The sequence below is a fragment of the Narcine bancroftii genome, chromosome 1 (genome assembly GCF_036971445.1).
Source record: "Narcine bancroftii isolate sNarBan1 chromosome 1, sNarBan1.hap1, whole genome shotgun sequence".
In the NCBI taxonomy this organism is placed as follows: domain Eukaryota; kingdom Metazoa; phylum Chordata; class Chondrichthyes; order Torpediniformes; family Narcinidae; genus Narcine; species Narcine bancroftii.
In genome coordinates, this window is record NC_091469.1 from 282,157,300 (window position 1) to 282,229,388 (window position 72,089).

Sequence of the window (72,089 nt, forward strand, 5' to 3'; positions counted from 1 at the left end):
CAGTATCAGCGCGGCTGATAGTAGCAAGCTGATCTGCTACTGTATTATGTTGTGCCATGTTCGTCGTCGCATTGGTATGGGCGTCAACGTGATACACGGTTATCTCACGATGATGGGAAGCATCCCACAACAGCTGCCACAACTGTTTGCCCCATACTGGGTGGTCATGTATCAGCCAGTCGTTCTTTTGCCAATCAGCCATCCATACCACTAATCCATTAACCACACCCCAGGAATCAGTAAACAAGTGAAGAGGGTGATCATGGGGGTCTAGTGGTAAAGTGACCACCTTCAACTCAGCATACTGACTGGAGCCTCCATCCCCTCCTCCAATAAGTGAATTCCTGACCTGGGATGGTAAGCCACTGCCTTCCACTTCTGCTTTCCTTGCACCCACTGGCTGTTACCATCAGTAAACCAGGCATCCTCTTGTTCTGCTGGAGTGAGCGTATCATATGGTTTACCCCATATGAACTGGTGAAGGGAGTAGTGGAGGGGGCAAGGTGGGTTCAACGTCCTCATGACGAGACGGAGGAACAGCCACCTGTTCGTGTATGCGGCCCACCCCTTCAGGCCCTCTGGTTGCACGATTCTGAATATACCACTTCCATTTAACAATAGAAGACTGAGCCCGCCCGATCTTTAGATTAGCGTCATTAGCCAGGACCCAGTTCATTATTGGAAGTGCAGGTCGTAATTGAACATCTGCATCGCCTGTCATTCTTTCAGTCTCCAGCAGGGCCCAGTAACAGGCTAGTAACTGTTGTTCAAAAGCAGAATAACGAGTGGCAGCCTCGGGCATGGTACATTAGCAGAATCCCAGTGGGACTCGGCGGCCCTCTTGTTTCTGCCAGAGCCTCCAGGATGCCACATCATCAGTAACGGAGACCTGTAGTTCATAGGGGATATCTGGGATGCAGGGAGCAATGGGCAGGGCCTGAAGAATAGCCTGCTTGGCGGACTGGAATGCCCTTTCCTGATCGTCACCCCATATAAAGTCTGTTTTCTTTTGATTAACCTTATATAGAGGATGTAAAAGCAATGCCAAGTGTGGAATATGGCGTCGCCAGTATCCCAATAACCCCAGGAAACGCTGGGTCTCTTTTTTGCTAGTAGGAGTGGCCAAGACTGCGATCTTATTGCGAACTTTATCGGGAACCACCTGTTCTCCAGCATGCCACTGAATTCCAAGGAATATAACTGTCTGGGACAGGCCCTGTACCTTGGCGGGGTTAATGGCCCACCCTCTTTGCATCAGGGTATCTTGGACACTCTCCATACCTTCCTGTACCATCTCTTCTGTGGCCCCTTGGATCATCACATCATCAATATAATGGTGAATTGAGAGGGAAGGCAATACTGTCACTGTCTCCAAATCACAGGCAATTAGGTTGTAGCAAATAGTGGGAGAGTGTACATAGCCCTGAGGGAGGCAGGTGAAGGTATACTGGCGCCCCTTCCAGGTAAAGGCGAACTGATCCTGTGAGACCTCAGCTATAAGAATACTGAAGAAGTCATTAGCGAGATCAATGACAGCATACCATGTTCCTGAGTTCCCAATAGCAATGTTTTCAATAAGGGTAACAATGTCCGGAATTGCCGAAGCCAATGGTGGGGCATGATTGTTCAAAAAACAATAGTCAACTGTCATTCTCCAGGAGCCATCCGGCTTCTGGACTGGCCAAACAGGGCTATTAAAGGGTGACGTTGTGGGCCTCACTACCCCTTCTTCTTGCAAAACATCGATGGTGGCAGTAATCTCTTCCTGCCCCCCAGGGAGGCAATATTGTGGAATGCATACTGGTTTTGGGGGGGACGGCACCATCACAGAATCCCACTTAGCCCGACCCACCACTAATCTTTTAGTAATAGTCCGAATTCCAAATTCAAATCCCCCTTGGCTAGTATTAAGGGCCGTACTGGCCAACATATTAATACCCAGGATACACTCGTCAGTGTAAGCCACCAGGGCATGTAACCATATAGGGGAAGGGCCATCACCCACTGTGGCGCAGACTTTTATTTCCTTCACCAGGGTGATCGCTCCTCCCATCCCCTCTATTTGAAATGTTGGTCCAGTCCAGATGTCAGGGTTACCCAGAATCACCGAGTGCTCTGCACCGGTATCGACCAAGGCCAAATATTGGCGGTCATTACCCCCACCCCAATGGACTGTTAACGGTATGTAGGGCCGTGGGTCCCCGTGTATCCGCCGTATCTCAATGGAGTAGACACGGGGGCCCTGCCCACAGCCTCATGCTTTAGTAGGGTTCGGGGGCTTCCAGGCCCACATGCCACTATTTTCCATAAGACCCTTTTTAACCATTTGTTGTATCTCATCACGGATAACTGGAGCAAGAGAAGCTGGCTCGATAGGAGCAGCAGTGGGAGCAGAAGGTACAGCTGGGCCAGGAGGACTCAACAGCTGGGGATGATGTTCCCCTGCCTTCCTCTTATAAAGGGCATACAGGACCGCAGTAGGTTTCCCATCAATCTTACTTTTAGGTACGCCTAACTTTAACAAGGTTAGAAAAAGGTCCTTTCTTGTCGGTCCGTTATTAGCACCAGCCCCTCTCCTTTCATCCTGCTTGTCTGATTTAACCTGGGTTGTACGTGAGTGGATTTTACCTCCCAACTCTAATTCTCTAAGCCCAGATAAGGCGTGCACCGCCTCAGACACAGGGTGCCCAATTAGTGGACTAGTTATGGACAGAACCAGTCCCCATACAGTGGATTGGGCGGAACAAACCAATCTGGTATGCATTCCGGCAGTGAATATCTCTTCATCAGGGCTCCCCCCATGTACCCACAGCCTCAAACGCCCTGCATACATGGCAGAGGCCAGGGCCTGCTGACGAATTACTGCTATACCCTCCTCTGGGGTGCCCAATTGTTCTGTAAATGTAAATCCCAATCTACTGGTGATGGGTATACTCGTAACAGGGCATCCTCTAGAGTGGCAAGTAAGTAATCCATCTCTCTTCCTCTACCCCACAGCTCAGCAGTGACCCGGATATCAGTAGTCAATGTTCCTAATCCCAACAATTCCTCAGGGGTTAAATATACATTACCCCCTCCTTGTTCCCAAACACGCAGGAGCCAGGCTGCCAGAGTTTCTCCCGCCTTTGCCTAAATCGATCTCCAATGGCAGCCAGCTCTTTTATAGAGAAGTCACAGATCATTGTGACTTTGCCCAGTGCCCAGTGGACGGGACGAGGCCTAGGCCATCCTGTCGAGGGGGTAGGCCATAGAGCATAAGCAGGGGTTCAGGTACCTTCCCCTGGGTCCTCTAGAGAGATCAGGGGATCATCTACCTCTTCAATCTCATCAGTTACATTCCACCCCCCTCCCTCTCCGTCTGTTTGGAAAATCTGATACACACACACACCGAGAGCAGTTCAGTTTATACAAGTCTTTATTACTAAATCTAAAGCTGAATTCACACTACAATATGCAAGCTCTTCCCAATTATACTTATCAATGTCTGGACTGGTCCCAACTGCCGAAGCGAGGCACCGTCTGCAAACTTGTAGTAGGTTGTCAGGGCGCCAGTAGCAGCTTCTCTACCTCCCTCAACCGGGATGTTAGCTGGACTCTTGAAGTTCTTCTTGCTGAGAGATGTTGCCACCTCTTGAAGAGTCTCTCCCTTCAGCAGTGGGACCATGGCTTATATTACCCAAAAGTTGTTTACCTCAGATCTTATTTCTTTGAACAAATGGTTTAATTATCTTCAAAGTCTCCTGACAGTCTGCGACCAACAAAAGAAAACTTCTCTGGGCCCTATTCAACTGCATCCTGGGCCCCATGGTGGAATTTAGATGTGTCTACTAAATCTAAAAAAAACAGGCAAGTTCTCAGCAAAGACTGCAAAAGTAAGAAACACGGTTTAAATCTTCCATTACAACACTTCCATCCTGCACAGAGCATCCTTCCACTGCTCCAATCAGGGAAGAGATACGGGAGTATCAAAGACAGCACCACCATGCTGAGGAGCAGCTTCTTCCCAGGGGTAGGGGAAATGCTGAACAATCAGTTGAACTGCTCATAATGACTTGAGATTTTTTTGATGGACATCCAATCACATTCCCCACACAGAATCATTTTGTTTCTTTCTTGACAAGAGAGCCAACCAGTCACTCTCCAGCACTACTCTCCTCTGCCTGGCAGAACTTGTTCTTACTCTTGATGCATTTTTGACAAGATTGATTTCTTGGGTCATAGGATTACTCAGGAAGGCATGATTCCGCTGTCACCCATCGTTGAAGCTATTACCAAGTACTCAAGACCTGCTACATTTAAAAGCCTGCAGGAATTTAAAAAAAGACTACACAGATAGCGAGATCCTGCATTGCCTGCCAAAAAGCCAAAGTTCAGCGGCTGCGTGAGGCACCACTGCAGTCCTTCAGGGCAGTTACTCAGTGTTTTGCTCATGTCTACGTGGATATTATTGATTTGCTTCCTGTTTCAAGAAGATACCTTTGAAACGTTATTTTCAATGGTAATATTTTTTACGCTCTGGCCAGAGGCCATGCCTATGGTAGATGGCAGTACAAACACTTTTTCTCTGGCATTCCTCAGTTCCTGGCTGTCTGGTTTTGGTTTACTGGTGCATGCTACTTCGGATAGAGGAACACAATGTACTTCTCACTGTGGACGGCCTTGCTTTGCTTGCTTGGTACAACAATTCATCATGTGAATGTCTATCATCCCAAAGCCAATGGAATGTTTAATTGATGAAGGTCAACCTTGATGGCACACTATTGGTGGTTCCAGGGGACTCCATCCCCTATCATTCCAACTCCAGTGATGATACTAAGGAATTGTTGAGCAGGCTAAGGGAGACCATAGGAAATTTAACCCCTATACATGGGGAACACTCTTCTTTTGTGCCTGAACAATTAAAAAAATGGTGAATATGCCTTCCTCTGAAGGGGAACAATTGGTCAAGGATTACAGACACCTTACAAAGGACATTGGATAGAAGCCATTGTGTTCCACTATTGACAGGCTTAAATCAGCACATGTGGCACAGTGCAGCAGCCAACAATCCATCGCAGTGGCCAACAACCTAAAAGACAGACATACCTTTTTGCCTGTTCTGGCACATTGGGCGTGTAGTGGCGCTATGATGGTACTACAACTCCCAGGATGCATCAAGCCGCCCACGTGACGTGAGTCTGTGACGACGTCAGGTCGTATCGAGCGTGTGATTCTGGCTTTTAAAAGGTTGCGTGGGAGATGAAAAGTAAATCTGTTTGATTCATTACAGGAATGCTTCGTGTGATTATTTCGTTGTGTCCACTTCAATTCCAGGGGCAACACTCATCCGCCACGAGGCCAGGAGAAGCTGGAAGGCCAGGCTGCAACAGAAATGGGAGGAGGAGGACCGGAGCCCTCCTTAAGAGAGATTTTACAGACACGGACACAAATGGCAATAGGTTGGAGAAGATGATGGGCAGAAGGGCCAGAGACAGGTCCGAAAATTAGACAGGATGGAGGGGGCCCTGGTGAATATAATAGACAGGGTGATAGAGGTAGAGGAGAGATTGGGGGCAGGGGAAGATAGAACTGCCACAATGGAGCAAGAAATTAAAGGTCTCCTTAAAGACAGAGTTAAGGTTTGGGGGAAGCTCCTGAGGAAGTCGGGATGCCATCGTTGAGAATCCAGAACCACAGTAAAACTTTTAAAATGCCTTTTGTTGAGTTGCAGCAGGAGCTGCAGTTACCTTGTTCTGCCACCATGTCAGAGAGAGCAGAGCTGAGATTTACTGATTCACAGTGTATGCAATTAAATGCAGTTTTTCAACCTATGTTGACATCTCTAATGAATGAGATGGTTCAAATGAATGCTGGAATAAGTTCAGAATTAAATACGGTTAAAGCATGTGTGGATGCATTTTATGAAGAATTTTAAAAATTTCAGACTGCTTTTTTGGACTGTAAACAACAAGTGACTTCTAACAGAGAAAAAGTGTTGAAGGTTGAAAAATCAGTCAGAGAACTAGGAGAAGGTGAGAAAGAGCTAGAAAGAAAAATAGACTACTTGGAGAATCAAAGCAGAAGGAATAATGTGAAAATTGTTGGTTTGCCAGAAGGTATAGAGGGACAAGATCCTCTTCATTTCTTTAAAGCAGGGGACTCAAACTCAATTTACCCGGGGGCCACTGGAGGTAGAGTCTGGGTGAAGCTGGGCTGCATCAGGTTTTCCACAAGCTCTTACAAAAACATTCCAATGTTATCAAATGTCTTTATTTTTATTTTTTAAATGCAAAATAAGATGAAAAAATAAATAAATTAACAATAAAATCAATCACTAATAAATAAATAAAATGAAAATAATAATAATACAGCAGATATAGAAGACTGAAGAAACCACATATAGTTGCTGACTGGAGAAATGTAATTATTATTATTCAGATTCAAATGTCTGTATTAACAGTTCTTTAACCTTTAACTTTCTGAACATGAATGGAATATTGAACATAAACTGTTATGAACATGTCTTCTTCTGCCTACTTCTTACTGCTAGAGATCTGGCAGTGCTTCCTCTCGCATAACCGAGCCACATTTGGCTTAAGGGAGGAGGCAGTTGAGACCCTCAGTAGGGCTTGAAGATGCTCGTCATTAAGTCTGGACCTGTACTTGGACTTATTGAAGTTCAAGGTAGAGAAGAGCTTTTCGCACAAGTATGTGCTTCCAAAAAGACACATGGTCCGCTTAAACATTTGGGAAAGCTCAGGGAAGCTGGGGGGAAATTCTCTCAAAAATTGCCCAAGTTTGTCTGCTTTTACACTCACCTCCCTGAACTTGGTTTTGAGTTCAGAGTTGCACTGCAGGTCAATGAGCTCCATTTGAAGCACAGGAGGGGCATCTTGCACATCAAAGGAGAAGGGGTCCGCAAAAATTTGAAATGTGGCTCTGTGCATCTGTGATCAAATTCCTCCTGTAGCTTCAAAATGACATCCACATACTTCTCACCACTGAATGGTGTGCCTGAATCCATGAGTGCCTTGCATGCTGGGAAATGGCAAAGGTTTGTCTGAGAAAGCTGAGCTTTCCATAGCATAAGTTTCGCAGAGAATGCTCTCACGCTGTCATAGGCAGCACTGACAAGTTGCCCCTGGCCTTGTAACTTCTTGTTCAGTACATTAAACTCATGTGTAATATCAACAAGAAAAGCTAAGTCCATGAGCCATTTGGGATCACTTAGCACGGGAACAGCAACCCAATCTTTCTCCATGAAGGCTTTCACTTCCGCTCTCAACTCAAAAAACCTCTTCAATATGTTTCCCCTGCTGAGCCAACGTACCTCGGTGGTACATCCCCATAATCTGACTTCATTTCCTCTAAAAAAGCACGGAAACTTCTGTGCTTTAAGCTCCTGGATCTGATTTGGTTGATGCATTTCACAACGACAGACATCACATTGTCAAACTTCAGGCATTTGCTGCAAAGAGCCTGCTGATGGATAATGCAGTGCAGAGCAATGGCCTCCTCCACACTCTCCTCTTCCAGTTTTTTTTAAACAAGTGCCACCAGTCCATTTTTCCTCCCTGTCATTGATGGCGCTCCATCAGTTGTTATTCCATCAAACCTCTTCCATGGCAAACCGGCATTCTCAATGGCATCACACAGCTGGTAAAATATCTCCTGAGCGGTGGTCTGGCCATGCATTGGAATTACTGTGAGCTACTCCTCTGTGACTTCAAAATTGTCATCAACACCACGAACATAGATTGCGAGCTGGGCAGTGTCGGTGATGTCTGTGGTCTCATCAAGAGCGACTGAGTATACACTGAAACATTTTGCTTTCACACACAGTTGATCATAAATGTCACTTGACAGGTCAGAAATGCGTTCTGCCATGGTGTTGGCAGAAAGGCTGATGTTGCTAAACTGACCTTTCTTTTCAGCCTGTAATATGCACTTTTTGACAGATTCACCTTCTGTGAATGGCTTTCCTGCTTTAACAATCATCTCACCAACCACGCAGCTAGCTTCGACTGCTGCATCATTCTCTTTGGTTGCTTTCTTAAAGAAATCTTGTTGCCTCACTAGACATGTTTTAAGATTAGCAACCCGGTTGGCTCTCTCATCTCCTTGGTATTTTGCATACTCCTCAGCATGTCTAGCATGTCAGATTGTATTCTTTGTGCACTGCAACTATTCTCTGTGCAAATAAGACACGTTGGGATACCCTTGTGCTCAACAAAGAAATATTGCACTTCCCACTTTTCCCACATCTGAAGGAAAACAAGAAACTGAATCAATTGATTTTTTTAATCACAGATGAATTTACTACTATTAGAGGATGCAGATATACAGGAGTTAGAAGAACCATTTACTGATTCAGAAATTAAAATGGCTATGCTGGAAATGCCAAATGGTAAATCACCTGGTGATGATGGATTTTCTGTTGAATTTTATAAAATTTTTTATGATAATTTATCTACAATGTTTGGGGATGTATTATGTCAAGTTGGAGAACATTATGAATTACCTGAGTCTTGTTCTAGTGCTTTAATTACAGTAATTCCTAAAAAAGATAGAGCTCCTTTGAAAGTATCTTCATATAGACCAATTTAGTTGTTAAATGTAGACTAAAATATTAGTGAATAGATTGGCTAAATTTTTACCCAAGTTGATTCATATTGATCAAACAGGTTTTATAAAGAATAGATATGCTTCAGATAACATTTTGTATGTGATTAGTTTGATTAATAGATTTCGACAATCTTCAGATCACCTGATGGTGATATCATTAGATGCAGAAAAAGCATTTGATAGAGTTGAATGGAATTTTTTGTTTAAAGTTTTGGAGAAATTTAAGTTTGGTCCTTCTTTTATTGGTTGGATTAGGGATCTATATAGTAAACCGGTAGCTAGAGTATTGACGAATGGTTTGATTTCAGAATCTTTTAAGTTAACTCGATCAACTCGTCAAGGTTGTCCTTTATCACCAGCTCTATATAAAAAAAACATTCATGTTTATGTTTAATTTCTGCATATGTTATATATTATTTATTGTTTGAATGAATAAATAAAGTTTAAAAAAAAAGGTTTGGGGGAAGCTGGACTTCCTGGAGAACTTCACAAAACATGGCAACATTAAAATAATGGGATTGAAAGAAGACTTGGGCAGAGGGGGGTGGAATCTTACAGAGCTCCTAACAAAATGGATCCCTGAAATACCAGGAAAGGAGCCACTGGGAACCCCCATGAAAACCTTCAGAGCCCCAATCCCTATACCAGGACTGGGACAATCCTTATAATGTTAAAATATTTTCAAGTTCGTGAGAAAATATTAGGGGTGGTGGCAAAAGGGGCAATTCAGAGGGGAGCCCCTTGGAGTAGAGTGGGTGGAAAGATATCCAGATATTAGTGCTCAAGATGCGGAACAACTTTGAACTGGTTAAGTGATCAGCAACGCAAAAGGGCTTTGATTGTGTTCTACATCATCCCGCTATCTTTAAAATTATGTTGCTGGGGGTGAGGCAAATGACTTTCTTTTACACGAATATTCTGCCAGCACTACATGGGGGACCAAGTGGAAAAGAGTAAAAGGGGCAACAAGACTTTTAAAAAATGATTAAAACTGATAGACTGGGAGTACTTGGATTTCTGTGTTATATAAAGAATGGGCTTTTGGCTGTTTTCTCATTTAAAAAATAATGATACAAGATGTTATTAGTAAGGGTCTGGGGGTTCTGGGACCAGACAGATGGAGGGTGCTGAGGGTGAGAATGGAGAGTCATGGTGACTGCATGGTAAGAAGCAATGGCTTTGAGAGGTGGAGAGAGAGAGAGATTACTCATTTTACTCAAAGCAACATGATTCCTACTCTAGAATAGAGTCTGCCTTCAGCACATATAGTGAATAATAATAATAAAGAGCTGGGAAAGCATTGAGTGCGCTACAAGCTGGATAATGGAAGCTGAGTATGGGGCAAGGCTTCTCTCGGATCATTCCCCCCTGCTTTGACTATAGAAATGCCAGATAAGCAGGACACAGCATACAAGAGGTGTCTTAACACTGTTGTTGAAAAAGCCAGAGTTTTGTAGTTTCATAAGAGCCTAAATAGTCCTGTTTTGTGAAACTAACTACCCCTCTACTACAAATAAATTCTTTCTGTGGGACACCTTTAAGGCATACTTGAGGGGCTCGATAATTGGGTACACAAAGACAGTCAAGAAAATTATATGAGGGAGATGGAGGAATTGGAAAAAGGCATTACCCAATCAGAGAAGGATTTTCAGAAATCAGGCTTATAGGACCACTATACAACTTTTACAAACAAGAAATTGGAATATAATACGCTTCAGACATATAGTATGGAGAAGACCCTAACGATGCTGAGGCAAAAGTATTATGAGTTGGGGGAAGAGCACATAAGGTCCTCGCTTGGCAGTTAAGGGCAGAACAAGCTTCTAGAACGATCAATGCAATACACATAAGGAATAGCCAGATCTCGTATAAACCAAAGGAAATGAATGAGACCTTGAGATAATTTTATGAAGGACTGTATAAATCAGAATTAACCAAGGATTCTAATTGAATGATGAGTTTCTGGCCAGATTAGGTGTACCAAACTTAAACCTGGAGGATCAGGAGGGACTAGACCATTCTCTTACAGAGAAAGAGCTGGGAAAGCATTGAGTGCGCTACAAGCTGGCAAGTCTCTGGGGGAGGATGGATTCCCACCTGAGTTCTATAGAGAATTTAAGGATTCACTCATGCCTCTGTATATGGAGGTGATGGATCAGGCAAATGAAACACGGACCCTCCCAGAATCTTTCACAATGGCGATTGTTATGACAATATTAAAGGGCAAAGACCCACTTTTGCCTTCTCCTTATAGATCAATTTCCCTGCTGAATACCAATTATAAGATCCTTGACAAGGTCCTGGCAAACAGATTGGCATTGCATTTACCAAAATAAATAAGCAGAGACCAGTCAAGCTTTGTGCAAAAGAGCAAACAGTGAATAACATTCGGAGACTGTTGAGTGTAATGCATCTGGCACAAATAAGAAATGAGAAGGGATTGGCTGTTTCCTTGGATGCAAAGAAGGCTTTTGACAGACTGGAGTGGGAATTTTTATTTTAAGTGCTGAAGAAGGTGCGGTTAGGCCAATTTTTCAAAATTGCACCCAAGACACCTCGACGCCCTGGGGGACAGATCCTGATTGGAACTGATGGACAAGATGCTCACGCTCATGGGCGAGCACACCAACTGCCCACCTTTTGAGCACATCTTCCTTGAACATATGCCCGGGGAGATCCGCTTGCTGCTGGTTCAGGAGAGCTTCACTGACCCAAGGAAGGTCGCCCAGAAGGCCTAGAGCTATGGCTCACATAATTCTCAGAAGGCTCAGTGGTCCAGCAGGTCATGAGGCATGGGCACGGGCATGACCACACCAAGCCCGCCCCCAGCACTGCAGTCAAACACCCAGCCCCTGCAGGGACCCCCAAAAGCATAACCAAGGCCACAGCATCCGCTTCAGGCCTCTGCTTCTACCACCAGCGCTGGGGAGCCAAGGCTCGGAAGTATCATCAGCACTGCTCATTCCAGGGAAATGACCAGGGTGGCCACTGTTAATGGCTGTGGCAACTGGCCAAGGACACAGCCTTCTCTACCTGTGGGCTCAGTCAGCAGCCGGTGTTTCCTCATTGACACTGGAGCCCAGATCAGCGTCATATCAGCCACAGCCATCAAATCCAGGAAACGACCTCATGGACCTCCCTTCGATGAGGCCAATGCAATGGGAACCCAGACGTATGGAGACAAGACAGTCCATTTCAAGATCGGCCAACAGAATTTCCTGTGGAGGTTCACCATCTCGTCCCTCCCGACTGCCATCCTGAGTGCAGACTTCCTCCTCGCACATGGGCTTCTGGTGGACATTCGAGGTAGATGCCTGGTGGATGCCTGTACCTTCCAGGCCATTCACCTCGATGCCTCCCGCTCAGAGCAACTGCAGATAGCCACAATCAGCACGCCCAGAGACGAGTTCCAGCAGATCCTGGATGAGTTCCCAACACTCCTCAAGCCACAGTTCTCCGCTGCCTCACTGCACCATGGGTGTTCCACCACATCCCCACCTAGGGCCAGCCGGTTCATGCCAAGGCATGCTGGAACCCGCCAGACAAGCTCCAGGTAGCGAAAGAGGAGTTTTTGCACCTATTGGAGCTGGAGATCATTCAGCAGTCTGACAGCCCATGGGTCTCGCCGCTCTATCTGGTCCCAAAAGCCTCTGGTGGCTGGCATCCCTGTAGATACTATTGATGGATCAACAAGGCAATCATTCCTGACCGTTACCCCATCCTTCACATCCAGGACTTTACGGGTAACCTACACGGCGTGAGGGTCTTCTCCAAGGTAGACCTGGTCCGTGGATATCACCAGATCCTGGTGCACCCTGAGGACATACCCAAGACGGCCATCATCACCCCCTTTGGCCTGTTTGAATTCCTGTGCATGCCATTCGGGTTCAAGAACGCCACTCAGACCTTCCAGCGCCTATGGACTCGGTGAGCATGGACTTGGATTTCGTCTTTATTTATTTGGATGACATCCTTGTCACCAGCAAGGACTGGGTGCAACACAAGGCCCACCTACGTGCCCTTTTCTTCTGGCTGGCTGACTTTGGCCTTACCATCAACCCTGCCAAGTGCCAGTTCGGGAAAGAGTCCATGCAGTTCCTGGGCCATAACATCATGGCCAAAGGAGCCACGCCCACCGCTGCAAAGGTTGCTGCCATCAGAGATTTCCCATGCCCTAACAGCCTCAAAGGGCGCAGGAGTTTGCGGGTATTGTCAACTTTTACAACTGCTTCATCCTGGGAGCTGCGTGCATCATGCAGCCGCTGTTCTCCCTTATCACAGCCAATCATAAGACACTCACTTGGAACCCAGAAGCCTGCACTGCATTCGAGGCCACCAAGGATGCCCTCGCGAAGGCCCCCATGCTCACTCACCCACACACCAACCTGCATATGGCACTCTCTGTCGATGCCTCTGCCACAGCCATTGGTGCCATCCTGGAGCAGCAGGTGAATGGACATTGGAAGCCATTGGCATTCTTCAGCCACCTGCTCCGCCCGCCAGAATGCAAGTATAGTTCCTTCGACCGCGAGTTACTGGGCATGTACCTGGCATGCGGCATTTCCACTATTTTTTTGGAAGGGAGGACTTTTACCATCTTCACCGACAACAAACCCCTCACCCAGGCACTCGTGATGGCAAAGGATCCCTGGTCGGCCTGTCAGCAGCGTCACCTCTCCTTTGTGTCAGAGTTTACCACTGACATTCGGCACAAGGCGGGGAAGGACAATGTGGTTGCTGATGCACTCTCGTGACTGGCCATCTGCGCGCTGATGCCCGGCCTTGACTTCGACCAGCTCGCCCGGGACCAGGAAGCTGATGAGGAGACGCCACACCGGCCTGTGGTTCCGAGACCTCCTGACTCTGAGTGGCGAAGACACCATTCTGTGCGATATCTCCTTGGGCACCCCGCAGCAGTGGTTCCACAGAAGTGGTGCAGACAGGTCTTCCATCACATCCACGACATTTCACATCCATCCATCAGGTCCATGGTCAGGATGGCAGCAGAATGGTTCGTATGGTATGGGCTGCGGAAGCAGATCATAGGCTGGGCTAGAACATGCACCCATTGCCAGATGTCCAAAGTGCACAGGCACACCAGAGCACCCATACAGGAGTTTGAGCACGTCCGAGAATGGTTCAGCCACATTCACGTGGACATCGTTGGGCCCTTACCCATTTTCCAGGGCAACCGTTACCTGTTTACGGTGGTGGACTGTACCACTCGCTGGCCTGAGGTGATCCTGATGCCAGACGCCTCCACCGACTCCTGCTCCCGAGCCCTGTTACATGGTTGGGTCACCCAGTTCGGAGTTGGCACAGCTCGCCAACAGGTTGGGGATGCAACTACACTGCACCATGGCCTACCACCGGCAGACCAATGGACTGGTCAAACGTCTGCACTGCCACCTTAAGTCAGCACTCATGGCCCACCTCACTGGTCCCGACTTGTTGGACGAACTGCCTTGGGTGCTTCTGGGCATCCGCTCCACTCCCAATGAAGATCTGCAACCATCATCAGCTGAGCTGGTCAACGGTGCACCGCTGGCACTACCTGGTAAGTTCATCAACACACCTCATAATCCCCAGCAGTCACCGCTTGAACTACTTCCTCACCTCAGGGCACACTTGAACTCCTTCGAACCCCCACTGCCACCCAGACATGGCACCCAACTGACTCACGCTCCTGCTGAGCTGCTTTCCACGGAGTTAATTTTCGTTTGGTGGGGCCCAAACGCAGCATCTCTGCAGCGACCATACGAGAGGCCATACAGGGTTATACAGTGTTCTGGCTTGATGTTCACACTGGACTTGGGGGGCAGGCATGAGCTGTTTACCATAGACAGGCTGAAACCAGCGCACCTCGATCCCACCGAGCCCTTGGTCATTGCTCAGCCCAAGAAGTGAGGCCGCCCAGCAAAAAAAAGACATTGGTGCTGGTTCTGGAGGGGTGGGGGGCACTGTGTGGTGGCTCACCATAAAGCAGGCGAACCGGCCCCGCTTGTAAGCTATGCAGCGGAGCATCCGGCCAAAATGGCGCCATCGGCGGTTTCCCTTCCTTCCACCTCGGGGCTCAGAAACCCGCGCTTGGGGACCACGTGACACCCAGATGACGTCAGCGCCCTCCAGTGCGGTTCTCAGCCAGGTCAGGGCTGGGAGTATAAGTACAGCCCAGCAGCCTGCAATAAACTAGTCTGCTCACTGAGCTCAACCCAACTGGTTGCGTGTGTTATTGCAGGAGCAGTGTAGCCGCCGCTACAGGACACTGTATATGGCTGAACAAGCTTGTGTGAAAATAAAAATAAAATATTCAAAAAAAGACCTCTGGCAACATTCATCTTTCATTGGTTAAAAGAGAAACGTCTTAGATAACTTAATCTTCATATGGCATGCTTTCCAAACCAGTCCCATACTTGTAAATATCCGTGCCAACATTTCCATAATAGCAGCATCTCTGCTTTCCTGAGGTGACCAATATTTAATATCATATTCTCACCGGGGTCTAACCAGGGTGTTATATAATTGATGAGTTACTGCATGGAACTTGACCTCAAAGTTAATTAATCCTAACAAACTATAAGCCTTGGAGGCAACACCATCCAACTGTGCCTCTGCTTTCAATGTCCTCTGGCGACCAACTCCAAGATAACACAATTATTTTTTATATTTTATTTAATGTTTAAAATCACATAGCATAACATTGGTTACTACATTTTAATACAGATATAATGTGATTAATCATTTTTATATAAACCCCCAACCTCCCCAACCACCCCACTAATACCCTTCCTCCTCCCTTCCCCACCTACAAAGAGAGAAAAAGGAGATCATCATCTCGTACAATCACTTTCAAAAGTTTAAAACTTCTTGGCTGCAGGAGCGGTGGCATTCATTGGAGTGGACTGAGAGATCAAATTCTAACACCAATAGTTTTGAGATATGGGCTCCAAACTTTAGCAAAGAAAATATATTTCTCTCTCAAATTATAAGTAATCTTTTCTAAAGGAATGCAGGCTTTCATTTCATTATGCTATCTTTTCATCCCTAAAATTGAGTCCAATTTCCATGTAATGGAACCTCCAAAGATGCAAAAATTCAACTTGATACATATTCAATCTCAACCTTAAAGCTATCGACTTCATGTCTCCTAGTAAAAATAACATTGGGTGAAAAGGTAAATTTACTTTTAATATCTGCTCTAAAAACAATTGAATTTGGAACCAAAAAACTTTTAACCTTAGAACAAGTCCACGTCAAATGAAAAAAAACATACCTACTTCTTGGCCACATCTAAAACATAGATCTGAAGAACTCAGTTGAAAATTTTATATTGAGTCAAATACAATTGATGTAAAAAATTACACTGCACTCATTTATCACGTCCATTTATTCTCCAAACATTTTCATCATTCTTTCTATCTAAATCCAATTCCCATTTCATTCTTAATTTATGAAGATCTGGTTTAGGCATTTAGGAAAGGGAAGATGAATAGGATATCACTGGAAAAATTAGGAGGTTTACAACTTCCCCACATTCAGAATTACTATAATGTGGCACATTTAAAATTTATTAATGCAATGTTTGATGTGACAAAATCTACTGTTTGGGCTAAAATCGAATTGGTCAAAATTAGTGAAAAATCTATGAAGGAATTTATTTATAAATGGAACTCAAGATTACTAATTGGTATAGACCACCAATTTTAAAGCATTTAATTGAATTATGGAATAAAATTGATTATCAAACAGGTGAAAAAGGGAAGATTAAACTTTTTTAATTTTACTGTGGATAATCCGTTTTTGAAAATTTGGAACCAAATGGGAATTTTAAAAAGTTGAAGGTTGTTTTGAGGCTGTGAAATTCTTGTATTTTAATCGCATGAAAGATAAATTTCAAATTCCTCCAAACACTTTTGTTATTATCAAGTTTTTTTTTAAATTAGAACAATTAGGTCATGATTTAAAATTACCAAGACAATCTTCTTCAGAATTATTACTTACTAAAGACGATTCGAAAAAATTCATTTCTGAAATATCTAAGTTGTTACAGGATAACACAATTCATAACCATTTTTGTGTCCTCCCAGTATGTCAAAAGAATGAAAACGCGAAAACCTAGCCTGCCGGTCATGAGATGTGAGCTGCAGACACAACGAGAGGTCAACAGTGAAAATAACTGTTATTTGCAGCGAAGCGTAATGCATGAAGTGTGTGCATTTCTTGGAACATCTGCTATAACGTATAGACCAAAGGTGATACATTACATTATTGTAGTTGAAGCCGCAGCTGAAGGTAGACTCACAGATCGAATATAATGTCATAGCACAGGAGCGATCAAGATCTCCGTGACCTTATTTTTCCTACATAACCGATGCGGCTCTCAGAAATCAGTCCTTGAATTTAAAAAAAAAGGACCGTTCACTTTCCAGGCAAAAACTCGGACATAATGCCACGACAGGAGTCCATCAGAACTGGGGGTGAGGTGAGAAACCGTGGCGGAGAAAACAATAAAAATCAGAATTTCTGTCGGAGAGAGCAAAGTCATGCCTGGCGTAGATCAGTTACAGACAGATTCGATAGTGGATGGTACAGGCGCTATAAATGCGATATTTCCGATTTGTGTCATGGTCCCCTTTCTTCAGTGATGCATTAAATTAATTACTTTGCATTTATCCAATATTCGGTGCTTTTTAGATCAGTCATCTAGGACGAAAAATGCCATTCGACCTGCCGAATACTGCTGCCCATGTCGTCCTCGGTGACCTTCATTTCATTGCATTATTCCAACATTTCGATCAACTTCATGCAACTTCGCGATGTGGCAAGTTTCAGTGGCCAATCTTAACGCTGAGCCATGACCAATTGACAAAACCTGATTTGACCTCAAATGTTTAAAAGTCTGCCGAAACTAGTGAATGCTGCAAATGTAATAATATTTGACATTTTCCAAATGACCACTTGCATCTCTTCCAATCAATCTTAATGTAATTGCGACCTATCTTTAATTTATGATGGAAAACTGAAAAATAAGACTGTTCGCCGCCACTTTCAGGAATGGAAACTATCTACATTTCCGCGAGTTTAGCATTGAATTATATTTTCGAAGTGTTATTTACAGAAAGATGTCTGCTTCGGTTCACCCACTCCTATCTATGACGCCACCAGTGAAACCACATAGCAGCAGGTGGCAAGCATTCAGACCAGGGTTGCTCGCCGGAAACCGGACTGGTGTGAAATGCGTGGGTTACATTATTCTGCTATTGATTCCAGTGCATTACCCAGAAGAAATGTGAATTTTCGGACATCAAGGGCAGAGGTAGAGTAAGTTACGATATAGTTAAAGTCAACTATTATTGGATGTAAGCTGATGTGAATAATTTGCACTATATGTTATTAGGAAACATTTTGCATTGGGGCGGATAGGGTTGATAAGGTCAAGCAAGAATGTTATCCTAGTCAGTTAACACGCTTCGATCTCCATTGTCAGATTCCAACATCCGATGGATCGTGATGTGAAGGTATTCTCCGGATAGAATGGCTGGAATAATGACGTCATACCGACAACATATTGGACCCTAAGTGTGGCTGGGCGATTGGCGTTGGACATGGCAATGATTGCATCCCTGATGGTGTTCCTGTTGGCATTGACCGAAGGTACGAATCTTTAATGAAGCGACGCTTCATCAAATGTGCGGGGAAAATCGAGTGAATAATGTCCTCAGTAAATTTGCAGTGAAGTGCGCAAAATAAAAGCATTCATTGTTGCCTAGTTCTTCGTGACGTTTTTGATTTCGATATGGTCACATAGCAGTTGACATATTTGGGTGACTTAATAAGGTTTAATAAGATGTGGCCGATGGATTTCATAGCAATGTTGATTCTCTTGTGTTTATTGAATTGTTTAGTTTTATTAAGGTGTTCTGTGATGTATATTAATTGTATAAACTCATGTTATAGACTATAAATATATTATTGTGAATATATAAACCCCCGTTTAATTGATAATATAACTATTTCTAAATATTGCTGTAACAGCGAATTTAAGTGAATGAGCAGATAGGGCAATAACTACCGAGTGTGCTTGAATGTATTTGCAGTAGCTGCCACTGAGAAATATGATATTCTGCTTCTCAGTTATCAACACCACAGGAATTACTGTGGAGGTACCAAAAAATGTCTCAGCTATCCCAGGGAGTTGTGCTGTGGCCCGCTGTGCATTCAGCAGTCCAGGGATGATCAACAAACTGTGCGTACGATGGTTGAAGGTTAACTCTGATCTTGATCAACTTGATGCCGTCATTGAATATGAATGTAACGAATATAACCAAGAGTTTACAGGTCGCTATAATAGCTGGAACGAAAGAGTGCAATTCAAGGGTAACCCAGCAAAAGGAGATTGTTCCCTTTTCATAAAAGATGTTAAGAAGAGCGACGAGGGCACATACCTGTTCATAGTAAAGATCGTTTCTGACTTCCCTGTTTCCACTCTTGGCACTGGCAGTTCACAGCTCTTGCTCTCTGTTTCAGGTGAGTTTTCTGATCTTCTTTTGTCAACTTTATTCCAGTGTGATTCGACGAAATATTTAAGTGACATCAAGAGAACTCCGCCCCGATTATTGTTAGCACATTAGTTGTATTTGAGAATTTTATTCCCCATTATATCTAAATTTTTGAAGACTGCGCAACTAACACACTTTTCCGGACGGTATATTATATTCAAATCAGGTGCACATTGACCTTTCTAAATCAGAGGACTGAGTTACCAGTTGTGAAGTTATGTCCAATAAGTTCAAGATTATTATAATCATCCGATTGGACAAGCACAAAAAGACCAAAGCGCATTCAATGGCCCTCGTTTCAAAAACATGCAATCACTTATCTAGAAATAACGCATATACATACAAAAGACACTTCTGCAGTACGTGCGTTAACATCCAAAATAAATAACTATGTTAATGAATAGTAGAATCTTGAAGGGTTTATATGCGCAGTTGATTCAGTCTATCAGCACGGTGGAAAGAAGCTGTTTATCAGTCTGTTGGGTCTGGTTCGAGTACACCTGTATCACTTTCCCAGTGGGAGTAGTTGAAGGATTTTGTGTGCCACAACGATTTTGCGAGACCGCCTTGAACGACAATGCTATTAGATCATGAAAGTAGGCAGAGAACGACCGTGGTGGTCCACGATGGCGCGCATAAAATTCTGTGGATTAGCCTCAGATTGAATTCTCTATACCACGCCGTGATGCACCCGGCCAGGGCGCTCTCGTCAGAGTTCATGCGACCGGCAGCCTTGACAACATCAGTCTTTTTCAGGAAGTGCTGTCGTTGCTTGCGGCGAAATAAAAAGTGAGGACTCCGGGTAAATTGGCGCTTTCCACTCTCTCCACTCCCCAGCTATTAATGTGTAGTGGAGGGTGGTCGCACTGAATCCCGCAATCATCATCTCGATGTCTGGTCCACTTTGAGACTTGGGTTCCTATTCTCGCAGGTATTCTCTGTAGTGTGACTCCCCCTCGGTGTTTCTGATCAATCCAAACTTGATGTCTCTGTGGAGTTAGATCGAGCCTTGCAGTCGTGGATCAATAGCATGAACAGAAGCGGGATGGGAAATAGACTGGCCAGGCGATAAGACGTCAGGGGTCAAATTTGGATTATTCTTTGCATTACTGATAAACCAACGGCAGAAAAGGTATCATTTAGATTGAAAATGTGAAAACCAAGGTGTTGCGGAACTTGGAGCTGAATTGTTAGAAAATTGGGGATAGGATAAGACATTCATCCCTGGAGGGCCGGACAATACTGGACTGTTTAAAAGAGGTGGAAACATTTTCGAAGGTTTAATATTATGCAAGCTCATCTTTTAATTGAGATTTTGTGAGACCAGAACTTTGACAGGAGTGGTAATTATGTGAAGTAGTTGCCCATGGACGTGGTGGATATGGGTTTGGTTTTCACATTTTAAAAAAAATGGGAGGATTATCGAGGGTAAAGGCTCATTTGCAACTTCATGGGACGAGTCAAATCAATAGTTCGTCACTGATTAGTTGAATGAATGGCCTGTTATATGTTTATCCGTAGTTCCCTGTTTGCCTGATCATCGTTTCCATGAATATTTCGCACGATTGAGCAAAACATGTCTTTCTGTCACTTCACTGATTGGACATTCCCAAAAGTTAAACATGTTTCGTGTTAACATTTTCCCTCCTCCCGTTACATATTACCCACCACAAAGTGAAGCTCTAAATTTCTCCTCCTTCCTTTTTTTGAAAACTTTATTTATTTTAAAAATCGTTACTAGAAAAACAGTATACAATTCAATATAAATAATTTTATATAATTAAATATATAAAAAAATTAAAAACATAAACACAGAGAAAAAAAACAAAAAAAGAAAGAAAAAAATATACCCATCCCACCCTCCCACCCCATCAGCCAGCTCTCTTAAGGAGATCTAAAAAACAGGAAAAATATATAATACATCAAAGTACATCTAAATGCATATATTCCAAATATTGACGAAAAAAGAATAATTATCATGCAAATTATATGTAATTTTTACATAACAATACAAGTTTTCAATTCATTCTGCCATCGTGTTATATTAATCACTGTGTTATCTTTCCATGTACTTGCTACACATTTGTACTAAACATACAAATGCAATTTGAAATTTATCCAGCCCTAATACCTTTAAAGAAACCATGTAACCCATTAAAAAAATAGATGGATCTAATGGTAACTTAATGTTATATAATTTTTTTCAAAATTAACCTAATTTCTTCACAAAATGGTTGTACATAAACACAAGACCAAACAGCATGTAAAAAAGTACCAGTACATACACCACATCTAAAACAAGAATCCGAGTTACTAAAACCATATTTTTTCAATTTCTCTGGAGTTAAATATAACTGATGTAAAAAATTATAATTAATCATCCAGTACCATACACTTGTCTATTTAGTTACACTGTCATAGCACATATCTGCTCAATAACCTTCAGGAAAAACAAAAGCAAAATCATTTTCCCATTTAAGCTTAGATTTCTCCCATTCTGGTTTATCCATATTGTCTTGTAACACTTGATACATAACATAAATATAACCCTTTTTTGGTATAGAAGAAATCAAAGATTCAAATTCCATCAATACAGGTAAAATCATCTCTTCCATACATATCTTTCACCAAAGCTCAAAGTGGATAATAAACAAACAAAGAATTTTCAGCAATATCAGAACTTTCCTTCAATTGATTAAAGGAAAGAAACCGTCCTATAAAAAAATACTGCAATGTCTTTATATCCTTAAAATGCCAACTCTTTAAATAATTATTAAATATTGAAAAAGGAATAAGCTGATTATTATATAATGGGGTTAAAATTGACAATTTATCTTTTGATCCTAAAATCTTATTTTTTTTAGTCCACACCTTTAATAAATGCTTTAATATTGGCATATTATATTTCCACAACAAATTTATATTCCATCAATATATAAATTGATGCACCTCAATTTCAGAAATACAAGCCATCTCAACTTTCACACCTTGGGGGTTGGTCCAAATCCATCAATCTAATAATAAATTTCAACTGGGCTGCTTCATGATAATTCCAAGTAAGTTTATACAATGCTACCCACGATAATTTACCTTTCCATAAAAATTCTCTCATGGCTTTATTTAAATCCTGAAAAATCCATTTGAAAGAGGACACGGTATTGATTGAAATAAATATTGAATTCAAGGAAAAATATTCATCTTTGTACAATTAACTCGACTGATTAAAGTTAATGGGAGATCTTTCCATTTAATTAAATCTGCTTTAACCTTTTTTAGTAAAGGAACATAATTTAACTTATAAAAGATTGATAATCAGCATTTACAATTATTCCTAAATATTTAATTTAATCAGACCATTTCAATTTTATAATATCTTTATATTCTGAATAATCTTCTGCAACTGGCAAAATTTCACTCATCCCAATTAACCTTATATCCAGATAATGTTCCATATTGCAATAAACATTCCTGCAGATGTGGCAATGATCATTCTGAGTCTGTCAAATATATCAAAACATCATTTGCAAATATGTTGATCTTATACTCTTCATCCATAAATCTCATCCCTCTTATCTGTTAATTTTGTCTTATTGTTTGACCTAACAGTTCAATAGCCAATGCAAACAAGGCTGGTGACAATGGACACCCTTGTTGAGTCAAATGCATTAATTTAAATGGAAATGAAACATGACCATTTGTCTCCACCCTGGCAATCGATTTGTATCTCAAGCTTTGACCCAACCAATAATAAAAGGGCTAAATTTAAACTTCTCCAACATCTTAAATAAAAATTACCATTCGACCCTGTCAAAGGCTTTTTTCGCATCATGGTTGGGCTGCTGTTGATATGCATTGACCAAAGTAATCAATCGAAGGATATTATCTGATGCATTTCTATTTTTAATAAAACCTGTTTGATCAATATGTATCAATTTAGGTAAATACTTGACAAGTCGATTTGCTAACACTTTTGCTATAATTCTATAGTCTACATTCAGTAGAGAAATAGGTCTATATAACCATATAACCATTTACGGCGCGGAAACAGGCCATGTCGGCCTTTTGAGTCCATACCGGTTGACCAGGTAGAATATGAAGGCACTTGAAGCGGAACTTGATCTTTGTTCAGAATTACAGTAATTAAAGGACTGGAGCAAGATTCCAGTAACTCATGCTCTTAGTTACTTGTTATAATACATCCTCAAACACAGAGGATAAATCTTCATAAAATGTTTTATAAAATTCCACAGAAAATCCATCATCCCCCAGTGACTTTCCATTTGGCATCCCCTGTGTAGCTTCCTTAATCTCAAATTCTGAAAACGGAGATTCCAATTCCACAACATCTTCCTCCTTTAATGCTGGTAATGTTAATTTAGATAAATAAGATTGAATAAAACCACTATCCTGTTTCCCCTCAGAAGTATATAATTTTTGATAAAATGAATAAAACTGGTCATTAATTTCCTGAGGTTTATAGGTAACTATTGAGTTCTTTTTAACAGCATTAATAATCCGTGAAACCTGTTCTGTCTTTAACTGCCATGCAAGTACCTTATGTGCTCTCTCATCCAACTCATAATAATGCTGCTTAGATTGATTAATTAAACGCTCAAATTGATAAGTTTGCAATGTGTTATAATGTAGTTTCAGGTTAGCCAAAACCACTTTTTTAAATATTCTGTCACATCTTTCTGAAATTCCTTCTCTAATTCAGCAACTCCAGTTCTAAACTCTCTTCCATATACTGTTTCTTAACTTTAGTATTATAACTAATAATCTGCCCTCTTCAATAAGCTTTTAGTGCATCCCAAAACGACTATCTACAGAATTATCATTCTCAGTCAAGAACAAAGTGATCTGTTCTTTAATAAAGGTAACAAACTCTTTTTCTTTCAACAACATTGTGTTAAATCTCCATCTATAAGATGAATGTACCATTTCTGAACTTACTCAAAAAAAAATAATAAAGAATGGTCCAATAACCCTGCTTTTATATTCCACCTGTAATACTCTTCCTTGGAAATGTGCCGATACTAAAAAATATATATATTCTGGAAAATGAATCATGTCGAGACGAATAAAAGGAAAAATCCTTCTCCGTAGGATTGACCCTTCTCCAAATATCTACCAAATTTAAGTCTTTCATCAAGGCCCCAATTTGTATTGCCATCTTTGATTTCTTTATACCTTTTGGAGATCTATCTAATAAAGGATCTAGAACACAATTGAAATCTCCCCCAATTAAAATATTTTCATTAGCCTGATTTAACAACAAAAAAGCATCAGAAATCAAACACTAGTCATCTATGTTAGGTGCATAGACATTAACTCCAAGATTCAATAAAAATTTTATTATTCACCCTTAAAACCCTCCCACCATTTCCTTCCATAGATTGTAATTTAAAGGGCAAATTCTTATGAATTAAAATCGCTACACCTCTTGCCTTGGAATTAAATGAAGAAAAAAAGAACTCATTACCAACCCAATCTCTCTTCAATTTGAGATGGTTTTTTTTCAGTCAAATGTGTTTCTTGAAAAAAGCAATATCAATTTTCATTTTCTTAATATAAGCCAAAACTCGTTTTCACTTAATCAGGTTATTTAACCCCTGAACATTAAAAGTTGCAAATTTCAGATTAGACATCCCTACAAATTAACAATATAATCACTCACTACAAATCACTTCCCTTATAATTTCTTAAAATCGCTATCCCTCCCTTAAATATTAAAAAATTTCAAAACAAAATTTTTTATTAACTCCCCAAAAAACTACCCAAAGGTAGTAACGCCCACAAAAAACTGGGTGTGGTAAACCCGACTAGTGGCAGATGACTATCAAAGATTTCAATGCCATCCACCACCCCCCCCAAGCCAGAAATACATTATTCACATCAACATAATCAAATATAACAAATACATTCAACCCATCGACTCCAATCCCAATTATTGTTCCAGGTCTTCAATGTCAATAAGACTTTGAGTTAACACTTCTTTCTTTCCATTCTTCCCATTTCTCCCATTCTTCCCATTCCCATTTCCATTTGTCTTCTTTTTTGGCAACGACAGCGAAAATCAACCATTTCCTCACAACTCTGGTAGTGAATTAGCAAAAATTAGTGCATCATGGTCATTTTCAAAAAAATGAGATTGAAAGTTACCATAAAAGACTTTTAACACTGCAGGGTAACGAAAGGCAAATGTGTAACCCTTCCACCACAACACCTCTTTAGCCGAATTGAATTCCCGACATCGCCTAATAATCTCCCGACTCAGATCTGTGTAAAAAATACTCTGTTATTTTGAGTCATCATTGGAGATTGACTTTGTCGTACCTTCTGCATCCCCAACCATAGTATCATTTCTCTGTCCTGATATTTCAGACAACGGATTAAGGCCACCCATGGTGGTTGTCCCAGAAGCGGTTTCCTCTGCAAAACTCTATGTGCCCGGTCCAACTCTAGGCCTTCCAAAAAAAAACTCCTTGCCCAACATCTCAGGAATAAATTTCTTAAAATTTTTTATTGCATCAGAACATTCAATATCTTTTGGAAGACCCACGATCTTCATATTATTTCTTCAACTTTGATTTTCCAGTGAATCAATTTTTTTCAATAATTCCTTCTTCTGAATTCCCCAATCCACAAAAGAATCTGCCACTTTCTCCATTTTTTCCCTGTTACATTCAACTTGATTTTTACATTCAAAAAAAGCTGTTTCGATTTTTTTTTAAAATTCTTGCACTGTACACACTGATTTGATACATTTATTAACATCACTCTTAACTGCAGTCATATCTTCAGACATAGTATTCATTTTAGTTGTCACTTCCAAAAATCCTTGAGTTATTTGTTTAAACATATTATCCATTTGATAAGCAATCCCTTCCAAAACAGCACACATCGACTCTTTTCTAGATTCCAGTGCCTCTTTTTGAGGCCTACCTTCTCTAGTCTCCACTTCCAGTTGCTCCTGCGTACTGCCCAGTAGAAGTAAGTCTTCTTCCTCTTCAAATGTCATTGGTCCCTTTACGGTGCAGCTGCAGGTCTTAACACCCGATGACAGCACCCTGACCATGTTGGGATGCTGCCGCTCGGGCCCCCCCACAGCCCACACCCAATCCAACAACTCGGTAAGGCCAGGGACTGCACAGGTGCGGCTTCCGACCCCACTCTGTGCATCCCCGGCCCACCTGATGGCAGCGCAAGCTCACAGGCTCCTCTCTCGGCTGAGAGAGCTTGGCACCAACTGAGCTCATTGTTGAACTGGCACCATCTTGTGAAGGCAGGATCGGCGCTGGCGTCATACTCAGCCGGGCAGGGGTGCTCTGTACCTTGGGAATTCCCGGTCGACTATGTGGCTTCAGTTAAGCAGATAGGCTTCAGCACTTTTAAAAGGTAATTTCTTCTACAATTGAGTTTTCAGGTTTTTTTTTAACATTAGTAGCCACTGATGTTCCAAAAAATAAAAATACAATTTTTAATCACTGTTATAAACTTTTAAAATGGGTACTTAAAAAACTAGCTGAGGAAGGGTGGGATCACACATCTGTCCTCTATGCCATCTTGCCATGCCCCCCTCCTCCTTCCTAAAGAGGATAATTTCTCCCCTTGAATTGCGTATTGCTAATTGCCCAAATCATGTGCCTGGAGAGACGGGAGAGGGAATGGATGACTGCATTAACTAGGGGTTGCATTTACAGGATTGTTTTGATATCCAGGATGGATTCCATGCACAAAATTCTTTTGTTCATGTTGTCATGACGTTGTAAGGACTTTATGTCCTTCTTGTCTGTGCTGACATTTGGACCCATCCATGCTGATCTCTTATTTTGTTGGTGCAATTCCAAACTTACTCGGAATATGGTGAATTTGTTTGATTCCATCACCTTCTCGGACAACAATTTTTAGTTTTAACCCACACTTAGTGCAGGATAGATTCTCAGGAAATCCCTCCAAAAAAATCTTCGCACAAAATTATCCTGTGCACATTTTCTTCTCAGTAATCCTACCACGGTAGCCGTATACATTTGCAGTCTTCCCTACTTCTAAGCAGTAAGTTCTTATACTCCTTCCAACTAGATAAATCCAAATTTCACCACATCTGAAGTCCTCGAATGACTACATCCTGATTAATCGTCTGGGCATTCGCTCCATTCCACACCTCCAAATGTTTGGGGGCGGGGGGAAAAGTCTGCAAACAATGACAAATGTAGGAAGCAGTTGGAAATTTAAGAAAAAGATGTGCTGAAACAGTTAGATGACATCATTAATATGTTACGTTTCATATTATACTGAATGTTTTGTTTTGTTAAAGGCAAACCCTGGATTACTGGTCATACGAATCTGGTCGCTGGGGAAAGGGCGAATCTGAAATGTACAGTAACGCACAGCTGCCCAGGAGACAAGCTGCGATTAACATGGAGACATTCAGACATCATTGCTATTTTACCGGACGGTAAAGATAAAGTCGACGTTGTTACTATAGATCCCAATACTGTTTCTGTTTCATCTGTGCTCGAATTCATTCCGTCACCTGTTCATCACGATGAAATTGTTGGATGCGCACTTCAACGGAGGGGAATAAACTATTCATCTGGAAATATCACTTTGGAAATTAACCGTAAGTATACCTTCAAATAAACAAAACAAAGCAGAATCAACAGAGCGACAAGTGTGGTCTTTTATGGATTCTCTACTGAAATATCTAGAATCAGGGGGGAAAAAAGTGATATAATGGGATTCTCACTGACCATATGAAAACTACTAACTCACAATGCAAATACCCTCGAGAGTAGACGAGTACAATTGTTTCATGCCAGACCAGTCCATCCGGAACTAATTATCATTATTCCCATAGGTGGTGCTGAAGCGCAGTGGTCAGTGCAAAGCAACTAAAGAGCCAGCCATGGGGTTCGAATACGGTGCTCTCGAAAAGGAGATTGTCCATTTATTCCGTTTCCTCTTACGCTTCTCAAAAAGAGTATTTAGGGCAGTAGTGCATTTGGCCTGAACAATGTGACAGATAATATAATATTTTATATTATATATAGATATGTTTTAAAGGAGATAAATTGAGTAGGTCACAAAGAAAGACAAGCATATCGTGTCTAATGAACAACAAATGTCTCTCTGAAAACCAAAAAGAGACTTCCTGAGCTGTAACCATTTACTCTTCAAGCACCAAAGATTGGTAAAAATTCATAAATGTTGAAATCAGTGCACAGTATAAGAATTGCCTGATACCGGTAAACTTAGAGGAATGAGAAGAGAGATTGGACTGTGAATCAAAGAACTTTTCTGAACTTATACACATGTGCGCTTAGAATTAGAAGGGGATCAAGTTAGGTTAAGTGACGTTAATAGTAATAAGTTAAAGTTTGATTTTTTTATGTTTAAAGAAAATTAAATCCAAGTTTTGTTTAAATAACCATTTGTCTTGGTGAATTTCTATTTCTGCTGGGTTTTGGGGTCCTCTGAGCCCGTAACACTAGATTCATGGAAAAGAATGGTCTTTAACAATTCTCATTGACTAAATGTCATGTCATAAATTGAAATGCAGGTATAATTGGACACACGCAATCTTATTTATCTTTCAAAACAAAAATATGTTGGGAAAAAGAGATAATATAAATTGGATAAAGCCAATAGTCATTGAGTACAATCATGGCCTATCTCATAATATAAACTTTTCCTCATCTTCCCAAGACCACAGGACAATAATCAATAGGAGCAGAAATAGGCTATTTACCTCATAGAGTTTTCCCGCCACTTAACCATGATCTGACATTTTTGTTTCCCACTCTGGCCTACTGCACAGTCTTCTCCCCATAACCTTTGATGTCATAGCCAATAAATAATCTGTTATTTTCTACCAGACTACACCAAACCATGTGGCCTCCAAAACCACCGGTGGCAACAGATTCCACAGATTTTTATACCCTCTGGCTAAAGAAGTTCATCCGCAAACCTCTTCTAAGTGGATGCTTAGTTGTGGGATGTGGGAAACTGGACAAATTTAGATTTGTTTGGAGAAACAGAAGGAAGATCCGACTTCTGTTCATCACTTTAGCAGACGCAAGCTTGATATAGACATACAAAATATTTTCCAATGAAATGCCCTCACTGAGGATATATAATAATCGTCCGGGGAGAGTTGTGTTTCCAGAGATGGATATCCAAAATGCTCTGAATACCTCTCGTGTAATGGGATAATAGCGTTCCAGAGCCTCAGAATTACATATTTGCTTTTAAATTCTGCCCCCCCTCCCCCCCCCCCCCCCACGAAGTGTGTGCATTTATCTGCCTCCAAATTACCGCACAGGGATTCTGGATCAAGACTTTAATCTTCTGTTCTACCTCTGCTTTTAGAATGTTCTCCTCATTAAAAAAAAAACATACGACTTTTTCCTTCTAATATACAGTATATTTTCCTCCGATATATTCGACTGCCATTTCATTGCACGCTCTCTAAAATTTTCTGCCCCTCTGCAGTCTACTTTATTTATCAATACTAACCGCCCATTACCTATTTTCATATCATTCGCAAATCTAGCCAGAAGGCCATCTATCCCATCATCTAAATCATTTATATGCAACCTGAAAATGTCAGATCCAAAACCGACCCCAATCGTTTCCAAAATACCCTTGTACCTTCTCCGGAATACGAGGCTTTCCTCAATAATTTTGCAACATCGTGAGCGTTACCTTGTCAAACCTCTTGTGAAAACTAAACAGCATCCATTTGTTCTCCATTTCTGTTCTGCTTATGTCTTTCTCAAAATATTTCAATAGATTATCAAGCAGCATCTCTTCAGGATGAAACCATGCTAATTTCTGCCTATTTAATCGTGTTCTCAAGATCGGAATCTCCATCCTTCATATTGGATCGTCAGTCTCGATACTGAAGTGAAGTTATCCGGCTGAGAACTCCCTGTCTTTGCCGCCCTCATCTCTGAAAGATTGGAAGGACCTTTGCAATGTTTTAATCCACTGGAATAATTCCAGAGTATCGTAAACCTATAATGCTTTAAGAATCTCTTTCTCCATATATTTAAGGACCATGGGGCTTCTTTCATCGGGTCTAGGTGACTTGTTCTTCTTTCACAAGCACATTCTCCTTAGTAATCACTTCTTCCCCCCCGAACCTCTCGAATATGCGGCATAGTTTTTGCGTCTTCCCGGTTGAATACTGAGGAAATATGCCCATTCAGTTCAAAAGCCTTCCATTCTTCCCAATCACTGCCTCTCCAGATCTTACGTCCAGATTGGGCAACAGTATTTTCCCTAAAACAATCAGACTCCAGAATTCCCAGAAAATTTGTGGTTAGGGTACGATGGACTGCGACTTATTGTAATATTTAACTTCTATTCTAACTCCCATTTATGCAAATATACTCCCGTGGTCCTGGAGAAAAGTTATTTCGTTATTAGTGTTCGTAATGGTATAAACGATAAATAAAGATGATTTGACTTCCAGTCCCTTTCTCCAGCTTTCAGATATCATCTCTTTCTTCCTGGTCACCTAGAACGTATTTGAAGAAATGTATACATTTAAAAAAATGTAGACATTGAGCACGATAACAGGCCATTTCGGCCCACGGGATCGTGCTGCCCAACAGCACGTTTTGAGGAAATCGGAATCCCCAGAGAATCCTCACGCAGACATGGGAAGAATGTCCTCACAGACAGCGTGCGATTCGGCACCGTCCAGGCCCGTTCGCTGGCGCTGGAAATGCATTGCGCCAACCGCTATTGCAAACGTACTGCTTAGTATCCACGTTTGTGTTACCGGACAACTTATTCAGCCGTTCACCCCATCGAGCTCCATTTCGCCGATGCGCTGTTCCGTGTGCTATGTATTTTCCCAATTTAAAATGTTTTTTTTTGGTGAAACATGAACTGAGGGACCGCAAAGGGATTACGGAGACACGAGATGCTGAAATTTAGAGTTAATATGACATTTGAGATAAGCTCCCCAAGTCATGACGGGTTCTATTCGAAATGTTGATCCTACCCTTCATCAGTGAAATACTCCTTGGTTTATTTATTTCTATTCATTTTGTTTGTTTTAGAACGACCACGAAAACCGACCGTAAATTCGTCGATAACAGTCATGGAAGGGAGTTCATTTCTCCTCTACTGCAGGAGCTGGGGTAGACCTCCGGTCCGCTTAAGATGGTTGAAAAATGGAAAGAACGTTAGTATATCGTCCAAAAGCGAAGTAAAGAAGATCATTTCCAGCGCTTCCTCGGCTGATGAAGGGGAATATTGGTGTCTCGCTGAAAACAAAGTGGGCATGGTTAAAACCGCCACCCGTGTTTCTGTAGAGTGTAAGTGTTCATGACATTCTCATTAGACCACGATGTACTGTCATCTGATTTCCGAATTTGACCGGATGCTCCAGTGATCTGATGTTTGCTACTAAGTGAACGGTGTGGCCGGCGCCAGATGCCCGACTTCATTTAGTCAAGTCAGGCCACGACTAATACATGTTAAAGCGCTGCAGAGGGTGGCAGAAGAGAACGATCTTGGATAGAATACATTGTTCAGTTAAAGAGTAAATTATCTTGGAATATGGTGAAATGGGCATTTTGTCAATTTTTATTTGCTCGTCAGGGTATTGATTACTAAATTGAGATAACATAATACAGCTCTATATAGCGTTAGGAGGCCACATTTGACGCAATAAATGCACTTCTTGTCACCCAATATAGGACGAATGTCAATCGTTGGAAATTAAATGGCAAGAAACATCAATAATCTGGTTCAAAGGTTGAGAGAAAGATCAGTTAGATGGTTCATACAAACTATTAACAGGTTGGACGCATAGGCGGAGCAATGTAGGCAGAGTGGATAGGCGAACAGTGCAGATTCCATCTACCTCAATCCAAGTATTGCGCTGTTTTTCGTTTTTAACGACGGCAATGTGTATCATGTTTGGATACCACTCGGACAGGGATTTGAATAGATTCTTCCTATTGAGACAGGAACCTTTGGCATTATAAAATGTTGGGATGTTTTATAAGAGTGGTGTAACATGTAAGAAAATAGGGTGCACGAGGTACAGAAGGGGTCGTGAGGATTATGTCATCCAGTAAATATCGTATAAACAGTCGAGGATAACTTGAATTGGAAGCGTGCAATCACTCGAAGGCAAGATTAAAATACTCTGACCGTTTGATATCCCCGATGAATGAGACCACTGAGGAACAGAGTGGAAAAGGAAGCATAACAGGTTGAGTCGTTGTTTATAAATACCTCGCTTCAGTTTTAACCCGGTATAGGGATCTTGGAAAGTATAAGATCAACGTAGAATAGGCAACGGGATGGATCGCGCCGAATTCAAGATAGAGGGAGTGCTGGAATTGGATCGGACGAGTTATAACACTTCCACGGGAAGCCAAATAAACGATTGCTGGGGCAGATTCCGAGCCACATGGGGATGACAAGAGTTACCTTTCTCCAGAATAGCTCTAGGAATTGGAGACCAGTGAGGAGGCTGACATCAGTGGTGGGAAAACTAGTCAAGAGACCTTTCATAGAAGGCGATCATGTGTTTTTAGATGGCAAGTCTTATTCAGGATTTTCAGCTTAGATCGGTGAGGATCAGACAGTGTTTTCCGAGCCCAACAAAATGACAAAGTAAACCGGTCAAGGAAGGACGCTGGATGTAGCGTCTAGTGATTGTTGGCGGAGGGAAATCTTAAGAAAGTGTTCATAAGAGATCTATGGGGATTCTGCCTGGATTGAAGAATGTTTCATAGGAAAAATAATTGATTGAGCCGAAACATTTATCTATAGAGCGATCGACGATGAGAATCAAATTAATGGAAGTGAACAATATTTGAGAGGATGAAATAGGGTGAACCGCCAGCTGTATTATGACAAGACCCAAAATCAGAGGAAATCTATTAAAGAGGAGTGGAGGAAATTGTAGGGTATATGTCCGCTTTAATGCTTACAGTGTGTGCTGGGCGACAGCAATGCATTACCACGGATGTTGAAAGAAGTTGGTGCAAGGTGGACATCTGAAAGAATTAGATAAGCACTCGGAGAATGAGCTGTGAGGTTGGAAGTGTTACACAGATGCTGGAATGCGTTTACATAGGTCGGCACAAAATTGTGGGCGGAAGGACTCGTGTGATCCACCGGAATAGAGACTGTGGTAGAATCTAATGGCAAAGGATGGGGATGTGGGGTAAATAAAATGAGTTCGGGCAGCGTTAATGTGTAGCAATGGGTGGTTTGATGACCAGCACCAGAATATTCCTTCCGGTGTCTTCCTGTCATCCCATGATGCATTCTTGAAGGGGGTTCCACTCTTAAGAGGTGTTTTCCATCATCAATCCCATCTGAAGAAAGATATTAGAAAAGCTAAAATCAAATATTTTGGCAAATAAGATGAAAGTAAATCCAAAGGGTTTCTATAGTTATGTTAACAGAAAGACTATAGTGAGGGATAAAATTGGTCCCTTAGATAATCAGAGTGGTCAACTATGTGTGGAACCAAAAGACATGGGGGAGATTTTGAACCATTTCTTTTATTAAGTATTTACGAAGGAGAAAGATGGAAAGAAAGTAGCAAACTGATTATTGAAGAGGAAGAGGTTCAAAAGCTTTAAAGCTATAAAGGTGGACACGTCTATGGATTCCGACAGGATATGCCCTACGACCTTGAGGGAAGTTAGTGTAGAAACAGCAGGGGCTCCGACAGAAATATTTAAGATGTCATTAGCGACGGGGATGGTGCTGAAGAATTGGCGGATTGTGCATGTTATTCTGTTGTATAAAAAGGTTTTCAAAGATTAATCCTATCAGCTTGTAAGTTTGACGTCAGAGGTAGATAAACTAATGGAAAATGTTCTTAAAGATGGTATGTATAATTATATGGCTAGACATGGTATGATTAGGAACAGTCAACATGGATTTGTGCGTGGAAGTTCGTTGGACAAATCTTATTGAATTTTCTGAAGAGGATACCATGAAAATTGACTGGTAAGGCGGTGGATGTTGTCTATGTGGACTTCAGTAAGGCCTTTGACAAGCTCTCACATGAAAGGTTAGTTAGGAAGGTTCAATCATGTGGTGTAAATATGAAACTAGTAAAATGGATTCAACAGTGGCTGAATGGGAGATGCCAGAAAGAGGTGGTGGAGAACTGTTTGTTGAGTTGGATGCTGATGGCTAATGGTGTGCTTCAAGAATCTGTACTAGGTCCATTGTTGTTTGTAATACACATTAATGATCTAGATGATGGGGTGGTAAATCGGATTTTAAGTGTGCAGATGACATTAAGATAAATGGTGTTGTGGATACTGCGGGAGGTTTTCAAATCTTGCAGAGATTTGGGCAGTTAGAAGAGTGGGATTAAAGTTGTCAAATGGAATTTAATGCTGACAAGTGTGAGGTGCTACATTATGGTAGGACTCATCAAAATAGGATTTGCTTTGTGAATGGTAGGGGGCTAAACAGTGCAAGTGAACAGAAACATCTATGAATAATGGTAGTGAAATTTCATGTGGGTAAGGTAATGAAGATGACTTTGGAATGCTGACCTTTATAAATCAGAGCACAGAGTATAAGGGTTGGAAGGTAATGTTAAAATTGTACAAGGGCAATTTGAGGCCACATTTGGAATATTGTGTTCATTAATAATCACCAAATTATAGGAAGGATGTGTAAAAACTAGAGAAGATTCACCAGAATGATACCTGGGTTTCAGCACCTAAGATATAGAGAAAGGCTAAACAAGTTAAGTCCTTATTTCTTGGAATGTAGAAGGCTGAGGGGGGATTTGATAGAGGTCTTTAAAATTTTGAGGTGGGTATATAGAGTAGTTATGAATAGACTTTTTCCATTGAGGAGAGGGGAGATTCAAACAAGAGGAAAAGAGCTGAGAGTTAGGAGGCAAAAGTTTTGGTGCAACACAAGAGGAAGCTTCTGTACTCAGAGAGAGGTGTCTGTGTGGAACGAGCTTCCGGTGAAGGTGGTGGAGGCAGGGACAATATTATCTTGTAAGAAACATTTGGATAGGTATAAGGATGTAAAAGGAATGGAAGGTTTTGGGAATAATGCAGGTCAGTGGAACTAGGAGAGTACAAATCTTTCGGCACGGACTAGAAGGGACATGATGGCTTGTTTCCGTTCTGTAATAGGTAGATGGTTATAAATGTCCCATAATATTGTAAAATGATAGGCATATTTTGTATCATTGAACGTGAAACATGAAAATGGTTAGCAAGCCTCGTACTGTTAATGTATGGACAAGTGTCGATTTTTCACCTCGGGGAACTTCTAAGACCTATCCAACATTTCCCTGTTTTATTAGTTTGATATTTCCAGCTTGTATTCTATGTTAAATGCATTCGGGTGGACGGCCAGAAATTTCGAATACAATGCGGACCCATCAAATTTGAAAAAAAAAATAGTGATAATTTTGTATGAAATGATAATGCTGGTTCTTAGAACACTTTATCCACTGGAGTTTTCAGTAATGTTCAGTGCAAACTTGCTACTGCCACGTAACGAGTTGCAGATTCGGCTAATTACTGACCGCATCAGGTAATGAACTCATGATACATTTAATTTATTATTTGTTAATTACAGCATGGTAACGGGCCCTTTGGGCGCACGAGCCTGTGCCGCTCAAATACACCCAAATGTCCTAAAACCTCCGGTACATTTTAGAACCGTGGAAGGAAACGTAGGCAAACACGGGAAAAATGTAGAAAATCCTCACAGAGAGAGCAGAACACGAACCCCTTTCTCGTTTGCTGGTGTTGGAACTGCGTTCTACCGTGTTGTGTTTAATCATGAAGAATAATAAGAAGTATTCTATGAAATAATTTAAAAAATCAATATTTAGAGCTAGTTCTGCATATTTCATTTACACATGAAACAAGCTACTTTCTTATCTTTCAATTTGTAGTTGAACCCAGAACAGAAATGTCTTGCTCCAGCACATCGAACTTGACAAATTGTATTTGCAACATCACAGCTAAACCTCCGGCAAACATTTCATGGGGAACTCATGCCGACATCGTGTCGGAAATAGAAGTCAGCGGATGGAAAGGGAATGATCACATGATACAGAGCTCGGTGAATATCAAGGGTACTAATGGAATGGGGAACACAATCACATGTGCTGCACGAAACAAGCACGGCTACCATGTCAGTGAATACAAGCTTCACACAGAGGGTAAGAATCAGCCTTTTAAATAACCTGGCAGGTTGTCCGTTTGCTTGGAATAACTGATTTTCGGAAGCATTCCCAAAAGAAATTAGTGCCATGCGGAAGGGAATAAAGTCCATGTTTCGTCTTGGCTCGCCCTGCCGGGCAGAGCACAAATTGGGCTTTTCCCTTGTCCAAAGCGACGATGAAGTCCACAAATATGCTGATCTTGTCATACAGCGTTTTCCTAAATGTAATCGCCGCGTTGGTCAGAAAATCCTGTTGTGATATCCTAATGGAGCCCAAATATAATAGCAAAGTGTGCCGCGAATTGCATGAACCATAACTTCCGAGGTGCACAGTAAAATCGGTGTTTTGAAGTCAACAGAACGTCATTGAGTACTTTACTAAGATTCCTGAATATTTGATTCTGCCTCACTTGGAGTGTTGTATGCAATTCTCCTTGTACCAATGTGGAAATAGTCGGAAATGTGGTACAGGGTACAAACGAAATATAGTAGTATACTGCCAGGATCAGAGGGAATTAACAATAAGGAAACGGTGTGCTCGTTTGGGTTATTTATTCGAGACGTTAAAGGGGTTTGACAATGAGTAGAATATGCTAGAACGGGTGACAGGTGTAGTGGTTGGTTTGAACATGATGGTAGTATCAAGTCGCTTCTAAATGAAGAGAATTTCCTCCCTTCATGTTCAGGGAAAAGGGATTTCACTTAATCTAGCCTCAAGTTTGGCGCCAATATCAACAGCTGAATGGTCTTTTCCTGCACAGCTGTGTTCTGTTTTCCAGTTCTCCTCTAACCACGCTCATCGTTCTCATAAATCTCCGACCTCACATTTAGACTGTATTGATATGTAGTATCTATCCCATCTAGATACCTTTACGCATTGGATATCAATAGATTTATGCCAATATCCTGGTGGATTCAAACGTACTTTTCACTGTCATCTTGTCTTACCAGGTGGCATAGTAAATAAGGGCCGGGTCAACCACCGTTGGATAATCGTTAAACTCTGTCCCGGGCAACAATTACCAATGATTATAGATCTGGCGTGCAATTGTCTCCATTATTTAAATAATGGTGTTGTTTGAAATAATACGTTACAATACCATTATTCAAATAATGGAGAAAGATAATATCATCCATCTTTCTGAATCAGGTGGAAATAAGCCATTTCTATTTGTGGCGTTGTCTCCCTAATATTCGATAACAAATGACTATTCGGGAAGGAACCCCTTCAGCACACGGGGTTGGTCACCGCGGAGGTTCAAAAGTCCAGGTTTATAACTTCATGTTCATGCTCAGAGGAGGCAAAGTGGAGAAGTGGCAAACCACGCGTCTCAGAACGTCAGAGAGCTGGAAGATCCAGAAACGTGGCCTTGTGTCCTGAATATTTGCACGCACTGTCAGACACTGATTCTACTGTCATTCTCTAGCAATCTAACTTTACTCTGCCGAAATTCTTGTCGCTTAGGCCAGAAAATGCAATAATTCGCAGATTGAACAGTTCTATTGGCCAATTAAACCAGGTCTGGAGGAATGTGGTAGACATCTCAAACTGCGAAGGGAGAAGCTGCCACTCCTGCATTCAGTTTGGATGTGAGTGTCTTTCACTTTCTGGTAGCAGCTCTATCCGCTGCTCTCAGGTGGCGCAAACTCTCTGCGCAGACGTCCCCCAATGTCTTTGCACATTCAGCGAGAGCCAGCCGATTTAATTTGTTTCTCTTGGTCACGATCTTGGCAAAGTTGATTCGTAATCGTGGCCTGTTCTGTGTTTCAAAGATGTATCTTAATGATGAGTTTAGGGAATGGATGGCTTTGTGGCGAAATTTGCAGAAGATCCGAAAGTAAGCGAAGGTTCAGGTACTGTTGAGGAAACGGAGACAGCAGTAGGATGTCAAGAACGTAATGGGTCAATGAAACACAATGTCAAGAACGTAATGGGCCTTGCGCTTCGGTAGAGACATTAAATGGGGAAACTTGTTTTAGAAGATTCAAAATACCCAGATGGAAAGGGACTGGGAGAACTCATGCAGGATAGCCTTAAGGGAAGCTTGTAAGTTGAGAAGGTGGTTATCAAGGCGAATGCAGAGACGTGATATTGAAGCGTTTCAAGGCATCGGTAAGGACCTCAATGCAGAAAAGTAATGTAGGACTCCTCACTCAAAAAAAGGATTCTCTGACGTTGGAGATGATTCACGGGAGGTTCACAAGTATGATTCGGCAACGGAAGGGTTATCATCTGAGGAGAGTCTGACGGCTCAGCCTGTGCTCGTTAGAATTTAGGACAAAGAGGAAGATTTCTCTGAAATGCATCGAATTTGGAAAGGTATGGACTTGTTTCCCATTGTCGAGTGCAAGATGGCTCTTCTTAAGATTGAAGGGAGGCCGCTCAGAACAGAGATGTGGAGGAATGACTTGAGCCAAAATGTAGTAAATCTAGGAACTTTGTTGCATTGGGCCGTTCTGGAGGCCACTTCATTGTTTGTTTTAAGGCAGACCTTGATAAATTCTTGATTAGCCAGGACATCGAAGGTTACTGGGAGGAGGGGCTGAATGGGAACAGGGACCAGCTCATGATTAAATGGTGCGTCTGCTTCGATGAGCCGAACAGGGTATTTCTCCTCATTTCTGTTACCTTTTAGTGCAGAGGGCCGTTTGTCATAGAAGTGTTTCACTGATGTTATTTGCAATAGATTGAGGTCCAAATAAAGCAAGTATATTTACAAAAAAAAAGATTTTTTTTAGATATCCACTGAAGGGAGGAAATTGATTCTGTACTTTTTAATGTCATGGCATGTGCTGTATATTAATAGAAAAACTGTTGGCCTTCAATATGATCCGGGAAAAAAAAAATCGGTTGCTATGACATATAATTACATAGTTCCAAGTGTTCTCTTATTCTGGTTTGCAGGAACCTGGTGCGGGGTTATCAACACCATAACAGGCCTGTTGGGCTTTGGATTTGTCCTGAGTGCAGTCTTGATTACATTAAAAATATGTCGGTATGTGTTGGATTTATTAATTTAAGTCATGTTATTTTTGTGATCTGATTGCACAAGTACAACCCGACAGACATTAGTAAATAATATGCCCACACAAAACCGATATAACACATACAGACGAAAAATACATACGCACGACAAGTATTCCTGGGCATAAGTAAATAAATTGTTTTATTGATATTAGAAACTGGAATTGTATGTGTGAGCAATTCCTTCAGCATTCTCACCACCGGTGATAAGAACTCCTGCATCCTTTCCCGACGGGAGTACCTTAAATATGCTGCATGTGGGATGATCGGGGCGCACAATGACTGGTCGCCCTCTACCCTGCTTGGACATGAATAAGGGATTAGAGAAGAAATATATCATCTCGTTTGAGTTATGGTCTCATCCAGCAACGACGTTTGATCTCTAACAACGTGAATGCCAATAATTAGCAATGGAAAGGTAATGCCCAGATAAAATTCAAATCCTGAAATGATATTCGGGCATGCACATGTATCATAAACATAGCACGAAGATTCGAAACGTATAGATTTGAAATTGTTGCTTAATTCATGTTGAATTTGGCCAACAGCAGTAGTTCGGGAACCACTTGTAGGCTCCGAGCTCGCAGATGTTATGTGAACTTTCTGATATTTATTCAAGCAAGAAATAAAATCCTGGAATCATTTAAGTGGGGGAGAGAATTTTAAAAATAGATGTGTTTCGTATTTCTGCCGAATAAAATTAGTCCGAACAAATAAAGAAAAAGAAGTATTTAGTGTTGGAGATGGAAAGGAGAGTTGGATAGCTTTCATTTTTTTAAATTTTAATTTCGACATAGAGTACAGAATAAGCCGGTCTCCCCCAAATAAAGCAATTAACGTACAATCTCCAACATTATTAAAAATGGGATAAAATGGCGTCATGCGGAAGGAAACCCACGCTCACCCAGTGACACGTGAAAACTCATGACAGTAGGAGCCCTAATCAGATACACACACACACAAACATATACTCACATACATACACACACACATACTCATATACATACACTCAAATACATACACTCACACACACACACACTGTTGTTCGGGTTCGTGTGGGTCCCACAGGTTAAGAACCAGACCGAAGTTGAGGGTACAAACTGAACTTTTATTTCGGGAATAAAAGAGGAAGCAGTGGGGTTGCTTTATCAAGTAGACCTTTAAACACACCCATACAGTACGCAGGGGGAAAAAATATACACTTTGGAGCAATGAGGGATAACCACGAAAACTAACAGTTACAGTAACAACACACATGCTCTAGGCGATCGTACGTGTCCCCACCCCTTGGTCAGTATGGGTACGGCTCTTGCTACCTAGCCTCGGGACTCAACCCACACCAGTATGAAAGGTGATACTGACGATCCACGAGGAGTCCAAAGAGACCGAACAATGGGGCACATGGTCCTTTTATGGTTCTGCGGGCAAAGCTGGGGGGGCCAATCATACGGGTAGTATGGGGAGCGTTGGTGGCCGTGTCCAATGGCTCAAAGCCAAGTGCAGGGGCTTAGCAGGGGTGAACTGACGTGATTCACCTGGGCCAATCGTGAGGGTCACCTTGATGGCTTGGGGTGAGTTTCTGACTTTCATTGGCAGGTAGTGTGTTCTCCGAATAGAAGTGCAGCAGCGCTGCCTAGTGGTGGACGCTGCCTCTCCATTACATGCTCTCACACACATATACACACAATCACACACGCTCTCTCTCACACACACACACACACACACACATGCGTGCTCACACATACACACACGCTCGTACACACACACATTGGGGTTCCTATACATGTTAACACATCGATAATAAAGTCAACATTCTTTCTTATATTTTTCAGGAAGAAACACAAAGAAGCTGCTGGGCCCACACTCAACATTGCGGTAAGTGATGACCAATGCAGAACGAAGAATTCAGTTTTTGTATCTTATTTTCATCAAGCCATTAACAGACAAATGTGCATCGATTGGGCTGGCACTGGGATATTCTTTTGAGTCATACAAGCAAAGTTACTTTTGGGAATGTAAAGGTAACGGGTGCCAGCCCCTGAAACACCAAGAATAAAAGGGATCACATTCGATGCCTCTTAAAATAGATTTTTGCTCGAAACACAGTCAATCATAATTTTCTGAAGCAAAATTTTTAAAAAATATCCAAGTAAATGATTAATCAATGATGGAACAATTCAATCTAAGTGTACACGTCTTTCCTTCTACGGAGGGACTTCAACAGTACAAAACAGCATATGTTTCAACATTTAAACAATTAAGGATGAGGTTAAAATTGAATTACTTTGTAAAGTCACCAGGATTATATTTCATTTGTTTTGAAAATGTCTGAAATAAACAGCACATTTTCATTTCTAAATGTGAGGGTGATGAATAGGATGTGAATATCGGATCTTCCGTGTCTGCGTGGGTTTCCCCCTAGAACTCCGGTTTCCTCCCTCTGTTCGAAACACAACATGGGTTGTAGGTTAATTAATTGTGTGACAGATTATAGATATGCTTTTGGGAGAAAAATTGGGGTGTTTTTTTTAGTGTAGGTCAGATACAAACACTTTAAAACAGATTTTATTTAAAATACTGGAGCTCTGCTAATGTTGACATGTCGGGGGCAATAGTCTTTGCAAAAGCTTTGGAGAGTGCCCAAGAGACTTCACTAATGGATTGTTGTTTACAAAAAGGCAACAGATGAAATAACTTGTCAGAGCCACAAGCTTCCTGGAGTGGAACTTACTGTTCTAGGAGGTTCAGGTGGTTTTGCAAGCAGAGACAGTCAAACAGGCTTTTTTGTGTGTGTGTGTGTGTGTGTGTGTGTGTGTGTGTGTGTGTGTGTGTGTGCACGTGCATGCGCGTGTGTGTGTGTGTGTGTGTGTGTGTGTGTGTGTGCACGTGCATGCGTGTGTGTGTGTGCACGTGCATGCGTGTGTGTGTGTGTGTGAGAGAGAGAGAGAGAGAGAGAGAGATTAATTCTGCAATTTTACAGTCAGCAGCAGCAGCTGGGACTGGAACAGGACAAGCTGGCAAGCTTGTGGAAAATACCATTTGGAAGATGGGATGTGAGTTCTTAGTTCAACTTGGTCAAAGCCCTTGAGGTTCATGCAAGAGGAGAGGACTAGCTTAGAATAAGTGAAACAAGAAGGAACTCTATGGTGACCTGAAAGAAAGAGGTTATCATTTGGAGATCCCTGAGGGGGCAAGTTTCTTTGGCAAGACACTGAAGTGGCTGGGTGTCCTGGAACAACAATTCTTTCTCTGAAAACCAACAAGAACCTCCCTGAGCAGTAACCATTTACTTTTCAAGCACCAAAGCCCGATGAACTTTATAAATGTTAAATTCTGTGGACAGTATAAGAATTGTCTGCAACCAGTGAACTTGGAGGAATGAGAAATGAGATTGGACTGTGAATCAAAGAACTTTTCTGAACATACACACATATTACATAACAGATGCGCTTAGAATTAGAAGGAGGTTAAGTTAGGTTAGTTAAGTCAATAGTGATAAGTTAAAGTGTAATTTTGTTTTCATGTTTAAAGATAATTAAAAACAATTTTTGCTTAAGTAACCATTTGTCTTGATTTTGGGTTTTGGGGTCCTCTGGGCTTGTAACAGGTGTAATTTGGATGCACAGGATCATGGGCTAAAAGTGGCCTATTACCGCGGTCTATGTCTGAATAGGACTTTGCGTACAAAATTCCCGTGACATCACTTGAGCCCAAAATTCATTGCACTGCCAAGTTAACATTTTGGAATTGCTGACAGCATTCTCTCCGTGTGATTTTTAAAGAGAAAATTCTGGCAGATGTCTGTGACTAGTGTTGCTTGGTAATGGTCGAGGCTGGGGTTCTTGTTCCTTTTAATATATAAAATTAAGGTAATTTCCTCAAGTCACAATGCATTATTGAGTTGTTTGCAGTGCAGCACATTATCAAAGAATACAGAAGGCTATAAATCAGTTAAAGATGTGGTTATGAAATAGCTGACGGTATTTAATCCCATAAAGTGTTTATGTTGCACTTTGGCAGGGCAAATGTAAGGAGAAATGTAGAGAGCCAATGGCAGTACCCTGATTTCCATTGGTGCACCTTGGTGAGTGGGTCAAAAGCCATGAAGGCAGGAAGGTATTATGACACAAGGGTGCATGGCAGGCTGCCCACAACCAACATTCCTTCCATTGTCACACATTATCCATTGTGAGGATAATATCGTTCGATTGCCTGACACCACGTTCCAGACCTGAAAATTGTCCAATAACACAGAGCATATGAAAGGGACCTTCCATCTCCAAGTTGCCGTGCATTTACAATGAACGATTATGCACACAGAGTATTAGTTAATGTGCTGTACCTCAGTTTTTCCATACCAACATGCACCAAAGCCCAAATTCAAGATAAAACTTGCATTGAATTAACTGTATTTTGTATTCTGCATGTTTTATTTTGCCTTATTTATATTGATCTTGGTTTTTAGTTTCCAAGATCCTAATTAACAATATTGCCCCACTTCCGACAAGTAATGATTATGGCTCACCATATAGCCATCAAATAGTTATTCTGTATCAGTTGTTGAGGGCTGGAGAGAAAAAAACATATGAAAGTCAGAATCAATAACAGAATATGTTGTTTTGCGGCATCATCACAGTTCAAACTGACCTATCAAATATGAATAAAACAAACGTGCAGTAAAAGTTAAAGTATGGCAGGAAGCTGCTGGCAGAGGTAGAAGAGTGAAGAGGTGGTGGAGGTCCTTGAGGATAGAGGCTGCTTTCATAAGACTCTACCTCCTGTAGATGTTCCCAATGAAGTGAAGACTGGTGCCCCTGTTGTGGCAGGCCCGAGTTAACAATCCTCTGGAGTTTTTATTTCTTGTCCTGAGCGATTTCACATCCATACCAAACTGTGATGCACCAGCCAGAATGTTCTCCACAGGATACCAATAGAAGTTTTCGAGCATCTTTGGTTACATATCGAATCTCCTCAAACATCTCAACAAGAATAGCTGCCGGCGAGCCTTCCTCTTGACTCTCTCCACTACTGACTCCTCAATGAGGACTGGTTCTTGTTCTTCTGACTTCCCCTGAAGATCTCAATCATCTTTTTGCTTTTTCCTAATGTCGAGGCAAATGTGTTAATACCATTCAATGAACTGGTCCATCTCCCTCCTGTACTCTTCCTCATTGCCCTTTTGTGATTCTACATCAAACATGGTGTCATCGCCAAATGTGCAGAAAGCATTTAGAATTGAGCATGTATAGTGAGTAGAATTGTGGGCTAAGTTCGCAACCTTGAGGTAAACCTGTGTTCAGTCAGTGCGGAGGATATGATGCTTCCAATTCGTGCTGACTGTGGTCATCCGATGAGGAAGTCAAGGATCCAGTTCCAGAAGGGTTGCAGAGACCTAGGATTAGGTGCATGTTGGCCTAGCACTGGGAGAATAATGGTGCTGAAGGCTGAACTGAAGTGGATAAAGAGCAGCCGTGTGTATGAGTTGCATTTTTTTTACCGAGGTGATCCAGGGCTGAAGGCAGAGCCACTGTTATTGCTGCTTCCGTCATGCAATTGTGCTGCTGGTAGGTGAATTGATGTGGGTCAAGTCCTTTGCTTTGGCACGCTAATTCTGGCCATGACCAAGCGTTCAAAGTATTTCATCACAGCAGATATTATTGCTAATGGATGGGAGTCGTTGAAGCTTTCCTTGGGGCACCGGGATGATTTATGCCCCTTTGAGGCAGTGGGGAATCTCTGACTGCAGCAATGCGAGATTGGAAATGTTAGCATGTAATTTTCAGAAGCTTGCCAGATACACCATCAGCGCCTAATGCCTTTGGAAGGTGTACCCTTTTGAATTATATTTTCAGTCTGGACTCGGTGACAGAAATCACGGGGTCCACAGCCTTTTCAGAGAACATCCTCTACCACCACTATTATGCTCTTATTTCAAAACGGACATGGAAGGTGTCCAGCTCATTGCATAATGGTGCATCAAAGCCATTATGCTGTATGTCCTCACTTTGTGGGCTGCAAGGACCTGCAATCCCTTCTATGGTTGCCGTGTATCTGTCTCTGTCTCCAGCTTCTTCCAGAAGAGCAACTTTGTCGCAGAGATGGCTTTCTGCAGGTCTTACCTGGACGTCTTGTAGAGATCTCGATCCCCAGCCTTAATCGTCTTTGATCTGGCACTCAGCAGATTGCCAATCCTCTGATTCACACATAGCTTCTGGCCGGGGAACTCCCAGTTTGTGCGTGGGCTCACACTCGGCCACAGGTCGTGATAAAGTCGGTGACATATGTTGCATATTCATTCAAGTGGAAGGATGAGATTTTGAATATAATACAGTCCACTGATTCAAAGCAATCCTGCAGTCCTTCCGCTTCTCTATCTTCACTAGTCGTTTTGCGCTCCTCAGTCTGTGCTTGTTTGCCGGGTGTATATACGAACAGGTGATCAGACTTGGCAAAGTGCAGTCATGGTATGGCTTGCTTGGCTTTCTTCACTGCAGTGTGACAATGGTCGAGTGTCTTGGCTCTTCTGATTTCACAAGTGATGTGTTGGTGGCAGCTCGTTAGAGTTTTCTTCAGGTTAGACTACTGGGCGACCACTACAATGACCGGAAAGGTGTCAGGCTGTGCTGTCTCCTGGCTGCTAATCATTGTCCTGGTCTGATATTAGCCTGTTGCAGATTGTACACTGTGACCAGGATGATGGTGGTGAATCCCTTGGAAGGTAGAATGGGTGGGACTTGATTGCTATATGTTCCATGTCGGGGAATCAGGGCCGGTGCACCACAGTGAATGGATAATGATACAAATGCCACCTCCCCTGTTTGTATGTTTTCCCAGACACCACTGTCTGGTCAGGGCAGTGGAACCTTCGGAGTATAGTGCCATTCCTGACCATCCTCATTTAGCCATGTTCCTGTGTAGTATATCACACAACATTTCCTGATGCCCCTCTGATGTTGTCATCTGGCCCGGATTTCATCAGGTTTTGTTTCTCAATAATTGTTCGTTGGCTCAGAGGGTGATAAGGAGTGGATGCCACAAAGCCCGGCATCATAGCGTCTCGTGTGGCACCATAATTTTACAAGGGAAGTAAGAGAGTTCATGCACTGATTGGATTATTGAAACAGTTGTTTCTTCAGCTTACAAGATGTATGCATAGGAAAGTTTGGTTACCGGGGTGTTAGCACACTGGATTTAAAACATCAAGGAGCCAAGTTCAGTCTCAAACGCGCATGGGCTACCTATTTTATGTGTGTCTGTATGAGTACGTCCCTGAATCGTGGGATATGCTGGTCTGTGAAGGAGTTCGGCACACTCGCAAGGAATCACATATGTGAAACGGTCATTTGTCGAGAATACACTTTGTTGACAGCATTATTGGCATTGACCCAGAGCAACCTGAAGGGTTCCTGCATCCCAGGAATAAACTAAGCAGTGTGATGAGTGGAAATAAAACCACAAGAAATGAATCCTGTTGTTGTCCGGGATATAATGGCCCAATTATTTCCATATTTTAAAACATTGTCACCTCTTTGTTCATACGTGAAACCCATTAATTTCAGGCTACTTTCTTTGCATTTAAATTTAAAGTTAGACAATTTGCACAGTACTAGTCATTTCCAGGTGCCAAGCATGTGTCCAGAAATATTCCAATAAACTTACAAACCCCACAGGATTTTAAAAACGGAGAGGGTCCGGATCACCTGATGGAAACACAGGGAGAATGGGCTGATTGTTTTAACTCCGCACTGGACTCGAACACGGACTGTTGGCGCTCTTATAGCATGGTGCTGACCACGACATGAACCTTCCTGCCCATTTTAATGTGTCAAACATTTACCTTATATTCCAGAAGGACACGAAGCAATTATTCAAAGTGACCACTTCGCAGCCCATTGGAACGGAGGAGGTGCTCTACGCGTCTATCAAGTTCACAAGCCAAAAGGGGAAAATATCTGCAATGAATTAGAACCGAATATTATCCAGATACTGCAGGCAGCTTGTTGCATGTAAGTGACTGTGATAGTACAGATCTATCACCAATGTACATAGTGTATATAGTTACTGTATCTAGACTGTGCTTACAGCGATTGGCTGAGAGCTAAGCCACGCCTATTGTCTGGGCCTTAAAGGGTTGTGTCCCTAACCAGGTCGGATCATTCCAGACTGGTCGGCCACCTGTGAAGAGCTCCTGTCTTTTGCTAATAAAAGCCTTGGTTTGGATCAACAAGTCTTTGATTCTTTCGATGAGCTCTACAGTGACTGAATACACAAACCCATGACTTCTAAAATGTCGTCAAAAACATTCGGTGACAAACGTAATTTGGACAAAATAACTTTAGAGCATTTCACAAAATCTTATTAATCCTCAAAATGTAGGCGCTGCCTTGCAAAGCCGAGTGCGACCTCCACCGCGGTCTGTAGTTTGCCAGATTTCCCAGTGCCCATGTGGGGTTTCTCTGGGAATATTTTCCTTGCAAGTTCATTGGTTAATTAATTGATTGAATTTGCCCCGGTGTAGCGGCGGGTAATGAAATTGAAATGGTTTCTGGTATTATGGTAAAGAAATAAAAGTGGCCTAACTGCTGCAAACTGTGGGCTGCAGGGGTTATTTTAGAGTCTGTGAGGATGATTGTCGGTTTGGTAATATGCAGAGATCATCAACCACAGATTGCACTGTATATTATGAAGGAGAGAATACAGAATAAATTGTATTGTTATCTCCACCACCTCCCCTCCACACTGTGCTGAATGTTGATGACGTTTGATGAACAAATAATTCACAGGAGAAATATCAAGCAGAGCATTTTCTGCATCAGTCCGAACAGGGTTTAACAGGGCTGCGCAGAAAGAAGGAAACCGCATGAATTGTCAATGAGTGAGTATATTTGGACAGTCGACCTGACTTAGTAGGTTTCAAAGGACTGTATTAACAAATGGATAGAAAGGGATTAATTATTGGCGTGTGTGATACGTTCATTTTAACTAATCCAATGGGAGTTTTCGAGATGGCATTCATGTTAAGAGCTTTGACAAAGACCCCTATGGCAGGTTGCTCGATATGAAGGATGAGGCAGTAAATTAGATCAGTCACTAGCTATGGAGAAGAAGGAGTAGTATTCTATAAAATGAGTGCTTCTCTAAACCGAGGCTTGGCTCTCGTTGTGCGCCTCAGGGACCATTATTGTTTTTCATGAACCTGGATGATAATATGATAGATTTTATTAGCAGGTTACATAGATATTGAAAGTGAAAGTGGGCAACGAGGAGACTTATATCAGATGTGGACAAGCCACAAAATGGCTGCAAAATGAGAGAAGGAATTTATTGCAAACAGGTCTGAAGATTTTCACTTAGGGAAGACCAGCTTAGGGAAGTTGGACTTGCATAGTAGCCATTGAGGGCTGCGGTAGAACACATGGGTCTGGGAATACAGAAACACCATGTCCCCTGGAGTCGTGGCTGGAAAGAGAGATTTGGAAATCAGTGTTATGCGTACAGGAATCGTGACATTATGGTGAAATCGGATAAGGCATCTGTGAGGCACAATTTTAAGTATTGTGTGCAGATTTGGTCTATCGACAAGAAAGATGAAAATATTAACTGAAATAGTGTGGAGAAGATTTACAAGGATTTTACCTGCTTTGAGGTACTGAGATACTCTGAAAGGTTAAACAGGTTTGGACTTTATTCCCAGGAGATCTGAAGAAGGAAGGGAGGTTTGATCGAGGTGTACAAAATTATTCGGGGTTTATGTCAGACAAGATTGAGAGGACGTGGATGAAGGGTGAAAGGGAACATGTTTAAAAGGAGATACATAATTCCCTAAAGGTGGCGTCGCAGGGGACAGAGTTGTAGAGAAAGCTTTTGGCATCTGAACCTTTATAAATCAAAGTATTGAGTATAGGAGATGGGATGTTATGTTGAAGTTATTTAAGACATTCCTGAGGCCAGATTTGGAATATGTTTGACATTCTGGTCATCTAACTGCAGGAAGGTTATCAATAACATTGAAAGTGTGCAGAGAAGATTTACTAGAATGTTGTGGGGTCTTCAGGAGTTGAGCTACAGGGAAAAATTAAACAGGTTAGGACTTTATTCCTTGGAGCGAAGAAGCATGAGGGGAGATTTGATAGAGATTTACAAGATAATGAGAGGTATCGTCAGAGTGGATATGATAGGTTTTTTTCCACAGATTAAGTGAGATAAATACGGCTGAACGTGGAAGGTTTAGAGAGGACATTAGGGGTGAATTCGTCAATCAGAGAGGGGTGGGAGTATGGAATGAGCTGCCATCGATGTGGTGAATGCAGGCTCGATCTTAAGTTTTAAAAATTGGATAGATACATGGATGGGAGAGGACTGGAAGGTTATGTAATGGGAACAGGTCAATGGGACTACAGATTAGAAGGTCCAATTGGCCTGTTTTCTGTGCATATGTTAGTTCTTGTGTTCCATTAATTACAGTCATAAATCTGCTGTGAAATCTCTCCAACATCAGTACATCTATTCTAAGATAATGAGCCAAAAACTGCACACAGTTCTCCAAATGTGATCTCACCAGTCCCCCTTAGAGCCTCATCAACACCTCTTTACTCTTATACACTATTGCTTTTGAAATTACTGCCGATCCAACCAGATAGTTAACCTTCTGGGTATCCTGCGCAAGGACCCCGAAGTCCCAATGCACTTCTGAATTTTGAATTTTCTCGTCATCTAAATAATAATCCACCTGTTTATTTTTTCTTCCAAAATGTACAAATATTGTATCTCATCTGCTATTTCTTTCCCCACCCACTCTCCTAAACTATCCATCTTGCAGCCAATCTTTTGGTTTCTACAACTCTTCCTGTTTATCCACTTGGTGCCATCTGCAAACATAGTCGTAAAACCATTTAATCCATAATATAAATCATTGATACATATTGTAGAAAGAAGGAACCCTGACACCGACCCCTGCAGAACACTACAAGTGAACAGAAACCAACCAGAACAGGATCCCTTTATTCCCATCCTTTATTTTCTTCCTAACAGACAATGCTTCAGCAAATCTAATAAAAACACACACAAAATGCTGAGGAAGCCCAGCAGGTCAAACAGCCTCATTCATGAAGCTTGAGGCTTGAGCCCTTCATCAAAGAATGAGAAAACTCTGGCAATTGTCCAAATAAAAGAGTAGGGGAAGGGAATTGGCAAAGGCAGGAGATGTTTGGTGGAGAAAGGAGGGAGGGACCAGCAGGAATTAAGGGGAGGAGGGATGAGTGGGTGGGCTGGAGAACTTGAAATACATGAAAATGGGGAAGGGAAGAAAAGGCAAGTACGTTTAGTGGAAGGCAGTAAAGTCAATGTCAATCCTATCAGATGGAGGGCCCCAGATGGAAAATAAGATGTGGTTTCTCCAGTCTGTAGGTGGTCAGCACGGGATACTACACAAGGCCATGAACAGACATGAGCATGGGAGTGTGACCTGTGGCTCTGCCGAGTTCTTTCCTCTGTTGCCTTTTTGTAAACAACAATCCATTAGTTAAGTCTCTTGGGCACTCTCCAAAGCTTTTGCAAAGGCTCTTGGTGCTGGCCTGTCCAGCATGAGCAGAGCTCCAATATTTTAAATAAGATCTGTTTTAAAGTGTTTGTAAACCTACACAAAAAAAACCTGCCCCAATTTATCTCCCAAAACATATCGATATACAATGCAAGCACAACATAATCCGTCACACCATACCTCTCATAATCTTGTAAATCTCTATCAAATCTCCACCCCCCCTCCCCCATTCTTCTTCACTCCAAGGAATAAATTCCTAACCTGTTTAATCTTTCCCTGTAACTCAACTCCTGAAGACCCAGCAACATCCTGGTAAATCTTCTCTGCACTCTTTCAATCTTATTGATATCCTTTCTGTAGTTAGGCACCCAGAACTGCATACAATATTCCAAATTTGGCCTCACCAATGTCTTAAACAACTTTCACATAACATCCCAACTCCTGTACTCAATACTTTGATTTATAAAGTCTAAGATACTAAAAGCTTTCTTTCTAACCTTGTTCACCTGTGACGCCACCTTCAGGGAACAATGTATCTGTATTTCATTATCTCTGTTCCCCCGCACTCTTCAGTGCCTTATCATTTACTGTCTATGTCCTACCTTGGTTTGCCCTTCCATCTGCCATTTTTTGGCCTACTCTCCCAGTTGGTCCAGATCCCTCTGCAAGCTTTGAAAATCTTCCTCACTGTCCACAACCCCTCCTATCTTTGTGTCATCAGCAAACTTGCTGATCCAATTCACAACATTATTATCCAGATCATTGATATAGACAACAAACAACATTGGTCCCAACACGGATCCCTGAGGCACCACTAGTTATGGCCTCCAGTCTGAGAAGCATCATCCACCACTACTCTCTGTCTTCTTCCACACAGTTTCAAATCCAGTTTACAACCTCTCCATAGCTACCTAGTGTCTGAACCTTCTGAACTAACTCCTATGTGGGACCTTGTCAAAGGCTTTACTGAAGTCCATGTAGACAGCATCCACAGCCTTTCCTTCATCCACTTTCTTGGTCACCACATCGAAAAACTGTTCAAAATTCGTTAAATATGACCTACCACACACAAAGCCATGCTGACTATCCTTAATCAGCCCTAATATCCAAATATCTAAATGTCCTATCTCTTGGAATTCCTTCTGATAATTTATCCACCACTGATGTCAGACTCACCGGTCTATAATTACCTGGTTTATTTTTGGAGTCCTTTTTAAACAACGGGACAACTTAAGCACCTCACCTGTGGCCAAGAACATTTTGAATATATCAGCCAAGGCCCCTGAAATTTCTACATTAGTCTCCCTCAAGGTCCAAGGGAATATCTAGCCCGCCGTTAAGGTAGCAAGCACCTCCTCCTCCTTAATCTCTATCTGCTCCATGACTCTTCTGCTTGTTTCCCTTCCTTCCTCATGCACTCTGCCAGTATCCTGAGTGAATACAGATTCAAAAACAATGGTTTAAAATCTCCCCCATGACATGAGTCTCCATACATAGTTGACCACTCTGATCCTCTTGGGGACCAATTTTGTCCCTAACTATCCTTTAACTGATAGCATATTTGTAGAAACGCTTTGAGTTTACCCTCCCATTAACTGCCAAAGCCACCTCATGTCTCTTTTTGCCTTCCTGATTTCCTTCTTGCGTATTTTCTGAACTCTTCAAGTATCTCATTAGCTCCTTGATGCCTATACTTACTATATACCTTCTTAACCAGATCGCCAATATCCCTTGAAAACCAAGGTTCCCAATGCCTGGTAACTTTGCCTTTAATCCTAACAGGAACATGTAAACCCTGCACGCTCAAGATTTTACCATCCACTTAACTAACACATCCTTGCCAGGAAACAACATCCTCCCTTCCCAGATCCTTTCTCATTTCCACAAAATTGGCCTCCTCCAATTTAGAATTCCAACATGAGGACCAGATCTATCCTTTTCCCATAAATATCATGAAGCTAAAGGCATTATGGTCATGTGACCCAAATGTTTACCTACACATACATCTGTCACTTGACCTGCCTGGTTCCCTAAAAGGAGATCCAGTACTGATCCTCTCTCATTGATATCTCTATATATTGATTTAAAAACTTTCCTGAACACATTTGACAAACTCCAAGATGTCCAGTCCTTTTACAGTTTGGGAGCCCCAGTCAATATGTGGAAAGTTAAAATCTCCCACTATCACAACTTTCTGTTTCTCCTATCAGTATGCTATCTCTCTACAGATTTGCTCCTCCAATTCTCTCTGACTGTTGGGTGGTCTATAATATAACCCCATGAGTGTGGTCACACCTTTCCCATTCCTCAACGCCACCCATATGGTCTCTCTAGACAAGCCCTCCGGGCTGTCCTGGCTACGCACAGCTGTGATATTTTCCATGACTAGCAATGCCACTCCTCCCCCTTTCATCCCTCCCCCTCTATCACATCTGAAACAACATATCCCTGGAACATTAAGTTACCAGTCCTGTCCATCCTGCAGCCAAGTGTCACTAATAGCAACAATATTGTAAACCCATGTGTCAATCCTGCCCAAAGGACATCAGCCTTTCTAAGAACACCCCTTTCATTAAAATAAACACACCTGAGAAATGTTCTATCACGGACAAACCTCATCCTCCTTCTTATATTCTGGTTCCCCTCCCCTGCAAATCTAATTTAAACTCATTGTGACTAGACTAACAAACCTACCCGCAAGGATATTAATCCCCTTCCAGTTCAAATGCAATCCGTCCCGTTGATACAGATCCCAACTTCTTGGGAACAGAACCCAGAGATTTAGAAACCTGAAGCTCTCCCTCCTACACCAGGTACCCAGCCTCATGTTAAGCTGCTTTATCTTTTATTCCTAATCTCTCCAGCATGTGGCATGGGAAGCAATCCTGAGTTTACTACCCTGGAGGTCCTCTTCTTCAACCTAGTGCCTAACTCCCTGAACTCAGGACCTTCTCACCCTTTCTCCCTATGTCATTGATCCTTCCGTGGACCACGACATCTGGCTGCTCACTCTCCTACCTAAGAATGTTGTGACCTTGATCGGAGATATCCCGGACCCAGGGAGGCAACATACCATCTGGGATTCATGATCTCCTCCACAGAAACTCTCATCTGCCTTCCTAACTATGGAATCCCTTATCACTACAGCCCACCTCTTTTCCCCCTTCCCTTCTTAGCCACAGGACCGGACTTTGTGCCAAAGACCTGATTACCATGACTTGTACCCAGTAAGTCATCCCTCTCAACAGTATCCACCAGGGTCCCTGCTCATGTTAAGTCGTCATCTTTGTTTATTGTTCATACCATGCTCATATCGTAAAGACGAGATAGCATTTCTCCAGGTCCACAGAGCATATTTACATAAATATGTTAGAATAGAAGTTAACACATTTAAAATATTAAGATATAAAAGTCCACGGTGCCCAAACCCCAAATATTCTGGGAGCTCAGGAGCCTGATGGCTTGGGGGTGGGGGTGGGGGGAAGAGCTGTTGTCCAATCTGGACATAAGGGCCCGGGTGTTACGGTACCTCCAACCAGATGGCAGAGGGAGAACAGTTTACGTGAGGGGTGTGTGGATCCCTTCACAATATTTATTGCCTGTCGCCTGCCATGGTAGGAAGGCAGCCCCCAATGATCTTTTCCACTGACTTCACTCTCCTCTGCACGGTCTTGCTGTCCGAGGAGGTTCATCTTCCAAACCAGGCGGTGATGCAGATACACAGGATGCTCTTGATATATCCTCTGTAGAATTTAATGAGGATGGAGGGTGCGTGCTGAACTTTCCTCACCCTTCACAGGAAGTAGAGGTGCTGCTGGGCTTTCTTGACTATGGAGCTGGTGTTAAGGGACCAACTGAGATTCTCTGCCAGATGCACTCCAAACAACTTGATACTGTTGACAACCTCAATGGTGGAGCCGTCAATGGTCAGTGGAGTGTGTTCCCCTCCCCCACCCCACCCCAGGCCCCAGGTCCTCCTGAAGCCGACAACCATCTCTTTTGTTTTATTAACATTCAGATACAGGTTGTTGGCTCTGCCCCAGTCTGTTAGTGACTGCACCTAATCTCTGTAAGGTGACTCCTCTTTCTTACTGATCAGGCCCACCACGGTCGTGTCGTCAGTGAACTGGATAATGTGGTTCGGGCTGTGGTTTGCTGCACAGTGGTGGGTCAGCAGAGTGAACGGCAGTGGACTCAGCACACAGCCCTTGGGGGGGGTGCATGGTCAGTGCAATGGTCTTGGAGATGATGTTACTGATCCGGGCGGCCTGAGGGCTTCCCAGCAGGAAGTCAAGAATCCAACTGCAGAGGGAAGTGTTTAGACCCAGCAGGGCTCAGTACTCTGGTGCCATCGTGTTGAAGGCCAAACTGAAGTCAATAAACAGCATTCGAACATATGAGTCCTTATTTTCCAGGTGGGTGAGGGCTAGATGGAGGGGGGTGATGATGGCATCATCCAGAGAGTAGTTAGATCTGTATGCAAACTGCAGGGGGTCCAGTGTTGGGGGCAGCAGGATACTCTTGTAAACTTCCACAGGTACAGCGTGGAGAGTATTCTGGCTGGTTGCCACTGTCTGGGATGAAGAGGGAGGGGTGGGGATGGAGGGAAGGAGGGGGAGAGGAGGGGAGAGGAGGGGGAGGGGAGAGGAAGGTAGGGACAGAGGGAAGGCAAAGGGGAGGGGAGAGGGAGGGGGTGGGGATGGATGGAAGGAGACAGAATGGAGGGGAGGGAGGGGGTGGGGATGGAGGGAAGGAGGCAGGGGAGGGGAGAGAGAGGGAATGAAGGGAAGGAGGCAGAGGGGAGAGGGAGGGGTGGGGATGGAGGGAAGAAGGAAGAAGGGAGAGGAGAGTGAGTGGATGAGGATGGAGGGAAGGAAGCAGAGGGGAGAGGGAGGGGGTGGGGATGGAGGAAAGGAGGCAGAGGTGAGGGGACAGGAAGGGGTTGGGGTCACTGGCGCCACTAGAGGGGTGTGGAGGGACTGGACCACACCGGGTGACACCATTAGAGGGGGTGACACTGAAATGACTGTCTATAAAATGTTTTTGTGCAGTGTTTCAGCAGAAATTTATTGTATTTTATAAAAGTATCCCTGTGGTTTGTTATAACAAAAAAAGATTTTCCGTACACCCAGCATACATGTATCAATGTACCTACAAGGCTAAAACTCGATGCTCATTTACTCTTTGAACCTTGTCATGTGTTCCGGTCAGAGCTGTGGTTATTCCCCAATGACAACGACTCTTCAAATCACGAGGCTCGTCTGCACGCGCCACGAGCACGTGCTGTTGTTTTCATTGCTGCTGGGTGTATGATATTGTAATTTAAAGGAGCAATTTTAATTTTGCCAGTTGTTTATCACACTACTATTGCCACTATATTCAGAGATCAACGGGAATTACAATTTACAAGAAACATAAGTACAGAAAACATTACTAAAGATTCTGTATGGTCTGGTATGGGAGGAGCTCCATGGTGGGGTTGGGGGGGGGGGGGATGTTTACACCATGAGTTACCGCACAGGGTGACACCTACCCCAGGGACGCTGCTGCCAGACACACTCCCTTTACCCCTTCCCCATGGAGAACAAGTTTCACTGGTGTAAGCTAACACCCCACCAGATTCACGGACAGTTCTTCTCCCTAATTGTCAGACTCTTGAATGATCCTTGTTCTTGCAGAATAACAGTGCTTGTACCTTGTATCAACTGATCTGTCCCTGTAACTCTGCACTCCTGGACTGTGATATGTGTACAGGATGTCTCGCTGGAGTGCTCCAAAACAAACTTTCTCCCTGCACCTTCGTATATGTGACAATAAACTTGAACCTGAAAACAAATTGCAAGTTGACAAGACTAAGACCTGTTTTGATTTGTTGCCTGAATAACTACAAGACTCCAGTCCTTCCGGGTGTTTGAGTGAGTAGTTCAAATATTTCACACTCTGCAAGCTTTATGTGTGAACTCACTGGTGTTTCACCAGGGTGTTCAACTGGGTGAACTCCTTCCTACACTCGGAGCAGGTGAATGGCCTCTCCCTGATGTGGACCTGCTGTTGGGTCATCAGGGTGGAGGAATGGGTGAACCCCTTCCCACACTCAGGCCAGACAATCCGCCTCTCCTTGGTGTGGACCCACTGGTGGGACAGCAGGTGGGAGAACTGGGTGAAGCCCTTCCCACACTCAGGCAAGACAAATAGCCTCTCCTTGGTGTGGACCCACTGGTGGGACAGCAGGTGGGAGGACTGGGTGAAGCCCTTTCCACACTCAGGCCAAATGAGCGGCCTCTCCTCGGTGTGGACCCACTGGTGGGACAGCAAGTGGGAGGACTGGGTGAAGCCCTTCCTGCAATTGGGTCAGATGAATGGCCTCTCCCCAGAGTGGCCCCTCTGGTATCTCAGTAGATTGGACATCTCAGTGAAGTCCTTCAGGCACTTGGGGCAGACGAACGGCCAGTCTCTGCTGTGAATCTTCTAGTGGAAGGACAAATTTGATCTTTCGCTGAAGCCCTTGTAGCACTCGGGCAAGGTGATGGGTCTCTCCCTGTTGTGGACCCACTGGTGTATCGCTATTTGACTCAACCCATTAAAGTTCTTCCTGCAGTGGGAATAGTGAAATGGGTTTATCGCTGTGGGGATGAGAGGGTGTGACCAGGGGATAAATCAATGCAGTCCTGTCTCAGGGAGCACAGCACATGCTCAGGCTGATGGAGTGTCCAGGAGAGCTGGGCCCCGGGTTAAATCAACACTGAGGCTGAGATTAGGGCCAGGACCAGGGTGAGAAGCATCCTCTAGCTGGGCATTGCAAGCCCTGGAACCACAGGAGCCCCCCATTCCAGGACACGGTGCTGTCCTCTGATCCCAGAGTCCTGGCACCTGGTGCTGCACTCTGCTCCCAGAGTCCCAGCACCTGGTGTTGCACTCTGCTCCTGGAGTCCTTGCACTCGGTGCTGAATCGCCTCTGGTCCTCGACAAGCTCTGGAAGGTTTGGTGCTGCTCACATGTACGTGACGACACATCCTGCAAACCTGCACCCTCCCTTCTTTCATATGTTGATGGGGCACTTTCTTGGCTGAAGAGATTTCTGGGTAAAGGTCATCACCATGAAAGGTGTTGAGTGATTGTCTTTAAGCAAACCTTTTCTCGGGCCTATGTCTCCCAAATCAATCTCCCATAATGCAACTACCACGATGGGTAAAATACGGCCACCAATCAATGCACAGAAAGATCCCATCAACGATGACGACAACAGTCATTGCTTTTATGCTGATTGAGGAATAAATATTCCAGGATTATTTCCCAGCACCTCCTTGGAACATATCAGGCAAACGCGAGGAGAGGGGACATCGGAGGCATTGGCCCACAATGTTGGGGATTCTTTTCCTCTTCCACCGAAGGTGCTTGACCCGCTGAGTTCCTCCACAGAGAGGAGTGACTAGTGCAGCCCTATTACAGCACCAGGCAGCCGGGTTCAAATCTGGCGCTGTCTGTAAGGAGTTTCCATGTTCTCCCCATGACCTGGGTGGGTTCCTCCCAACCAGCAGAAGAAAAATTCCTGGAGTTTGGCAGTTAATTGGTGTATTTGGCAGTATGGGCTGGTGGGCCGGAAGGGTCTGTTACCAGGCTGGATCTCTAAAATTAGAAATAAAAATAAGTTTTGTTTCGGGTTAGATTGTTGTGTGCAAGTCTCCAACTAACACAGAAATTCAAAATTTACAATTTAACATTAACAATGTAACACACTGAATTCACAAGACAAAGTGGAAATACTGTTTGAAGTTCTGTCATTAACTGAGGATGGGATATCTCAAAGGGCAAGTTCAGACCCAGACCTTCTCAAAATCCTTTTTATTTGGATTCTAAAACCCCACCTGCACCAGACCCTCCCCTTTCTTGGTCCCCTCTCCATTTTTGATCTAAACACTGCCTCTTATTGATCACATTTGCAGACACATTGCCAGGTTTCACGTGTCCATTGATTGCTTTCCCTTTGACCATTCAACCATCTCTGGACCATTTCACTCTGTCAGGCCACTCACACTGTTCAGCCAACACGTGGATGAGCAGAAATTTTCCACGCGTGAATCTGGGGAAGATGCTGCTGCTGTGTTTTGACTCAGTACAGCCTCTACTTCCATTCCCTGGGACAAGCAGAGATTTTTCAATCTACATCACAGCACTGCCAAGCCTCATCTCTGTCTCATCACCTGGCTGAGTTCATCAGTTGATGGAAACCTCATCTCTGCCCCTCTTTGAGAACACACAAGCACTAGGAGCAGGAATTGGCTTATTTGGCTGTTCACTAGACCATGGCTGTTGCAGCCGTGAAGTCAGCACCATTGACTCACCTGTTCCCCACAACCCTTAGAACAGAGAACATAGAAATCTACAGAACAGTACAGGCCCTTTAGCCAACAGTTTTGTGCCAACCTAATAACCGACTCCAATAACTGCCTAGAATTTCTCTTCTGCGTAACCCTCCACTTTTCTCAGCTCCATGGACCCAAACAGGCCTTTCAAGTGTGGTCTCCCCAGAGATTTATAGAGTTGCAACATGACCTCTTGGCTCTTGAACTCAAACCCCCTATTAATGAAGCCCAACATCCAAAAGACCTTTTTTTTTTGAATACTTTATTTAAAGTTTGTATACATCATATTGTACAGATTAATCCTGACTTCAAAAAAGAATTAGATCCCCTCCCCTTAATAAACTCTCCCTAACCCCAACCCTCTAAAACAAAATCAACAAACAGTGCTTACATATTTTCAGATTTTATAGTAACATATTAATGAAAAGTAAAAAGAAACTAGATAAAATGACTGGATTGTAGCAGGATAGGCCTTGGGGCACCAAGGACGTTATCAAACAAACAAGTATCTGAACTCATCTTACAGGTGGCTTCATAGGATCCAGCAATCGGAAGAGATACAATTAAACAACAATACCTACCTTTTGCATGTATGAGCTCCATATTTGTAAATATAGATTATTCCTCAAATTATCTATCATTTTTTAATGGAATACACTTTTGAATTTCCTCAGGTCATCTATCTGCCCCTAAACATGAATCCGATTTCCAAGTAACTGCAATACATTTCTTGCCACTGCCAGTACTATTTTCACAAATTTCTTTATATTTAAATTAAAGTTTCAATTTAGGGTTCTTCCCTTCCACATTCCCTAAAAAGTCAGGGTTTTGTGGGTATGAAATACCAGTGACTTGTTCTAATAGTTCCCCTACTTTCACCCAGAAAGGTCTCCCTTTCGGACACGTCCATGTGGAGTGCAGAAAGGTACAATCTTCTATACCACATCTAAAACACTTTGATAAATCCGATTTTATTTTATGCAACTTATACGACGTGATATATAATTGATGCATAAAGTTATACTGTATTAATCTAGATCGCACATTGATTGTATTGGACATACAATCTCTACATAAGTCCTTCCATGTGTGGTTCCTCTATCATAATATTCAAATTCTGTTCTCATTTTTGTTGCCATTTATAAAGCCCAGGTTTCGAAGTTGCTCTTTGCACCGAGATACATTGCAGAAGTAAATTTCTGTACAGTCCCTCGTCTCCTAAGAGTCTCCACTTCACTCCAAGGGAGAAATAATCTCTCTGATTCTAGTTTATAACTGAGAAATATTTTTATTTGAAAATACCAAAAAAGTGTATTTCTAGATATTCCATATTTATCACTCAATTGAGTGAAGGATATTAACTGACCCCGTTCATAACAATCTTCATGAGCCATTTTCACACTGCAGGGAAGTGTGACCCTACTTTGTCCCAGTAAAATCCCCAGGAATTCAGGACCTCCCAGCAATTTAGGGGGGACACACCTCCAACTGATGACACATTATGCATGTTCAACCCCACCTACCCTTCACTCCCTCACTCCCCCTCCAGCCACCCATCACCCGCCCGCCCCCTCCCCCATGTTTTGGTACATCGTGACGGCAGCACAAAGCGGGATGGATAGCCAACCATTTCCCATAATCCCTCACGCAGCTGGACCTGCTCTAAGCAATGAGGCTGCATGAGGGATTATGATTAAAGAGGAAAGCTGTTCATCCCGCATTGTGCTGCTGTCTCAATGTGTCAAGCGGCCTGCTATTGTCAGGTGGTAGGTATCTTTTAATTTTAATTGCTTACGTGATGCAGCACACAAACGCTAATATCACGAGGCTTCCCTGCTTGGCCATTTTCCTTTTCACATCGCAGGGAGAGAGTGGTCCAGGAAAATTACGCGGGGCTATGGCCCTACCTACCAGGTAGAGCCGCGGACCTGTAGGAAATTCCCTTGTCGACCTTTTCACCCCGCAGAATCACAGGAAGGTTCCGAGGAAAATTTCCAGGGAATCTCCATTTTACAATGTGGTGTGAAAAAGGCCTAATGTCTAATTCCTTTGACCACCTGCAGATTGGAGGAACAACACCTTATATTTCATCTGGGCAGCCTCCAGCCAGATGGCATGAAGATTGACTTCACTTCTTTCTTTTTTTTTTAAATATTTTATTTAATCAACAGATATATGGCAATAATAACAAACAATAACAGATCACAACATTTCCTACCTTTCCAGTTTTTTCATCCATGCAGCCCTCCCTCCCCCACCCTCTCTCTCTCCCTTCTCCACCTATCATCTCCTGCCCAGCCACCTCCCCCTCCCCTCCTTAATTCTGAGGCTCACCTGATACCATTGTGAGAAACAGAAGTACCTTCACAGAAATTGCTCGAGACAAAAATTGAGAACAAAGAACATTTATTATACAACAATGCAAAGTTGGGAGCTTTCCCCTTACCCTGGGAATACACACACACACACTGGGGCTCACCCAACTTTTATACAGTTTATTTCAGTATAGAAGTACCCTCCCCCTTACATTCTTCTGCCTCCTGGATGAATTTGGCATTAGGCAATTGTATCTGCCTATGTGTTGATGTGTTGTTTTCTGTGAACTTGGAGGACCTGGGGGGGGGGGGGTCTTGTCGGTGTCCCATCATGTCATTGCCCTTATTCACAAACCTGCCTTTTTTCTTATTCACACTTTCCCAACCCTCAGGGCTTACTAACTCTTATATGCAGAACTTGCTACTTCTGTCTAAGGCTTACTAATTATATATGCAGAACTTGCTGATTCTGTCTAAAAGGCTAGAAGACCCTTATCTTATTCAGACTTTCAGACTAACTTTACTTCCTGCATTCTATTATCTATCCTTATCCTATTCATACTGGCTTTATTTATTACACATATATCCATACTAGCTTTCTTCATCACTCATATTTTCATATTAGTTTTACTCATCTCTCACACCATGATGATGGACTTTGCTAATATAAAGGACACTGTTTGACCTGCCGAGTCTTTCCAACGTTGCGTGCATTTTATTAATTCCTTGATCACTGGCTGTCTTGCAAGAAAGGTATCAAACGATTCTGGAACAAAGGGGTTTTAGGTGATCTACCTTCTCTTGTCCTAATTTCCACATCTATCTTACCCCAAATATCTATTAAATCCTTCAGTAGAGGGGGATCTTTAATTCCTGTCATTAGTCTTGAATTCATTTGTAGACAAAGGCTGCAGCTGATTTTTCTCCAATTCTATGTTGACCCCAATGTTGGTCTGTCCCTCCAAAAAGGACATGATTAATCACATTGGAGCCGCCATATAATAATTGTTGAAGTTTGGAAGTTACAATCCCCCCATTTCATATTTCCACGTTCATTTCTGCATCAATATTCGAGACATTTGGAGGAGTCACGTGATGGAGTAGTGGCCGGTCAGGGAACTCCAGCCCTCTCCGGAAAAGAATGGCAATTACAAGAATTTAATGAAATAAAAAGAAGAATTAAGAGTGCAGAAGAATAAAATGAATAAAATAGAGATGGTCATATCAGATATAGGAAAAAGAGTGGACAATGTGGAAGAACGAGAAATAATTGTAGAAATGGAAGTAGAGGACTTAAAAGAGAAATTAGAAGAATCTAATAAAAAAGTTAAAGAGGCACAAGAGCTGTGAGCTCAGAAGATAGATATAATGGAAAACTATAATAGAAGAAATAATATAAAGATAGTGGGCCTTAAGGAAGATGAAGAAGGCAAGAATATGAGAGAATTTATAAAAGATTGGATGCCCAGGGTCCTAGGAAAACCAGAATTACAGGAAGAAATGGAAGTAGAGAGGGCACATAGAACACTAGCCCCGAAACCACAGCCGCAGCAAAAACCAAGATCCATTTTAGTAAAATTCTTAAGATATACAACAAGAGAAAATATATTGGAGAAAGCAATGAAGAAAATAAGAGAAGACAAAAAGCCACTGGAATACAAAGGTCAAAAAATTTTTTTCTATCCAGACATAAGTTTTGAACTCCTGAAGAAGAGGAAGGAGTTCAATACAGCAAAAACGATCCTATGGAAAAAAGGATATAAATTTATGTTAAAGTACCCAGCGGTACTTAAAATAGTTATTCCAGGGCAACAAAACAGACTATTTTCGGATCCGGAGGAAGCACGAAAATTTGCAGAACAACTACAAAACAAGCAGAGAGATGAAGACATGTAATGAGAGTAAAAATGACCACGAACTATATGTATGTGTGTATATGGGTATACATATATATATATATATATATACATATATATATAGATGTGTATGTATATATGTGTGTACATGAGTGTATTCGTATTTAGAGGAAAATATATAGAGTATAGATAAGAATTAATAAGGGAATGAAAGGGAACAGAGGAAGAAAGGAGGGAATTAAAAGAGTGACCTTTGTTATATATGAAAATTGAAATCTTTTCCGGGGGGGGGGGCTGGGTGGGGAGGAGTTACGGCCACTGCAAAATCAGTTGACGCTTGCGAGTGAATTCGCAAATCCAAATGGAGAGGGGAGATGTGGTTGCCCGACAAGGGATAAAGGGCAACTCAGGAGGGGGAGGGGAGAATGGGGTTAAAAAAATTTTACATAGGAGAATAAGGGAAATGTTTGATGTTTTAGAAATGTTGTTTTATAAAGTGTTCAAAACAAGAAAGCAGAAATGGATAAGAAGGAAAGGTGATGATGGAGAAACGGAAAGGGAAGATAAACAAAGTATGAAATGGCTACGTTGAATTATATGACTTTAAATATTAACAGAATACCTAACCAAATCAAAAAGAAGAAACTGTTAAATTTACTGAAAAAAGAAAAAATTGATATAGCATTTGTGCAAGAAACACATTTAACTGAAATGGAGCATAAGAAATTAAAGAGAGATTGGGTAGGACATGTAACAGCAGCGTCATATAATTCAAAAGCTAGAGGAGTAGCTATATTAATCAGTAAAAATGTACCAATTAAAATAGAAGAGGAAATAATAGATCCAGCAGGGAGATATTTAATGATAAAATGTCAGATATATTCGGAGTTTTGGAATTTACTCAATGTATATTCACCTAACGAAGAAGATCAAAAATTTATGCAAGATATTTTTTTGAAGATAGCAGACACGCAAGGGAACATATTAATAGGAGGGGATTTCAACCTTAATTTGGATTCAAATATGGATAAAACTGGGAAAAAAATTAACAGAAAGAACAAAGTAACCAAATTTATAATTAAATCGATGCAGGAAATGCAACTTTTGGATATATGGAGGAAACAACACCCAAAGGAAAAGGAATATTCATATTATTCGGGTAGACACAAAACATACTCAAGAATAGACCTATTCCTGTTATCAGCTCGTATGCAAGACAGAGTAAGAAAAACAGAATATAAAGCTAGAATATTATCGGACCACTCGCCCTTGATATTGACAATAGAATTAGAGGACATCCCTCCAAGAATGTATAGATGGAGATTAAACTCCATGCTACTTAAAAGGCAGGATTTTAGAGAATTAATTGAAAGACAAATTAAAATGTACTTTGAAATAAATACGGAATCAGTGAAAGATAAGTTTATACTATGGGACGCAATGAAAGCATTCATCAGAGGGCAAATAATAAGTTATGTAACCAAGATGAAGAAGGACTACAATCAGGAAACAGAGCACTTGGAAAGGGAAATAGTAAATATAGAAAAAGAATTAGCAATGAAGGAAGATACAACTAAAAGAAGAGAATTGGCAGATAAAAAAATAAAATATGAAACACTACAAACATATAAGGTGGAGAAGAACATAATGAAGACAAAACAGAAATATTATGAACTAGGGGAAAAAACGCACAAAATTCTAACATGGCAACTTAAGACAGAACAAGCTAAGAGAATGGTATTGGCATCAAGGAAAAAAGACAAACAAATCACATATAATCCAACGGAGATTAATGAAAACTTCAGAGAATTCTATGAACAATTATACCAAACTGAAAACGAAGGGAAAGAAGACAAAATAGATGAATTTTTAACTAAAATTGAACTACCAAAATTACAAATAGAGGAACAAAATAAATTAACAGAACCATTTGAAATAGTATAAATACAAGAGATAATAAAAAATCTACCAAATAATAAAACACCAGGAGAGGATGGATTCCAAATAGAAGTCTATAAAACATTTAAAGATTTATTATTCCTCCCCTCCTGGAAGTAATCAACCAGATTGACAAAACACAAAGCTTACCAGATTCATGCAAAACAGCAATAATTACAGTAATACCAAAGACAGGGAAAGATCCACTCGCACCAGCGTCATATAGACCAATATCATTACTTAACACAGATTATAAGATAATAGCTAAACTATTAGCAAACAGATTAGCCGATTATGTATCTAAAATGGTAAATCTAGACCAAACTGGATGTATTAAAAAAAGATGAACAACAGACAATATTTGTAAATTTATTAACTTAATTCATGCAGTAGAAGGGAGTAAAGCGCCAACAGTAGCAGTTGCTTTAGATGCAGAGAAGGCCTTTGACAGAGTAGAATGGAATTATTTATTCAAAGTATTGCAAAAATTCAGTTTACCAGAGAAGTATATTAATTGGATCAAAGCATTATATAAGGGGCCATTGGCGAAAGTGACAGTAAATGGATATATATCAAAGCAATTTAATTTAAGCAGATCAACAAGGCAGGGATGCCCACTATCACCCTTATTGTTCGCGTTATCTATAGACCCACTAGCAGAATTGATAAGAACAGAAAATAAAATAAAAGGGATAAAAATAAAAGACAAGGAATATAAAATCAGTTTATTTGCAGATGATGTTATAGTATACTTAACAGAACCAGAATTATCAATAAAAGAATTACATAAGAAATTGAAGGAATATGGAGAAGTGTCAGGTTACAAGATTAACGCAAATAAAAGTGAAGCAATGCCAATGAATAATGCGGATTTCTCAAAATTTAAGAAGGAATCACCATTCAGATGGCAAATGCAAGCAATAAGATACCTAGGTATACAAATAAATAAAAACCTCGGCCATCTATATAAACTCAATTATTATCCACTAATGAAAAAATTACAGGACGATTTAGAGCATTGGAAAGATTTACCACTAACACTAATAGGAAGGATAAACTGCATTAAAATGAACATTTTCCCAAGGATACAATACCTATTTCAGGCATTGCCAATACACTTGACAGAGAAATTCTTCAAGGAGTTAAAGAAAATAATAAGGAAATTTTTATGGAAAGGGGGGAAACCGAGGATAGCACTAGATAAATTAACAGAATGGTATAAACAAGGAGGCTTACAATTGCCAAACTTTAAAAATTATTATAGAGCCGCACAATTAAGATACCTATCAGAATTTTATCAAACAAGGGAAAAGCCAGATTGGACTAGATTAGAACTAGATAAAATAGGGGAGAAGATACCTGAACATATATTATATAAATGGGATGAAAAATTGGTACAACGTAGGCGTTCTCCAGTATTACATCATCTGCTCAATATTTGGAAGAAGATTCATGTAGAAAGGAATAAAACAAATGACCAATTATGAAAACTAATACTGACACAAAATCAGTTAATCCCCTTTACAATAGATAACCTTTCCTTTAGAGAATGGGAGAAAAAGGGATCAAAAGAATAGAAAATTGTTTTTCAGGAAATAAATTACTATCCTTTGAACAAATGAAGGATAAATAGAATATAACTCAAGATACAGTGTTGGCATACTACCAACTGAGATCCTACTTGAAGGACAAATTGGAAAGCAGTCTGAGGTTACCAGAGGGAAGTAATTTTGAATATATGATTACAGATACAATGATAATCAAAATATTTATGACAAATATGTATACTAAACTGCAATAAAAGGAGAATGAGGAAACAAATGGTAAAACTAAACAAAAATGGGAACAAGATTTAAACATAAAGATAAAGAAGGAAAGATTGGAGAAGTTATGCTCTGGAACCATGAGAAATACAATAAACATGAGGTTACGTATGATACAATATAACTGGATACACAGGCTATACATTACACCTCAAAAGTTAAATAAATGGGATCCAACAGTATCTGACAGATGTTTTCGTTGTAAAAAAGCAATGGGAACAACAATTCATGCAATCTGGACATGTGAGAAAGTAGAAAAATGTTGGGAAGATCTAAACCAGATATTAAATATAATTACAGAAAACAATATACCAAAAAACCCAGAGATCTTCCTCCTAAGTAACATAAAAAACAAAGAATTTGGACTTGATTTGGATGGTGCACAAAAAAGATTTGTTAAGATAGCTCTAGCCATAGCAAAAAAATGTATTATGTCAACCTGGAAATTAGAAGATAACTTGAGAATGCAACAATGGTATATAGAAATGAATAAATGTATTCCATTAGAAAAAATAACATATAATTTAAGAAATAATATTGAAATATTTGAACAAATATGGAAGCCATACATGAAACACAATAGAGAAAACCTACCGGGGACATCTACCACCTAAAATAATGGAAGGAGAAGGAAATGAAAAGAATTGACTCAGTGGAATTTCTTTTTTATTTTTATTGAGTGACTGGTTTAATGTATCTTAGATTCTGTACTTTAAATGAATGGAGGGGGAGGTAGGGAGGGTGGGATGGGAGGAGGGGGAGGGGAATAAAACGACACTGTATATATTTGAAAAGGAAAATGTATGTATCTTGGTCAATGTGGTTTATGGTGTGAAAAATAAAAAAAATAAAAAAAAATATTTGAGACATTTTATCTTTCCACAAAAATTTCCTCACCCATTTATTCAGTTCCTTAAAAATATCTGAGTTATTGAAATATGTAATGTGTGAAAAAGAAAGTAAATTCTTGGAAAAATATTCATCTTTATACAGTTGACTCTATTAAAGTAATTCTGTAATGTCATTCCATTTTTTCCTCGCCTTTATGAAGTCTTCAATTTATCCCATGGCTATCAACCTGCACAGAGACCTTGAGGGATATATGAATTTGGACCCCAAAACTCAACCCCAGCATCTGCAGGCAGTCTTGTTTAAACCAGTTTCTTTCTGACTGTTATCAGTTCCTTAAAGGATTATCACACTGGCAAAAGATAATCTCCCATCCATTGAATGCTTCTGTGTGAGGTACAGCCTCAAGCAGGCAGCTGACATCATAAAGGACCCGCATCACCCTGGTCACAACCACTTCCCACTGCTCCCTTCAGGTGCAAGGTACAGAAGCCTGAAAACCAGCATCTCTATGTTCAAGAACAATTTCTTTCCAACAGTCATCAGAACCTCCCCTTGTTCCAATGATCAGGGTCTGCAGTCACTTCTTTGCACGAGCATAACTGGGAATATTTAGTGTCAATTTATTTTTGTTCTTTGTTGGCTCTTTTTAATCCAATTAAGTAACCTTTAGAACAGAGAACATTACAGCACACACAGAACAGGCCTTTCTGATGTAGTAAAATGAAATAATAATGTATGACAACCCTTAGAATATTGTAATGCTGAGAAGATTTCTGGGCAACTTTGTAGAAGTTTGTTTTAACTCAACGTATAGGGGAGATGTGAACGGTGGGGTGTTGATGTTCTCCTGCCAGCAGTGGATGTAGCGCCCAACAAAGACATTGGAAAAATTAGCAGATGTGTGTAGAAATGCGAGAAGAGATAAGAATAAAGGCTTTTTGGCTGAGTTCGTAGAAATGGAATTTGTTCTAACAACTTATTCTGTCGCCTTCCTGTTCTCTGCTTACTCCTCGAAGAAGGGCTCAGGTCTGAAATGTCAGTAATATATCCTTACCTCCTATGGTCGCTGCAAGACCAGCTGAGTTTCTCCAGAATTTCTGTGTTTTTAATACAATCACAGCAACTTCAGACTTCCGTGTTTCACAGATATTTGGGTGAGCCTTGAACTGACATCCTTTTTACACGTCAGAAGTTCCATCACATAAAGCCAGAAAGTATAAGACCAAGTCTTAGCTCATGATGTTCAGCGTTCAATATGCATGCACACACAGTTGGATGAGAAAAAAACCTAAAGTATTCTGCAGGATATTTCAAGTTCTTGATTTTATTTTGTCAGAACACAGACAGCCAATCTGTTTGCTCATAATTTTGCTCTTATCTGATTCCACCTGCATTGAATTCGCCCATCGTTATTGAATGAAGATCTACCAGTACCAATGCCTGAAGAGAGCGCACAAAATCAGTGAACCGGTGCGAACTCGAAAGGCCAACATGGCCTGTTTCCGCTCCGTAAATGGTTATATGGTTATATGGTTAACATGTTTTAACTTTGTATCCTAATCTAGACAGCCACAGATGTGGGGACGGGAAAAAAGTAGAGGGGGGGAGTTGCTTGCTACATGTCAGAGTGCCTTCTGATGTTTTACTTGGAGACCACGTGAATTTGTGACTGATATAATCCTTTTCTTTCTTGCTTAAATGTATAAATACTTGATGTAGTCCTTTGCTGAGCAAAGACCCCTGGAGACTGCTTCAAGTGTGCTGTCGAAAATCCACCAAAATATTTGGCGAGTGTTGGGAGCTATCTGTAGCCCCAATAATGACTCGAACAAAGACTGAGGGGAACGAAAGGCTTTATTGTACTAGAAACTGCTGGCCCAGGTCCAAGACTAGGAAATGAGTGGGAAGGAGAGGGGACTCAACCTTTATGGCCCAGGGTCACATGGGTAGGACTAAGGGAGGAGCCAAGGTAGAAGGACACCTGGAGGAAGGGCCAGCCAGCACAGACAATCATATCACTATAGTGAGCCAGCCAGGACTCCAATTGAGAAGTGCTTAAGGTGTCAGTCCAGCTGATCCCCTCTTCCTACAGCATGACTCTGATGGGCTCCAGGTGAACCGAGAGTGTTGCATCCCCAGCTCACAGAAGGTGTGGCTTGAGGATTCTCTCAGAGGAGGTCGATTTCAGGATTCGTTGATGGAGTTGGCCCAGGGGAGGGATAAAAGTACTGTCCATATAAGTGTCCTGGTTCCAACACCCTGCCTTAGACTGGTTGTCAAGAGGGGGAGTCCCCTACGCGAAGGTCAGAACTCTGAAGTGGGTGCAGAGGAACAAAAGGACAACTTGGGACAGGTGTGTGATAAATCAGGAGTAAACACTCCTATGGGTAAAAATGTGTAAGAAAAATCCAACAAAAGCTGTTTGGTAAATTGGGAGATGAGAAGAATTTCAGTTGTGACTGTAAGAAATGAGGTGTAGCCAGCAGTAAAATGAACTTAGAGCCGAGGCAGAACAACTACATTAGAGAGTGGAAAGAGGACGCCCCACATGGAGTGGGAGGGAATAAAGAATAAGAGCTGGAGAGACAATGCAAGTCACAGGGAAGGAAACGTTGGGATCCCAATCACGTCGGGCATATCAACCCTCACCTTGCTTAGTCATGATTGGCAGCTCCCACCCTGTCTGTGCAATACATTTTTCAAAGACTGAAATTACACCCACACCTTAGAGAGAGTTTTTCTCTGCTACCCCTTTGACTGAATTAGCCCTTTGTTCTGCTAATATGTATGTGCTTTCTAAAACCACATGAAGTTCCAGTGCTTCCAGCCTTTCAACCCACTCGTTAAATGTTCTACTTCAAAGATAAAACATGTTATGGACCAAAACAAGCCAGTAATTAGCAGATCTTTAAATATGTACAGAAAAAATAAAACAAAATGATTTATCAAATGCCCATTTTTTCCGCTTCTGAAACTTTCATACATTGATTCCACATATTAAAGGAAAACACTGTGGTCTGATTATCAGTTTTTCCCTTGCGCTACCATTTCCATTCCCTCAAATATCTTTTTCAAAAATAAATAATGAGAAAGGGATCAAAAACAAAGGAAGTAATTTAGGAGATGTGGAATCATTCGATCTCAGGGCCAGATAAGTGCAGGAAAAGGATGTAGCAAAGAAATAAAAGACTGGATGTGAAAGGAAAGAAATCAGGCACCAAATGGTTAACAAACAGAAGTGGAAAGAAGAAACCCCCGGGGACCTGATGTCAGGCAGGGCCTACTTCAGACCTGATGTCAGGCAGGGCAACATTGTTTAATTTAAGATGGTCAGATATTACCAAAGAACAACCTTCTGGCCGAGTAACAGAGAGAGCTGAAGCCCAGAGTGACATACATCCAGCATTGATTGGCGGAGGTATGTTGGACAGCCAATGCCTGTTTCCTAGAGTGAGAATAACCACCACTAGAGGACACATGAATAGGATTAAACAAAGAAACCTAGAAAATAGGTGTCGGAGTCGGCCATTTGGCCCTTCAAGCCTACATCACCATTCAATATGATCATGACTGATCGTCTACTCAGTATCTGCCTTCTCCCCATACCCCCTAATCCCCTTAGCCACAAGGGCCAAATCTAACTCTCACTGAAATGTAGATAAGGAACGGGCTTCAACCACTTCCTGTGGCAAAGAATTCCATTGATTCACCACTCTCTGAGAAAACAGTTTTTTTCTCATTTCAGTCCTAAAAGATTTCCCCTTTATCCTTAAACTGCGATCTCTGGTTCTGGCTTTTCCCAACATCGGGAACAACTTTTCTGCATCTAGCCCGTACAATTCCTTAAGAATTTTATACATTTCTATAAGGTCCCCCCTCAATCTTCTAAATTCCAGTGACTATAAGCCAAGTCAATCCAGCCTTCCTTCATATGCAAGTTCTGCCATCCCTGGTATCAATCTAATGAACCTTCTTAACACTCCCTCGATGGCCAGGATGTCTTTCCTCAGATA

General features: G+C 41.8%; 1 protein-coding gene across 6 annotated transcripts; it reads left to right on the top strand.

Annotated features, from left to right (window-relative positions):
• The first annotated feature begins 17,836 nt into the window (after positions 1–17,836).
• LOC138744995 (sialic acid-binding Ig-like lectin 13) lies at positions 17,837–47,594 on the top strand. 6 transcript variants are annotated; one of them, XR_011345914.1, is made up of 10 exons: positions 17,837–17,920; positions 18,092–18,258; positions 18,739–19,131; positions 27,481–27,786; positions 31,238–31,495; positions 36,094–36,363; positions 39,271–39,361; positions 39,546–39,808; positions 41,223–41,265; positions 47,240–47,281. XR_011345914.1 is itself a non-coding variant. In XM_069902000.1 (9 exons), the coding sequence occupies exons 3-9, from the start codon at positions 18,720–18,722 to the stop codon at positions 47,354–47,356; spliced, it is 1,497 nt and encodes a 498-aa protein (XP_069758101.1). In that variant the 5' UTR covers positions 17,837–17,920; positions 18,092–18,258; positions 18,702–18,719; the 3' UTR covers positions 47,357–47,594. The 6 variants fall into 6 exon arrangements, 5 of the variants coding, with proteins under 5 accessions (XP_069758101.1, XP_069758088.1, XP_069758110.1 ...); XM_069902000.1 differs by lacking the exon at positions 39,546–39,808 and having other exon boundaries at positions 18,702–19,131; positions 47,240–47,594; XM_069901987.1 differs by lacking the exon at positions 39,546–39,808 and having other exon boundaries at positions 47,240–47,594.
• The last annotated feature ends 24,495 nt before the right edge of the window (positions 47,595–72,089 follow it).

Bases quoted from the DNA above. Each gene is read 5' to 3' on its own strand.
- LOC138744995 (XM_069901987.1), top strand. From the start codon at position 18,210: ATGGCAATGATTGCATCCCTGATGGTGTTCCTGTTGGCATTGACCGAA. The intron at 18,259-18,738 runs GTACGAATCTTT...TCTGCTTCTCAG, and splicing joins CCTGTTGGCATTGACCGAAG to TTATCAACACCACAGGAATT. The intron at 36,364-39,270 runs GTAAGAATCAGC...TCTGGTTTGCAG, and splicing joins ATACAAGCTTCACACAGAGG to GAACCTGGTGCGGGGTTATC.